Here is a 70880-nt window from a genome sequence, read left to right as displayed (position 1 = left end):
TCACTCATGTTACCAATATTATTTATAATCTTGTTCTGTGTAAGAAACTGTGGTTTTTGTACCCACCAAAAAAGAATAAAACAACAACCGTTCTTATAATACCTATGGACCTGGAGTTGTTTTCTGACCATCAGGAATGCTGTTCACAACAGGTCAACAGAGCCAAGGTTGAGTTGTTCTCAGATGAACGTGAGTTCCGATGGCTTGAAGTGAACAAGCACACTTTTTTTTTTACTGCCTAGACAGAAACAACACGATGCTCTTGGCTTTGCCATCGGTTCACTCCATTGTAAAATAAGCAGGACTACTCACATCCTATCCTCAAAACATCCCAACAAAATGCAAAACTTTGCTGCTTCAGCTTGTCATAGGGAGAGGCAAGGAGCTATATATGGCATTGATGCACCGCCCATGAAAAATGCAAAGCTTGTTCAGCCATTTCTCTGCCTTCTGAGATTTCACGAGGCACATTTTGCACACTAAACCACATAACTGGTTTCTGCTGCACTTCTGCACAATTCTACCACACGCACAGCTCCGACACAAGGTAATAAGTTCATAACGTAAAAGATCAGCAACTGGTACTTGCTAACAACTGGAATTTATGTGAGACTTTCATAGTAGGTGTGACCTTGCTACCTCCCCACTAAGGTTCAAAGAAAAAAAACTATATTTCACTCTCTATCTATGCTAACACTGTAAATTAGGCAGATTTTTATTTATTAATTTATTGCACGTTTGGTTTGCCCAATAATTATTTTTTAACATTTACATACGGAATAAGGATATGTATGACCAAAAATGCAAATTGGGACTGGCTGCATTTCCCCTCTTCCTGTAGCTTCTGCTCAGCTTTTTCCTTCTCCCCAGTTTCGTCCTTCTTGACAGACATGGAGGCCAGTGGATCATATGGTGATCTGGTAGCCAGTCTTGACTTGATTTCCCTCACACCCCCCCCCCCCGATTCAGGGAGACAGGGGTCTTTTTAAGATTACAGAATTAAAGCACTGCATGCACATTTCCTGCACAGTCCAATGCTTGTCTACTCAGTCATCCCATTGAATTCTATGGCCCTTCCTCCCAGATAAGTGTGCTTAGCATTGCAGTCTTATTCAGTTAAATACTGAATCAGTCTTGGGGCAAAAAGAGGGTTAGTGACATCCATGACTGCTAGTCAGTCAGCCCTGTGCAGTTTGCTGTAAGTGGAGAACTATTCTGCCCTGATCAAAATTGAGGAGATTAGAATTCTAAACAGGATGCACTGAGTGCTTGTCTATAGTGATTCACAGCTTAGTTTATGTATATTTGTATGTACTTCATTTTTGTTTTCCATTTGTTGTAGTTTTGCTGCTTATCACCAGCAAATCTGTGGCTGAAAGTGATCCTGGGTTATGTTTTCAATAGAAGCCTCATTTCTCTGTTATGCTGAACTATTTTTTATTGTTTTGGAATTGATAAGGCATGTTTATTTGTTTCTCATAAGCACCATCTGTCCTTATATTTAGAAGAAAGTAGTAGAAAACAGAAGGAGTCACATCTACTTTTCTGTCCCTTCTGTATGACAAAGAGAAGCTAAATTAGTACTAGGAACTTGCTGTCTTCCCCAAATCAGAGCATTCAGGGTGATCTTGAGATGGAAAATGAAAGAGACCTCCAAATGAGGAAGTGTTGTAATAATGGGTGACTTCAGTTACCCTCATATTAACTGTTCCAGTCATGACAGGTTATATTTCTTGATGCCTGAATGACTGTGCCCTAGAACACAGAACCTAAAAAAAAAAAAAAAAAAATTCAACCTAGAACACAGAACCAATAAGAGGGCAATGACATTGCATTAAATCCTATGTGATGTTGCCAAGGACCTAGAACAAGATGTAAATATTAAACCAATTCAAAAGCATGACCACAGTGCTATCAAATTTAATATATGTTTAAGTGTAAGATGCCCAAGGAAGTTCAGCATAATTGCATTTAACTTCTAAACGGCAAACCACTCTAATATGAGGGAACTGGTGAAAAGGGCATTAAACAGCGATCCCTTCAGAATGCTTGTAAGCTATTCAAAGCCCCAATAATAAAAGCCCAGCCAGTTAGGAAAGGTAGCACCAAGTCAAATGGATATGTAAAGAAGATTGCCGAGGAAGCTATTAGAGAACAGAAGCTCACTTTCAAAAATTGGAAGTCTTGCCTAAATGAGTAAAACCAAAAGGAACTCAAGCAGACAATAAAAGATAATGAATTTTTAAAATATATCAAAAGCAGAATTAATGATACAACCACCATTGGATGAAAACAGGGTGAAAGGAGTAGAAATGATAAATTGCAGAGGAGCTGAATTAATTCTCTTCATGTGTCTTCACTGCAGAAGATGCTAGGACAGCCTGAACTGATGTTTTCTGGAAAAGAGTTGAGGAAGTGAGGCAAGAGCTGATAACAAAAGATAAACTTCTCAACCTGAGTGACAAATTGAAAGTTAGTAAATCAACAGGCTCAGATGGTATCCATCTTAGCGTACAATTCAAATATGAAAATGCTGATCTTCTTACAAAAAAAAAAAAAATTGCAACATGCCCCTAAGAGCAGACTCTGCACTGGAGGACTGGAGAATGGCCAACATAATCCCAGTTTTGAAAAGTGATCCAAAGGGATCTGAAAAAAATTACAGGCTGATTAGCTTAACATGTTCCACATAAATTGGCTGAAACACTATTAAAGATAAAATGATTAAACATAGAAAAAGGCAAGCCCTGATAATACTTAACATAACTTCTACAAAGGTAAGTTCTTTCTTATTAACCTTTTTAGAATGCTTTGCAAGTGTCAATAAACATATGAACACAGGTGATGTGGAAACAATATTTACTTGAACTTTCTAATGGCTTTCAACAAAGTGTCTCAATGAGTAAACTTAGTAGTCATGGGAAAAAGGCCTCCTTTTTTGCTGATAGAACCAAATTATCTGGGGGGTAAAAAAGAAAAGATGGGGGGAAAGGATTTTGAGGAGCTCTAAAAGGATCTCTGCATACTGGGATGCTGGACATCAAAATGGGAAATACAGTTCAAAGCCAGCAAGTGTGAACTGATGCGTTTTGGGGCATAAAAATCCCCAGCTTCAGGAGTAAGATGATGGGATCTGTGCTAAGCAGCAACAGACTGAAAATGGCATCTTGGGGTTGTGGTGGATAGCTTGGTGAAAATGTGTACAATATGTGCGGCTTCTGTGAAGCAGGCAAATCCCATGTTAGGTCTAATTACGAAAAGAACTGAAAATAAAACTGCTAATGCCATAGTGCCCATATGCAAATCTATGATGCAACAATATTTGGCACAATTTGGAACAACACACCTAAATATATTCAGGAGTTGCTGGAGCAACTCCCCTATAAGGAAAGGTTACCTCTTGGACTGCTTAGCTTGGAAAAAAGGCAAGTAAGGAAGAGACAAAACTATAGAATTATTCAGAGCATGGAGAAAATGGATAGGAATACATTTTTCTTCCTTTGCTATATTAGCACCTGGGGTCATACTGTGAAGCTGACTGGTGGGAGCTTCAGAACAGGTTTATTCAGACAGTGCGTAAACTATGGGATTCACTACTACAAGATGTAGTGATGGCCACTAATATGGATGGATTTAAAGGGGTTGGACGAATTCCTGCACAAGAAGGCTATTGTTGACTTCTAGGCTTGAAAGCTATATACTAACTGCAACAATCAGTATGCCTATGTATACCAGGTGCTGGGGAATATGGGTGGGAGGGTGCTGTTGCACTCCTGACCTGGTTGTGGGTTTGCCATGTACATCTAGTTGGCTAGTATGTGAACTGAATGTTGGACAACATGGACATTGGTCTGATTCTGCATAGCTCTTCTATTTTTAGGAGTGGCATTTCCTCCTGTGTGAGAGAAAAGTGGGGGAACACAGACTTTGGCATGCGTAGTGTTGTAAGTATGTGTATTTAAAAAATGGGTTGGATCCACACTTAACCTTGCTTAGAGTAAAATAATTGAAATTAATGGGGGCCGTAATGATTAAGTCTAGATCAACTCAAAGCAACTGCTAGATCACTTTAAAAGGGAGTACCTTTTTAGTTGATTCAAAGGTGTGTCTTTGTCTTGTTTTGCAACCAACCTCAGGGATTGATTAAAGACTATGGCCCTACAAAATACAAATAATCAATTCAGGTAATATTAGGCTTATCTAATCTTCTTTACTGAAATTCTTCAAGAAAATGCACGTAGCCTGCTTTTATTTAGTTTAAGGTGGAACTAAATGTTAATTTTAGTTGACATTAGTAGTAGTAGTAGTCATATTTTATGCCACTTTTCTGTATAGGACCAAGTAAATCACAACAGATAAAAATACAAGCGGACTTAATCTTAATGCAAATTTAACTTGACACAAAAAATTCTGGGACTGCTGCTAAAAATAGCAACTCTTTGTCAAGCTTTTCCTCCTCTCTGTAACATGCTATTCAGGCCCTTGTCCTGATACAAAGTACTTCCGTACCCAAGAAATAACAGCTAATAATGCGGACTGTATTTAGTTTGATCCTGGTAACCTTAGTTGCATCCAGACAAAAGAGAGGTGCTTGCTCCCCAATTCTTTGCAGTTTGGGGGTACTGCCAGCACGGATAGATGCTGTGGTCAAGAGTTATCAGCTTTGGCTGATTTGCCAACTGTGTCCCCTTCTGGAGAAAGACCAAACAAGAGTGTGCATCTCCTGGTAACATCAATGCTCCATTTCTGCAATGCGCTCTGAATAGGGTTACTTGTGTGCTGACTCCAGAAACAGAAACTAATACAAAATCTGGCAGCCAGGTTGGTCTCTGGGACTTCATGAAGGAATCATAGATCAGCAATATTAAAGTATCTCCACTGGCTGCCAATAGGTTTCCACAGGCTGGTAATTATCTTTAAGGCCCTCATGGCTCAAGTCCAAAATACCTTCAGAATATCTTTGCCCATATATTTTGCCTCTCCCATTACAGTCCTCTGAGGATATAGTTTTCTGAAGTTTGCTTCTGCAAGATTAATATCAACGAACCAGAGGACTTTCTCAGTGGTATCTCTTACAACATGCCTTCCCAGATTAGGATTTTTTTATATGCTTGTTTTTAGTTTAAATTTGAATTGAGGTTGGTTTTAAATTATTGTAAAGTTCCCAGAACCTAGGAGAATGGGGAAGTATATAAAAATGAAAATACAATACAATAAAGCCATGCCAAGTCCCATCAGGCAAACATCACCGCTGTCTCGGAAGTACTCTGAAACACATTGAACACTTGAAGAAAAGCACAAAAATAGTCTACATAATCTAGCCCTCTTCCCAATTGTTGGTCATTGTTCAGGCTTCCCAAACAGTCATTCTGTATCCTCTTATTGGAACAACATAAGCCAGTCAGCAAAAGTTTTTCCTTTTATCAGCAGCTACAAGGTTTAAAAGGAACTTGTTTGGACTTTGCAGAGAAGAGGTGCACAGAATAGCAACATCTGTTTTCTGTATCTTTCCAATGCAAGTCCACACTTGGCTTTTGAGTCCAACGTATTATTTATTATAAAGCCACAAGTCCAAAGTTATCTTTTTGCCAGTTGGTGAGGGCTCTTTTAGGAGGTCTTTTTGGAGGTCTCTTCCAAACCCTCAGTCAGATTATTCAAACATGTCAGATCAAATTACCTATCTCAATTTTGAAGCAGCCTCTTCAGTCTTGTTATTTAGCCCTTTCCATGCCAGCTTAACAGACTGTGGGTAGAAGAGCTCCATGTAATGATGCCAGGAACAGAGGTAAATTAATCTACCCCTTACAGAGGAACTTCAAGGGCTGGCTGCCCATTTTTAAAGGCAATTTTTGGATAAAATATATTTCAGACTTCAACATTTCTTTCTTTCATGTTGGACTTCATGGATATCCAAGGCCTATAAATTTGGATAACAGGACTGATAGAAAAATGCAGCACTCTTCTAGATTGCTCAGACTCTACTTGAAGAAAATTGCTCTTCAGTTCAAAAGCTGACTAGCCTAAACCTACCAAGACAAGTGCTTTTAGCTGCAAATATACTGACTTGCCTGGGAGTAATTCCACAGAACGCAAGGGGACTTAATTCTGAGTAGGCATGCATAGTTTTGCACTGTTATTAAATAGCATCACAGCAATTAATTTGTATTAACTTTTAGGGTGACATCAAAGTTGTGTTGCTAGTCTTACTTAAACTAAGCAAAAGCAAATCAAACATCATTAATGACAAATTGAAAAGCAGTATGCATTTGCCCAAAGAGGCAAGGAAAAACTATTTCCTGAAACATTTCCGAATGCTCAGTTGATCTGAGAATACATTGACTGGCATGAGATGTGAATTGCTAAGTGTTGGCACTTGAATTATGGGATGCCATAAAGTGGCTCTTCAGATCTATGGTGTTGAGATTACAGGGTTAGATGGAACAGTGGTTCAGTATAAGGCTTCCTATTTAAATATTTAGAAGCTGATATGAACCTTTGACTGTTGTAAACCACCCAGAGAACTTTGGCTCAGGGTGGTATAGAAATGAAATAATAATAGTAATAGTAATAATAATTTATCATTATTCTAGATATTGGGAGATTAGGGGACAGGTATAATTTGTGACTGTGAAGTATAACTGGAAATGTGGAAAAATGAACAATCTTACTAGTTATGCTATTTTTGACGATTTCTATGAACACAGTCTGAGCAATGTCTTGACCCTATGAGTCTGTGTCATATCTGCAAGTCACATTATGGCTTGTGCCAAGCAAGAAGTGAAGCTAGTGTAACTTGCACAACCGCTGCATTCCATCAAGGCTTGTGCCCCTGATGTATCTAAAAGAAGCAAGTGAAATGAAACATATTTGCATTTATTCAGTTTGATTCAGTATGTTTCTGAGAATTGGCCCCCACCCACAAAAAAGTAAGGGATCATTTAATTCTGAAAGGAGTAGATCAATCAAGGCTGTATTCGTACTTCTCTATTCACATAGCTGTCATAATCACATATATGCGGTGAGACTGTTGCATGTACTAAGAGGTCTCCAGCTGGTGAACGGGTTCACTCAAGTCCCAGTGTGGGTTGAATCAGCATGCCAGATTAACTCACACAGGTATAAATGTTAACATTCACAGCCTGGTCCAGCTTGACATGGGTGCCTGAAATATACATCTCATCTATATTTTATTGGGCTTGGAAGGAAGCAAGCTGTCAGAATGGTGCAGATGAAAAACTTGTCCTGTCAGCCACTCAAATCTGCTCTGTAGATAAACAGAAGGGTTGAGGCTCCAGGACATTCTAAGACATCAGTATGCATTAGCACAAATATTAAAATGTAAAGACTTCTAAGCATGGTTCTCCAAGGTGATTTATTTTTCATCAAGGTGAAATTGCTTTGAAAGGGGTGATACTTTAAAAAATATTCTAGACATCTAGTCTAAAATGAGTATGATGTGTTTATCATGCAACTCAGCTCACAGGCTTCCATAGCTCCATGTATCCACCAAGCATTATCAGTGGTGCAATACCTCACTGAGGAGCACACTTTTGCCAAGATGAATATTGGAGATGAATATTGGTGTACTAATTATATATTTACCCCACCCTTTTCAGGGTGTTGTACCTAGCCAAACCACCACCATTTTCAAAAATGGTGAAATATAGAGTTAGTTCACATTCCCATAGGAAGAGTCATGTGTGAAGCAGTAATAGGCAAGTCCCCCATTGCTCAAATCAGGTTGGTTCAGGATAAACTGAGGCCCTTCCAAAATTAGAAGAAAGTTCAGCATAACCAAAGCCAGTCTGAACTGATTGTCACCCCATGGACTCCTAGCCCAATGTGCTTCCAAATCTCTTCCTATCACTTCGCTTTACCAAAAGCCTCCTTCATCCTTGCACACAAAAGACCCCAATTTCCATTCTCTTCCATAAACCTGAATCTGCTACTGCTCTCTTGCTCAGTTATTCTGGCTACAGCAGAAAGCAAAGGGGAAGAATGAAGGTAAAGTCTGTCCTCACAGTCATCTGGAAGCAAATGAAAACTCACCTCCTTCTTTCCTGTCTCTAACTTCCTTTTAGAACATTAGCTGCTTCCTGGTAAATTGATAGAAATGAAAAGGAATGGTGTGTAAGGATTATTTCTGAATGGGTCCCAAGAGGATTTAGACAATAGGTGACATTGAATACTTTTCCAGCTTGAATTTCAATCTGAGCCATAAAATAATTATAGAATTGTAATGTTCACTTTATATTTTATTATGATGACTCCTAATATATGAAAAATCATGTTTGAGTCTTGGCAACATCTTTAGCCTGAGCATGAATTTGAATTGTAGTTGTATTTGTCTATGACCAAAACTATATTTCCCAATACCACACTTGCTTCCAGTAATGATTGATTCCATGATTCCTTTCAGTCATTGATAAACTTTCCTCTGTTCTGCACCTCTGTCCCATGCTCTACAGTAGTTAAAACTATTGGCAGAAAATCATTATGTATATGGGACCTCATCCATTTCTACAGGCCCAAACTCTGTCCACCCATCAGTCCTTAATTGATTTACTGCCTCCTTGGTAACCAACTTTTTGCTCATTCCTTTGGTCAAGACAACTTCCATCGATTAATCACACTTAGTGAGAGAAGTTTCCACAATCATCTTTACTTAGCAAGCCAATGTAAGGAGAAAAGGTCTGCAGTGGAGGAGCCACCATCAGGCTCATGCTGAGTAGAGAAGGTTAGAAGCCGTATTTCTTTCTTTCCTTTGGGCTGATGTAGTTCTTTCCAGTGATCTAAAGACTCTTCCGAGATGCTTCTTTTTTGTGCTTATCATTCTCAAAGCAATGGTTGGTGGAATTTTCAACCATCTAAAAGGAGACTCTCCATGGTGGACAACATCTTCTGAAGGTAGACCTCAAATTTTATCTGCGAAGGGCAGTGTCTGCAGTAACCTGTGACCCCGGCATGCCTTTGCTAGGATCACAGCACAAAAATTAAATTCAGCTTGTAATTAGGAAACAAAATGACAATCAGACTTTAAGTGCAAGCATCAGTGAAAATCTCTGAACCAAGGACCACTTCGTATATGTCATTAGTCTTGAAGCGAACATTAGGGAGTGAGCAGGGCCTCTATCTGGTTCACAACGAGGCCATGCTCACATAAGGTACCATTTGTCTGAACTACCAAATAGGAGAAGTGTAAGTAGCTGCTGCAATTTTCCCAAACACATGGTTGCAGAAGGGACCCTGCTATCATCATACTGCAAATTTATAATGGTTCCCAACTTACATGGCATGGCTTATTTGCAGCATATTAAATTGTCTCCATTAAAATATATATTCTATTAAAATGCTATAAAGTTCCTGTCATTTGCAGAAACAACTACTTAATGGCACTGTTTTCAACACCAGAACTTCAGAACAGTTAATTCGAAGCACATGTAGTATGGGTAATTCTCATTCCCTTAATCTTTTTATCTCTTATCTATGAGGTATCTATCCCACTGAAAAGCAGTGTTCGAACTACTAAACAGAAAGAACAGCCACATTAAAATGTTAGCCATCTTCCTTTTCATTCTGGCTCTTCTGCACTCTTGATCATACCATCTATCAAGAGTGAGCTATCTCAAGATGGATCATAAGCCTAGTGTAATGCAATTACCAGACTAGAAGTATTGCTTTACACAGCATGAAATGAATAGGCAAGTCTGCTTTACACTTTATGAATCAACTGACAACGGACTGAATAGTACAATTAGAAAGAAAAAAAGGGAGAAGGCAGGCACAGTCTTCCACAGTCCAGTTAGACAAGGAATTAAAGTGAATCTAGTGACTCACAAAGACATAACAGTTGGGGTATTTGACAAAAGACTACGCATATGGGTAAAGGCAGAGACAACAGTGAAATTCCAGTGCCTGTACGCCATTTTCCACCATACTGCCACACTAGTAATGAAATTTGCCAGCAGATTGGTACTGGCAAAGCACCAGTCAGATCAAGCAGATTAAATTTTAATACTATCAACTAAAATGCAGACCTATTATTTTTATTTTAAATTATTAGATTAACAAGGGATGATAAATTCATCTGCAATAGGCCCAGTTTTCTGCCTACTTTACAATCACACATATTTCGGTAATAAAAAATAACACTTTATTTGCAAAATAAAAGTAATTACATAGTGATATAAATAAACTGACATGTACAAATAATCTGTGTAAATTCCACAAGATATATTCCTGCTCAAACACTTTCATGTCATATTGGACTACCAAAGTTATTTACACAAGCCAGAGGTTTGGTTTGACATTCTGGCTTAAAAACAAATTGTGAAATCTGTGTTTTCATACATGAAGCTTCATTTATATTTTTTCTACAAACAGACAGAGTAGGAAAACTAGTGACAGCCTCAAATTCTGACCTTTCAAATTCCTCCTGAGAAAAACACACATCGTAGTAAAGGCATTACTTTCATCGTTAACACTATTAGTGTGTAAGGCCTAGGTTTTAATTTCATTCCTTCGGATCAAATTCAAATTCATTTTGAAGGCTCCTATGGATTAACAACACTCTTAAAATGACAAGATACGGCTAAGCTTTGATCCTTAATGTAGACGTTAAAGCTATACAACAGAGAATGCAAGAGGACATTAACACATCTTCTATACTGCAACGCAATTTCACACAAACCGCATTTATACAGGCACACTGACTTACTGAGCACCATTTCTCAGCTTGTTTTAAAACCTGAACACATGAATGTTCAAATCTGGCCATACAAGAGAACTGTCAAGATATAAAGCAATGTAAAGCAAGGTTTTCATGAAAGGTATAATGTTTTGAAAACCAGACAATCCAACACTTTTACTGAGATGAAGCCACCCTTAAAAAAAAAAAAAAAAAAGTACAAATAGCAAAGCACGGCATTGATAACAGTAGTTTCACCAAGTTCACTGCAAGTGCCCTTCCCGCTGAATTCGAAGGCGTTCTTTCTCCACTTGCAAACGTTCTTTCTCAATTTGCAACTTTTCTGATTCAAACTTCAGGAACTGCAGCCTCTCCTTCTCAAGCTGCAAGCGCTCCTTCTCAATTTTCAGTTTTTCTGTTTCTAGATCCAAAGGCTGTAAGACAGGCTTCTCCGACTGGCTGGGATCATTCTCCAGAGCAGGTTTTTCAGCATGCAGGGCTTCAAGCCTTAATTTCTCTCGCTCAATTTGTAACCGCTCCTTCTCCAGTTGAAGCCTCTCATGCTCCAGGTCAACGTGTCGTAACCTCTCTTTTTCAATCTGCAGACGCTCCTTCTCAACTTGCAGTCGTTCTGCTTCAATATCCAGTCGCTGTTTCTCCAGCTCTAACTTCTGTTTCTCCAAGCTAAGCAGCAAATGGGAATCCTCATAGGCCAGCCTAGCTTGAGCAGAGCTTAAATTACCAAATTCTTCAATGTGGGTGAAATCAGGAAGGTCACTTTCCTTTTTGGAATCTGGCAACACTGAAGACAGTATTTCCTCTTCTTCTTCAATAGGGAACTAAAGAAATCAATCAGAAATGTAGTGTTGTTCCATGCTAGACAGGACACACCCATTAACACTAAAGTACAAGGGCCTACAGCTTCTATGGACCGCCTGCACATTTATCTTGTTGTATTTGCCGGGGGGGGGGTGCACTGGCAAAATCTGAGACTGAAAAAGGTGTTGTGAAAAAGGCGTGACTGATATAAAATGCAGCACCTCTACACCTTATCTCCATCTCTCTCTTTTATCATTTAGTGAACTAAATCCATTATAAGACATAATCACCTTGTGACCTTCCCTGTATGTGTCCATTAGTTGCTGTTTACCAAACTGGGGAAGCTTGCAGTGCAACACCATCATATAACATGTGATAACTTACTGAATATTCAGGGAAGAAAGGGAAGGAAATATATGCTATAGCTTATTGCTGCCACTAAATCATCTTGACAGTTTCCCATGTTGGCCTCAGACGTCTCCAGTGGTATGATGATAAGCTGACATTAGCAATCTGTCAAACCTTTTAAATCCATATGGATTTTACTTATTACACACAGGTTGGCAAATGTTTGGGCACATATGGAAATCTGAGAATGTGTCTTAGACAGAATTATAAAATGGCTGCAATAGGTGAGCACATCTTGTCACACAAAACAAGTAACCTGCCCAAGGGCATTAATGGAAAATTAAGATGGTGACAGCTGGAGGCCCCAACTTTGCTTTGGAGCGATCTTCATTGCCATGAGAAAATATATTTAAATCCTAATTGGGATGGGTAGATTGTATCAGTAACCTCCACAGGAAATATGCAAGGACACATTTGTGCTCATGTACCGGGCTGATTATCCCTGGAATAACACTGGCATTTCATGCAACAGAACTTTCAATTACAAACCATCTTAAATACATACACATTAAAAAGTCATACTTAATTAAATGTACAACCCTAGCCACCAGAGACTCTCAGACTGAAGATCTTCTGAGTCTCTAGGTAAAGGAAGATCTATAGCTATAAAACAAGCAAGATCACCTCACTATGCACCATAATGATTATCCAAACTATATGCAGGGATAATAATTAATGTAGTTTTCTCATTAATGGGACTCCAGGGCGAACTGCTAGTTTAAATTAGAAAGCATATAGTAGTTGAGCTAGGAAGTTTTGCGAATAATTTACACATTAAATATACCTACTGTACTTGAAACTACTTACTTCAAAACTCTGTGGATCTTCCTCCTCTTCTTCTACTTTGACTTCAGTTAAGGATCCACCTGCTTCTCTGAAGTCTGTGATGTTCTGCCATTCAAAACTCGATTCATTTGGGAATCCCATTTTCTCATCTATATCTTCATTGAGAGAGTCATCCAAATCAGATGAAGGAAGATGAAAGCCAGCACCCACAAGCTTTATGTTGGTATTCAATCGTTTCCGTTTCATAAGAGCCCTCCAATCAAGATATCGTCTTTTGACTTCTGTCCCTGTTCTTTGCTCTCCTTCACCTACAGCATTCACACACTCTGCTATTTCTTCCCAAGCCTTCCGTTTCATCTCATTAATGGTTGTATTCAGTTGCTTGGAAAAAAGCACCTCCCTCCTCTTTCGGATTTCTTTAAGTAGAGTTTGAGTTTCCTGAACACTAAAATTGCTTTTTCTTTTTCTTTTCAATTGTTTCATGTTTTCCAACTTTCAGTATACTTCCTTCTGTAGCAGACAAAAATGATTAGTACCTTTGTTTGTTAACAAACACCCTAGAACTCAGTTTATTTCTGCACAGCAGTGAGTTTTCACATCAACATTTTAGCTATCCCCTTCTAAACACCGTAAAAATAAATAACAGAGAGCAAAGGAAGTGTAGAAGAGAAATATAGATCACATTTTAGAAAATGTAATAGATTATTTAATAGCGCTATTTTAGTAACAGCTATGAAGAGATCTTTAGTTGACTAAAATCTTATTGCTTAAATAAAATACATAGTGCAAATAGTTAACTATGTGGCACACGTTTGATATTGGCCAGCACATCCTGCAACCTAAACTAAATCTTTTTAATTAGGTGATTTTCCTTGCATTTTTAGGAGACACTTGATTAGGGGAATTTCTAATGTTGAAACTACTTATAGTGCAAATTCCAGACAATCCTGGAATTTTCCAATGTTTACATAACTAAATATGCAAAAAATAAAATAATGCAATCATAGATGACTATTAAGAAATATATAATTACAACCAGTCCAATAAACATGTAGGATATTTATTTATTTATGAAGTAAAATAAAATAATTTATTTTTTATTTTATTTAAAGTTTTTATATCCCACCCATTACAGTGTCTCAGGGCAGCAATAACATAAATAAACAAACAATATTTATTACAGGCATTTATATCCTGTCCTATCATCAAGCACTCAGGACGGCTTACAAAATATAAAATAAATAGTAAAAACAATACTAACACTTAAAATACTGGGAAAATAAAAAGGGTTTGGCCTGGCACAAAAATGAAAAAAGTGTCGGTGCCAGGCACACCTCTCTGGGAAGCCCATTCCCTAGCTGCGGCGCCACTGCAAAGAAGGCCCTTCTCCAGGTAGCCACTCTTTGGATCTCCTTCAAAGAGGGCTCCCAAAGAAGGACCTCTGCTCCAGATCTTAGAAGCCAAGCAGGTAAATATGGAAGGAGGCACTCCTTCAAATATCCAGGTCCTAAGCTATTTAGGGCTCTGTAAGTCATCACTAGCACCTTAAATTTGGCCTGGACTTCAACTGGAAGCCAGTGCTGATGGGACAGGACCGGCTTTATATGTATATATCTGCCGGTCCCTGCTAGCATCCTGGCTGAAATGATTTGGTTTTGACCTTATGTAATAGAACTTGTTCATTTTCATATATTTTATAAAATCAGTTATAAATCTTCATGTGGCTTCTGAAATTGAGTTGAATTTTAGTTTACTTACTCTGGATATGCTGCATCCATGTATCTGCAAAATACACAGGAATTGCAAACTGTGCCAATATGTGAGCTGTCGTGGTGTCATTGTGACCAACAGAATTTATTCACTTGATAGAGACAATCCTGGCATAGTAATACCATGACAAATCATCCATATTAAACCAATTAATTATTTTCACTCCCTGTTTTAGTACAGAGAAAGTAACAGCAGACAAATCATATGCACCCTCAGAGACCTACTCATATTTTACCTTGACCACAAATAATTATTTGGTACAAAGGAGTGCTGAGCAAGAGGAAAAGCCACTGAAGTACCAGACAAGATAAAGGTATGTTTCCTGTCACAGCCTCTGTGCATCCTGCATTTGCAGTTGCACAGGGTAGGAGTGTAGAAAATCTTGGGTGATTTAAGCTAAAATGAAGAGGCTTTGGCAGATCACCCTCCTGAACCAGCTGGACTATTTGTGCTCTTTACACTCATATCCTTCTGAGTTACTGCATCTGGAAGTAGTGTAGAACTTTTCTGAGTACATTTTTGTATGAAGAATATTCCATCTTTGATATAACAAGTTGTTGATCTATATTGTTAAGAATTACATTTCTTTTTCTGTACTGCTACTGGTTTACTTTCATTACTGAGGATGCAGCCAGGGCTATGTTATCCAGCAACCTGAGGAAATAGGTGGTGACTGTAATGCCACCAAGACACAGGTTAAAGAAGTGCCTTAGATATGAGGAAAAATATTTGGTTTCTGGGAAGAAACTATGTCTGGTCTAGTTAAGGCAAAGGAAGGAAAAGGGAAGGAGCAGTTAGGCCTTCCAGGTGTTTTTGGTTAGGGTTAGGCCATGCAGGATACAGCTGTTAGCATTTATGGGCTTAAACAGCTGAAGGGATACCTTCCTCTGAAAAAAAGAAAAAAGAAATGAAAGAGAAGCCTTCAGATGTGTCCAGAGCACAAATGGTTCCTCAGTAATATTAATATGGAAGACATTGCCGGTTTCCCTCTGAAAGAACTAAATCAAAGTTCTACCTGATGAATAGTTATAATATTCAAAAAATACCATACAATCAATTGTCTTTTGTGCATCTTGGCGATCTCCTCTTTCTTCCTGATAAGGCAAAGGCTAGCCGTCTCTGTCCTTTGTGATTTATATGGAGACAAGCAAGCAATTTAAGAGCACTGTTAGTGTATTGGCAGTAACTATGAAAACCCATCTTATTTAAAGTCAAATACAACAGATCCAAGGAATCATGAAACATCAGATTCTAGCATGGTATGTCCCATCATCAGACTAAGCCAGAGGGAATCCTAAAACTACCTCTGAACTACCTCCACTGGAAGTTCAAATGGTGGAAATGGGCCACTGTCTTCTTTCCTCTCCCTTGGGTTTGTTCTAAACAGGATGCTGGACTAGCTATCCTTTGCCCTGATCCAGAAAGGCTCTTCTAATGTTCTCATATTCAATATGCGAATACAACTACAGTATGCTCTGGTGTATCTTTAATGAGACAGTTAGGTTGCAGCACAATTCAGTTTTCTTCTCCTAAGTTCTTGCACATTCTGGATATGACCGGAGAATCAAAATTTGTTTAAAAGGTAAGGATCAAAAATCCAGGATACAAACATCTCTTCCTTTTATTTTCCAGGCCAATGAAGTTTTATAAAGAGAAGATGGACTAATTAATCCTGAAGCATTAATTTAGAGAGAAAGAGAGAGATGCTGCACTTTTTCCACAGCTAATTGAAGCCTTTCAGAAATTCCTCTCTAAATTATAACTTCTGCAGCTCCTTGTGTTCCATTTTCCACCATGAATTATTAGTTTGCATGAATCAATGCAATCAGCAGTTTACGTTAAAATGATTTATTGGGATGCTCTACTCTGATGGAGACTACAACAGTATTATTGTATCAGCATAGCTCAATTAACTGTATTTTTATAATTGTAAAACTCTTGCAATGAAAACTCATTAAGGATCAAGCATTCTGGTAGAAGAAAATCAATTTAAAATCACCTGATCAGTACATGATAGCCTTAAAGTTCCATCTTAAAATGTCTAATGCTCTTTTATAATACATGATATTTGTCTTGCTCTGTTTTCTCATTTTAAGGGCTGAATTTTGTTCAGTTCTGATGTAGTGAAGAGAACAAACCATATGGGCTTTTAAATTTGTGTTAAAATGTTTTTACAAAATAATTTCCATAAAGTCAAGGAGTTTCTTCTAACCTAGAATTTTACAACTATATAATAGTAACACTAAACATTTTCTAAAATATTCATTCTCACAGTGTGATGGGAAGATTTGATAAATCATGAAATCTGAAAACTCATTTGAGAATTATTTTGTATCTCTCCTCTGTTCTGAGAAACTGAAAATGCATTGTCACATTTTCACATTTTTAATTAAATCATGGATGAAACATTTGAGGAAAAAGCTTATCTTTTTAGAGCTTAACTCAAGTGAACATGAACTGTAACACTGAAGAGATTGCTTAATTGTGTGTTGCTGTGCGGAAAACTAAGACACAAATGACTGTATTTGTAAGAAAATATTTGAGCTATGACTGACAATCAGGACTGGATATAACAACAATTAAATGATCATGAGCACAATCCAATCAAAATTAAAATGTTCTTACTGAAATCAAATTGATTATCAATTTGTGCTTTAAATCTTTCTCAAACAATAAAATGACTTGGGATGCAATTCTATGGTCTCCCAACATTGTCTGGAAGGGTGGGGGCTCATGGGATAAGTCCAACTACAAGTTCCACTCTCAGAAATGTTTTATGAAGCGAAAGCTGGGACTTTGCTGGACCATTCCACAGTACAGTTCTTTCTGTGTCAGCTTAACATGTGTTGCTTTGGATATTGCTCTGTCTTTGTTGTTCCTCTATCAATTATTGGGTTGTGTTCATCAGCCTACTCTCTCTCATCATCAGGAGGGCTAGCGTGGTTTTCTGGATAATTTTGGTCTAGGATACAGATAATTTTGGTCTAGGATTCTAGTTCCCGCTCAGGCCATGATTGTGAGTCAGCCACTACTTCTAAGCCAAACCTGCCCCACGCGCATGCTATGAGGATAAAAAGCAGAAGAGGGAGATCTTCTAAGTTGCCTTTATTCATTGCAAGAAAAAAAAGGCAGAATGTAAAGGTAATAATAAATATAGTATATTTCAAAACTAAAGTGTTCATAGACTTTCCTCAGTCAGAAATCCCTCATTATCCCGCCAAAAAGAGAATTAGAACTGCTAAGTTCTCTATATCCAAATGATATACATAAAAACTTTATTAAATAAAGAAAAATATCCCCTGGAATCTTTTTGTTTGATCCCTGTACCAATGTTTCCACAAGGAGCTGTCCACAACTATTTCAGCTTCTCTTTCTTAATTTACAATAGCTAAATTAGAATTCAACTTTTAATAGATATGTTTGATGTTATTTTTCTGGTCAATACTGTTTTTTAGACTCATCAGTACTGAGTATCATCACCATTTGTTTCTTATTTTCTTCTCAGCCAAGATTCACTCAGCATTGTCACACATTCCTTTAAGCTCACCTCAATACTTCTTTGTAAGGGTTGAAATATCGAGAATTTACTCTCTGCCCTCACTACAGTTATTCATGGAACATCATCAAAACATGAGGATAAACTGAAGATGGCAATGAACATGTTAACTGTAGCATGTAACCCTTGGTTCAGGGATGAATCTGATTTGGACTGCATTCCAAATCACCCTGGTCAAATCTAAAACTGATCAAGAGCCCCCATGCTGACTAGAGCATTCTGGGAGGTTTAAGACTTTTTTTGGCTAGGATAGGATGGCAGCCAAAGTCATTTTTAAGTGTGAGAGACATAACAACATCCAAACTGTAGAACCTCTCTCTCTTCATATTAGAAGCCTGAAGCCTTGATGAACATTTGCTCAAATCATGAAAGTCTGAGTCATGTTCTGCAAAATCCTAAACAACTTAGCTCAATGCCACCTAAATCCTAGATCTGCAGACTGCAAACTTAAATACTGATTACAAATACTTGATAGGAGCTACTGAACAAACTTGTAAGCCGTCCTGAGATCGTGTATAATAGGAAGGCACACAAAAGCGTTTAATAAATAAATAAAATTCCAAATAACCATGGTTGCAACAGCATGTTCACTCTATTCCTGGGCACAGTTGGGAAACTCCATTAAATGCTAAAATACTGAATAGTACCTACAAGACTTAGGGTAGAGAAAAGAGGAAAACCTCATACTCTGATGGAAGGTGCCAGAGCAAGTGGTGGTGCCTTTTTTGAGAAAATTCTTGATGCCCCACAGATCAGAAAGTTTGACCCAGGAGGCTGTCTTCTATAAAACTGTGCCCAAACCATTAAGCCTAGATCTGCGTATATGGCAGAACACAATAGGCAGTACTGCCATTTAGAATGCTGTCCTGGAAAAACTCTTGCAAGTATAAAACCCACTCAGCAGAGTGAATTGCCCTATGAACTTTCTTCCTAATGTGCCAGTTTTCTACATGAAAATTAGGGGGGTATAAACATTATATGGGATCATTACACAATGCAAACAAGGCACATGAAAGTGAAGCAAAAATGCCACCGACTGCCTTGGGGAGGGCCTCCATCAGACTAGAAGTCCCCGTGCCAGTAGTGCAGGGGAGGGGGTTGCTTGGAATGCGTGTTTCTCAGCGTTTCCATTTTATTTTCTAAACGTTTTAATGGCCGCTTTGGGTACGCTCCAAAAAAGCGGAATATAAGCCTACTGAACAAATAAAGAGGGTGCACCCCCCCACACACAAACACACACACACCCGCAGTGGTACAGGCCATGCTGCCTCTCAGGACGGCGCCAGCTTTCTCGACCGCTTATGGAGATTAGGAGCCGAGGGAGAGAGAAGGGGGTCCACCCTTCTCCTTGCACGGGCGCGTGCGGGCGGCTGAGAAGCTTCTCAGACTCGGTGGGGCGGGGAAGCGAAGGGGAGGCTATTCTCCTCCGCGCTGTCCGGGGCAGGAGACGCCGGCGGCGCCGAAAGGAGCGGCTCCGACATCCTCCCGTCAGAGGCTGAGGCTTTGGGGGAGGGGAAGAAAGCCCATCAGAAAACAGCGACGTGCGAGCGAAGGCGAGGAGAGGAGGAGTCGGAGGAAAGAGCCCAGTCCCCCCTCGCAAGCACGGAGCGAGGCTCTGCCCCGCTCCCCACAGGAGGACGCGGCTCCTCCCCTTCCTTCTTTCTTTCCTTCCTTTCCACCCTCCCTCAGTAAGCGCAAAAGCAACTCACCTGCTCGCAGCGCTCCCCCTCCGAACGCCGGCCTTTTGACCCACCCCCCTGCCGCTGGCGAGCCCGCTTGTCACTCATCCATTCACGTGGCGCTCCGATTGGGCCGAGCCGCGGCTCGTCAGCGGCTCGCGCTCTCCAGCGGTTCCAACCGCCTCCTCGCGCCCCGCCCCTTTTCCCAACTCGCGCAACTTTGCCCGCCGCTTTCCTCCCGCCTCCGTTCGCTTCCACCACGCCTTTGTCCCAGCTATTGGTCGAAGCGGCTGCTCATCAGCGGGGCTGGCTGTCATCATTGGCTACGAAAACAAGAAGTGGGAGAGTTCGGGAGAGAGGGAGTTAGACGGAGGTGTGTCGCTGGGCCGAGCTCCGCCTTCTGTCTTGCACCGTCACGTCGGTACGCCAGTCCGTATCTCTTCTGCCAGGATTGGTCCTTCACGTTAGAGGCCTTTGGCATGGTTCAGCTGAAGCGAGCTCAGTGATTGTCGACCCTATTCGCCCCGCACGCCCCACTGAGACAGTGAATGCGGGCCGCCGGGGCAGGATGACGGAGAAAGGGTTGGGTTCCATACAGCTGGCTAGCATGGAGCTTGTAAGATGCTCCAGGGCAACACAGCAAAGAGTTCTGGATTGCAGCACTGAGAATCTGCGTGATGGTTGTTACTGGAAGTGGCTTTGAAAGGGGATTGGGCACATTCTTGGAGGATAAGGTGCTCAATGGCTGCCAGTCTTAGTGGGTATATGCCACCTCCGGTATCAGTGCTTGTATGCCTGTATACACCAGTGGCTGCGGCACATGGTCAGGAGGGTGATGCCCTCATGTGGCATTTTTCCTGGGCAGCTTGTTGGCACAGAGGACCGGAAAGCTGTACTAGATGGACCTTGGCTCGATGCAGGGATACTCCTTTATTCTTGGGAGAAGCAGCTTTTTTTGCTCTCACTTGGGCAATGCAGCAATGTGGCTTGGCCCTACTGAGGAAACCCTTTCTATCATTCCTGCTATGTCACCTGGAAAGATAGCAAGAGTGAGCATACAAGGAGAGGCTTCAGCCCAGAGTGGACACACCACTTCCACAGCCTTGCATAGTGCTCCCTAACCTGCAGCCTGTGGGACCCAGTTGTGCTGCCCTAAGGGAAAGAGTGAGCAGGTAACCCACCAAGGAGGAGGAAGCTGACCCGAGATCTGGGCCATTGCATGCTGGGCCAGGGTGGCCAGAAATAGAGGGTGCAGACAAAGCAAAATATTAGACTGCTTTGTGCAGCTATTCCATCTTGTTTTTCCTGTATGGGATCAGCCAAAAACAAAGGCTGCAGTAGCAGTAACCAGAAGCAGGTGCTACTTATGCACTTGCATTTTTCTTTTGCCAAAATCCAAGGCCCAACAGCTGAGGGCAGGCCCAAATAATTATACAGAGCTGCAGGTGTTAAGGGCAACAGAGGAAATTCCCTTTATTGCTGTGATCATTTTTGTTGTTTTCCATTATAAGAAATGTAGAAGCAGGTCTAAAACATGGAATAGCAGGAAATGGGACTGGGAAGGGAAATTTCAGTATGGTACTTCACAGTTCAAGTAATAAGCATGGCTGTCTAAAGAGGACTCCAAAAGACATGTCCAGGGTTTAGAATCATCTGAGGCCTCCCTTGTAGGACATGAAAAACATTGGGCAGGTGAGGTTTACAAGAAGGAGCTGCCACTGCTTCTGATCACCAATGTGTACACTCACTGGGGAGCTCCACCTTTTCACTCATCCTTCCTGTGTGTGGCAACAGGGATGGATGATTACCTCCCCTGGGCTTGCCAGGCAGGAAATGGACCTATCTACCGAAATGAAAAAAACAGGTGAATGGGCAGAGGCAGCAGTTCTCTCTGGCTTATCAGTGCTAAGGATCCCAATCCTGTCCACTGATTTGCAAAGAAAGGCTGAACATGGAGCTGCTGCCTTCTCCAATTCATGCACTGGTGGTCTTGCTGGCTTCAGTTTTCCCTGTTGGGCTACACAGAGAGGGTGGCTGAATCCATCTGCATTCTTCCTCCAGGCAGCTCAGCAAACCTAGTCCTCACACTTGTTCTTTCTAGAGCTGAGAAGAGACAAGTGAGCTGCAGCTCAGGTTATTGTTAGGATATGTGGAAGGCTTCTCTAGAAGCTAAGAAATGGAGGAAAACTTTGGTCAAGAGAGAAGTCTGGCTTATGCCTTGATTAACAAAGCTGCTTGACAAAGCTTGATTGACAAAGGCAGACATCTGCCACATTGTGGGAAACAAAATCTGATTCTGAATTTCTGAAACAAGATACAAGGTACACAGCTCCCTGTGTCCAGCTGTTCTGGGCAACTGTCATGGAACTCATGTGCCTGATAAGATTTGAATGCAATTAAGTCCCTGAAAAGTAATGTCTCCTGACCTTTAATTGGCCAATCTAGAACCAAATATTGTATAGTATTAGGCATGTGTGTTTATTCCATTATGGAATTGCTTATTGTGATCACAAACAAAATTTTATGCAAAGGGTAGATGCAACTGATTACTGGATTTGGAAGCTCCAGTGTTATTACCTAACTTGTAACTCTCTATCTCTATTTGTATCTGAACTATTTTCTTTCATCTGGATTTTCCTGGTTCATATGAATGGTCTCTGCTTTGGAAGAATCATGTCTCCTTAATCTTTAAGTTTCCAGTATTATATAGATGGGTAGGTTGAAAGTTTCATTGTGAAACTTGGACAATGAAAAAGTTAGATAAGAGGAAAATTGACTAATTTGAACTGTGGTGTTGGCGGAGGCTCCTGTGCATTCCATGGACAGTGGGAGTCACAAACAAGCAGGTGCTGGAGCATATTAAACCAGATGAGTCCCTGGTTGGCAAGATAACAAAGCTGAGACTAATGTATTTTGGCCACGTTATGCAATCAAGCTCATTACAAAAAGATATAATGCTTGGAAAGCTCAGTGGCAAGAGAAAACCAGATCACCAAAGAGCCAGGTGGTTAGACTCCATCAAAGAGGATGCGGGCCAGAGGATAGTTCAGCTGAAAGAGGTGGCAAGGTATTGGAAAGTGTGGTGAGATTTGGCCCATAGGATTGCTTATAGTTGGACACGACTGAACAGCTGAACAAGGTATCAAGCTTTAACCATTTTGGAACTTTAACTGATGGAAGTTCTAGGAAGATGCAGTTTAGGTTATGGCAATATATGTACTTTATTGGTAGCTGTTTGAGAAAGATTTTCATTCTTGTGTATCTTCTTTTTGCCTTTATAGCTTCATTATGCTATTTCTATTTTTATATTTAAATTTTATATGTTAACATTTTAGGCAGTCAAACCTTATGTGTTATCTTCACTATCTTTTATATAATGCTCTCACCTTATTGTGAAGTTTGCATATTTTATCCTTTGTGAATGAGGAAATCAAACAACCGGAGAGCCAGTGTGGTATGGTGCTTGAGTGCAGGAATGAGACTCAGGCGATCTAGGTTCTAGTCCTTGCTAAGCCATGGAGCCAACTGGGTAACTTTGGGCCAGTCACAAACTCTCAGCCCAACTTACCTCATGTTGGGCTGTTTTCATGGGGATAAGACTGAGAAGAGGAAAATTAAGTAGGCTACTTTGAGCTCATTGTAAGAAAAAAGTGGGATACATACAAATAAATCTTTCAAATTTATCAGTATGGTCCTTTCTGGTTTCTACCACTAGCTCAGTAGAGCTCAAATTCTAATCTATCTCCAGAGTGTTCGGTAGTCACTGCTTCTTGCAACCCCTCACCTGGATTTGTGGGCAGCATCTGCCCTATCTTGCATCAAAGCAGCATCTGCTCTATGAAAGAAGTGGATAAGGTGAAGGAGGGAAGAGGAGGCATTGTTGTGTATACCCCATATTGGTAGGACCAGAGCAGATTTCCCTCACTGGTAGATGTTGCCTCTGAGCAGTAGTTGGTCAGTGTTAAACGGTTTGCCTGGGTCACTGGGGGCTCAGCATGCACACACACTGGTCCCAGGTAGTCTTGAAGGATGTTTGGTGGTTTTTTCCAGTGTTCTGGGACATGCTGTAACATTCACAGTTTTTTCTTGCAGGAAACCCAGAAGGTCTTTGAAAGCTGCTTGACGTGGTCTCAGTTTTTCTATAGAAATGAATGGGGCAAAAAGACAAGTGGGTACTCAATCTTGGACATCTTTCCTCAGCAGTAAATCCTACTGAATGCAAAATAACTTATTCCCATGCAGCTGTACATGCTGTAGCTTAAGGCCTTCCTGAGGGCAGTTACACCTTTAATTTAAGAAGTCACTTTGCTACAAGCGTTCTTCGTAGTGAACCATGGAGCTCACTGGGTGGATTTAATAAATCGTTGCTCACAGGGGTGTTTGAAAAGATAAATAAATGTAAAGTTTTATATACCAAGGACTTCAAAAAGAGGCATTCCCATAATTTCAAAGAAGTAGGCAAATGTTTGTAGCATGGAAATGCCCTAGGGGAGTATTTCCATAACTTAAATTTCAGAAGGGCTTGCCTATTTTACAAGCACTGATCCAGATGTTTTTTGATCTCAGATTTGTACAACATAATCCCAAATGTATTTACTTGGAAATAAGTTCTATTGATTCCAGTGCAGGTAAAGGTTTCCCCTTGACGTTACGTCCAGTTATGCCTGACTCTAGGGGGCGGTGTTCATCTCTGTTTCCTAGCCGAGGGAGCCAGCGTTTGTCCGCAGACAGTCTCCGTGGTCATGTGGCCAGCATGACTAAACACCAAAGTGCACAGAACGCTGTTACCTGTCCACCGAAGTGGTACCTTTTTATCTACTTGCATTTGCATGCTTTCGAACTGCAAGGTTGGCAGGAGCTGGGACGGAGCAACGGGAACTCACTCCGTTGTGCAGATTTGAACCGGCGACCTTTCGATCAACCAGCCCAGCAGCACTGCAGTTACTTCCAAGTAAAATACATTTATTTAGAAGCTAGTCTACTGGGAATTCCAGCCTTTATTCTTTTCTGTTAAGAAAAGTGCTAAATTAATGAGCATGCAGGTGGTTCTTCATTGTGAGATACACCATAAACATAACATAGGAAATTAAATGCTCAGTGATTTTATTATTCAAGTTAATGAACATTCCAGCATTCATATTATCATGGCTAATCTTAAGCACAATGGTGGTCCTCCTTAATGTATTTAAAGTACAAAATATGAATTATCAGTGATACTGACCTATACTTGATTTGAGATACAATATAAGATGCAATGTGAAAAAAATCCTAGAATATAAATTTACATCTATTTTATAATTCTGTACTGACATATATTTATGTCACTTCAAACACTTTGTACATCTATTAGTACTTTAAAAATAATACTGCTATGGTGCCAATTGGGTTGCCTTAACAAGCACTGGCAACTTCTCTCCGTGTTGGTTTCTTGGATTTCGTGTCTATCAAATTTAACCTGACAAAGCTCCTAGCCTGTGAGCTCCGAGAGCTGTAGTTCTGTGAAGGGGCTAGAAAACTTCAACATAACATACACAGACAAATACGTTCAACTACAATTGCCAGCATAGAGGAAGTCATGACTATGGCTTAAACATTGTTGAGCACAGGTCAATCAAGGTGTCTGTAAGCCCCAAACTCAGGAGTACAGGGGTTCTATGGAGAGTGGGAAGAGCAATGGAGATGATAGGCACCTCTTTGCTCACTTTGCAATTTTGCTAATGCCATTGCTAAATGGCTGTTTATGGGTATGCTATGGAGAGTAGGGCAATGCTGGAGATAATATAAACTTCTTCATTCTTCATGCTTTAGAGCAAACAGCTGTTTTCAGCCATCTAATGGGTACTTCAGAGGGGAAAGAAAGGAGGCTACAACTGCTGCATCAGGATACCATGTATCCTGACCACTCCAGTTTCCTTTCCAAACTGGAGTGCCCCCTTTATCACATCTCCAAGATAACTTTCCCAGCTTTGGAGAGCAACCAGCACAGTTCTTTCCATGCCAGCTGGGATGGGGAGAGGGAACAGCACTCTCTTCCGCAGCTCCAAGATTGGAGTGACAGAGCTGGGAATCCAGATAATCCTGTGGCATCTCAGGTGATGTCTAGAAACCATAGGGTCATTCCCTCCATGTGGGTGTGCTTTGACATGACAGAATCTCTTTCAACCCCAATGTCTATTCAGGGATTCAATATATCCATTTTTTTCAGCATTATGGAACCTACTTGCTGCCCTATATGATGAATGAGTTTGATTTGTTTGGAAGATATATTTTGCTAAGGGTAATACCAAGCTATGTTTACAGACATTTGTTAAGACAGGAAAAATTTGTTCAAGTATTTCCATTCCATTTTTTGTACATAGACTTGGTGTAGCATTAATAACAAATGGCAATATGCAAACAGTGACTTGTTACATTTTAACACTGACATTTGTGATGACTGCAAAATAGTCTGTATTATCTTGATAACCAGTTAGCAAATAGTTCAAGGAAGGACTGGTAATAAGAAATTATATACATTATATTACTGTTCATTAGGTAGTGCCATATTCTACCTTTACTGGTAACAATAGCTATATTTTGTTAGTGCAAGTAAGATTATATATACTGACATGCAACTAATTAATTTAGGGTACAATCCTATGCATATTTAGACAGATTTTATGATTCACAGCATTTTCTAGCCAGCCTGGCTGAAGAATGCTGGGAGTTGAAGGACTTTTTTCACATCTAAATACACATAGGATTACAACTTAGACTACACTGTAATGTAGACTAAAAATCAAGGAACAGCAAAACCTCTTTCATGTTTACTGTGCCCTTCCTTGGTCATGCACTTCTTGACCTGTAACCTCACTTCCCGTTTTTGAAACTGTTCAAAAGTATTTTTTATATATAATAGGGCAACTCTTATTCAAAGTAAAAAAGCCAAAGAGTCCACTAAATGGCACTGCTGCTCCATGTATGACCCTAATGTAGAGCTAGCACAAGCAATTCTAGTGTAAGACCAATAGCACATGCCTAAAGTACCACATCCACTAGAATGCTAGATAATACTATTTAACATTGCATTCTTGGGTTACAGTTTTGGCCTCCAGGTTTTTTTTGTGCTTGAGTTTGTGAAGAATGTTTTATAAGATGTTTAATAAGTAGTATGTCCCACTGATTTCTGTGTGGCTCACTTCACAGGGAGCAAATTCACATAACATGATGAGCCATAGTGGTTTCTTACCCAGGATGGTCCACCATGTTGTCTGAAACCTGTCATGGTATTTCAGCATAGTATGTTTGGGTTTTAGAAACCACAATAATTTCTAATTAACAATGTTCTGTGGTGCCAATGGTTCACCAAGATTTCTGTGGTCATCCAAACCTGGCATCATGGTTTCCATCATGGTATGCAGCTAGCACAGAGTGCCCTGGAAAGAGTGGCAGGTATAATAACTGCTCCAGCCAACCATCATGGGATTGAATTTCAGGTGTGGTGGGTGATGGGATACAGACCAACAGTGGGAGGACTGAGTGAGGAGAGTAGAAACCATGCTAGTGTAGAAACCACCTGATTGTTTGTTAGACACATGCACCAGGGAAACTATTCAGCATTATTTGTCATGACATGTGAATCTTTTCAATATGTATGCATGGTATTGTAGCCTTAGAAAATTATTACTCTTGTCTTTATGTAATGCACCAATATATTTTATCCAGGATATGAGATTTAGGGCAAACTACTAGTTTATATTCTGCAGACCATCTACACAGCTACAATTTAAGTGGGAATATCCAAGTATGGGGAAGGGGAACTGCTTTCTTCTGGGCCCCATAACCTCTTCTTTCACAGTTTAGATTTCCACTCTGTGCAGCACAATCCTGAACAATTTAGTCTGAAATAAGTCCCATTAAATTCAGTAATAGCTTCAGCTATGAGGTGGTATAGAAATGAAATAATTACTCCAAGTAAATGTGCATAGGAAATACAATGTTAATCTGTAATGAATAGCAAAGATTTAGGCAGATATTTATCCCAGTTTGCTGTGGATGCACCCTATTAATAAGCATAAAAAAACATGCATGATAGAAAACAGACTGAAATTCATTCATCCAGCTGTTGTTCTAATATATCCCTTTCTAATTATTATGTGGACATCACTGCTTAACCAGTAGGTTTTAAAGAAATGGGCTCACAAATGTTATTAATTTTTTCTAATAGCCCTGAACTTACTGAATTTTCCTTTATGCTGTTTTAGAGGAAAGGTGATTTGAAGTAATGGACATGCTACCTTAGTACAAGGTTAGCATATAAATGTATATGGTTTTCAGATTGACCTCGGTTCAGAGGGGAGTTCCCATTTCAGTGCAGCAATCTGGAAGTTAATAACTTCTAGTTGTATTAGAATTAATAAAATCTTTAGGCATATGACTTTCAAATTGTGAGTGTTGTGTAACTGTAAAAGGCATGAATATAAGCCATACAGTGAAAAATAAATAGGGAAGAACATGAAAGAAAAATGGAAAGATAGTAACCACAGCTGTGGTTAAGATTGGGGATGTCTTCCTGATGTTTTGGACTACACTTGCCAAAAGAAGTCGTGGTTTGCATTGGGTTGGATCTATACATAGTAAAGTTCAGAGTAAACCCATCAAATCAGTCCTCCATGAATTAAGTCTCATTTATTTTCAGGGTCTGGATACATGACCAAGTCTGGATGCAACCCATTGTTTTTACTGATAGCTTCAAATTCTATATTCAGAGTAACTGTGTGAAGAAGCAATCTATAAATGATGTTTACAAATGCTGACAGGAATTTTGTCTAATTACTCGTTAATAATGCTTAAATTGGAAACCTGCTTGTTACATACAATGAAAATGAACAATAGGAGCATTCGGTTCCAAGTCCAGGCCCCAGTCTATTTACAGCAGTTTTTCCAAACCTGATGTCCTCCAGGTGTTTTGGATTAGACACAAAGATTACTCCAACATTAGTTTAACTATTTAATGGTGGTTGTGATGTCTCAAAGCTAATTTGTGAGAAAGTGCATATTCTGAAAAGCCCTAATACATTTTAAATTAATAGCAATTTAGCAACACCATGCTATATTTTAAAATGAATTCTGAATTATTTTCTAATTGATAAAATATCTTTCTTGCAGCCCGTTCTTAGAATGCTTACTCAGAAGGAAGATCCTTGATTTAAATAGGATTAATCTCCAATTAAATATGTTTAGAATTAAAACCTTAGAGAGTAGACACTTGTACAAGTAGAATTATATTCCTCCCATTCCCGTCTGCTCCATAAAAATTGCATTGTACTCATATATAAAACTAATCTTCAAGGCTGCCTTTATATTGCCTCAGTGGGAACAGGAAAGCACTATGTAAAATTGTGTACTGATTTTGTTAAGGATGTATTAGAATTCCTATTTTATTGCTGCTGATGATGGTGGTGTTTTTGGCAGAGCAGCTTGAATTACAGCCTGATGCAGTATCTACTAGAAAATATTCTTATATAGCTTTCCATAACTTTTAGTTAGTAGACAAAGAAAATAAAATCTTTCCTTCATACTTACTTGCATAAGGATAAAGGGTCCTATCTTGGCCATCGCCTCTAGCAGGGATGCAAAACGTATAGTCAAATAATTTCTGGTGGCCCACCAGACTCTTGCCAGACATGAATATTTGCATATATGACTCCTTGCACAGTTCATTGCAGCCTGCAAGGCCAGAAAGGGTGTGTACCTTTTTGGGTCTATGGCTACCCAAGCCAAAGGTATCCTCCTGGTATGGCTACCAGGAGGATAAGATGATCAATATACAGGTAACAGCATTGAAATGACAGCCCAAATTAAAGCCTGTTATTCACCTCAATAGATATCACACCAGTAGTGGCTCTGAATATTCAAGTGAAACAAACTTCTTCATCCAGCATCTCTTTACTTTAGCCACTTTAAGTTGAGAAAAATAGTGGATAAAAAGAGATTCAGTAGTCCTACCAAAATAGTAGTAAGGGTTCCTTAATATCTAATGGAGGAATAAATACTGAATTAAGCCAAATTCCAGAAATCAATTTAAATCGATTATATCTTCATTCAGCCTATTTGTTCAATGATATATAAAGACCAACTTCCAACTTTTTGCCTCTGTTTTCTATGGGCAAAACTATGCCTATCAAAAGCAATTATGGATACCACAACACCATTCTTGATCACTAAGAATGATCACAATTTTGTCCTAAGACTGTGTTAAATGAAAAGTTATTCAGATTATATCATGCAGTTTATAAATGAATATAGAAACTGAGAACTATTACATTTGAACATTGTGGCCAGATTCCAAAGAGCTGCCCAGAATTCCACTAAGTGTTTTTGCACTGATCCAAAGAATTGTTTATAGCTGACCTTCAAAACTGTATCAATTGCTTCTGTGATAATTCCTTTCAGTATCAAAAGTAGATTGCCATGTGGTACAGAGGACTGGCATTAAGGGAGAAAACTAATCTAAATCCTTCTTTAGCTCACATTCTTTCTGATGCTCAATCCTTCAGAAAAATGAATTGAATTCCTTATACGAAAATTCAAAAAGAGGTGTTTTAGTGCATTATAACTATAGGTGTAATCTACCAAGCATTGCTTCTTCATGGGAATTAAATGAGAAGGATGTGAAAATCATGCTTGGTGGTCTGCATCTCTAATGCTTGGTTTCCTTCAAATTAAGTCAGATACATCTTCAAAACATGCTGTTGCTTATAACTCACGCTATCACATTGCTATTGAAGCCATGGATCCCTATATTTATTAAACTGAATCACCTGACAATAGAACTCAGTCAGGGCTCTTGGCATGGGTGAAACCTCTTCCCATTCAGACCTACTACTATGGTAGACTTGCACCTCATCAGTGATTTCGTCAGGCGCATAATCCCCACCAAGGATGTAAATTTTATCTTCTATTCCAACTGCTCCTGCATTAAAGCCGGCACATTCAAAAGAACCTTCCCCTTTCCAGACACATGTATCTGGACAAAAACTATAAACCTTATAGGTAGAAAGGTCACAGATGTACAATGTGCAGTTCACTGGAACAGCTTTGATTAAGGTTGCATGAAAGAACTGTCCAAATTCAGCAACCAGCTCAGACCACTGATCAGTTGCAGCATTGTATTTAAAGAAACAATCAAGAGATGGATTAAAGGCATCTGTAATTTCTACTTCAGAACCAAGTACATAAATTATACTCTGACATGCGCTTGCTTCTGGATAGTAAATGCCTCTTGGTAATGGACTAACAGATTTCCATTCTCCTGATAGAGGATTATATGCCTCCACATCCAAAAGACTTTTCATACCCTGAGATGCCCTTGTCTTTCCTCCTATTACAAACAGTTGATTTAGGGTCACAACAGATGTATGCATTGTCCTTGGCTTCTTCATAGCTGATACGGATGAGAAACTGTCATTTGCAGGACAGTAGCACCATGTTTGGTCAGTAGCGTTGTGAAATGTTTCAGCAATATGAAGTCTAATTGTCCGGAAACAGTTTCCTTCACATCCCCCAGTTATAAATATTTTTTCACCGTAACTAGATAAACTTGATCCTGGAAGGTCAATTATTTGTGTGTGTGTCAATTCTTTCCATTGATCAGTTTTAATGTTGTAACAAAATGTATGTCGATGTATTCCATTTTCTTCAGTTTTGTGAACCAGTATGTACTTCTCGGTTGTTGAAGGGCGAGCATCAGGAAACAACCCACTGGACATTTGTACACTCTTAATTGCCTCATTGATTATAACTAAGCAGCCAGTATCTTCAAGTAACTGTTCTTCAGAGTGCAAGATGTCCTGGAGTGTCTTCTCAGATAACTGATGTAGCCTTACCTTTTTCAGCAAGTAAGAAAGATGCTTCTTTCTTGTTTCCAAGTTATGCTTTGTCCACCAAAAGACAGCTTTCAACACAGACTCCTCATCTGGGACATTCAACTCATCAGTTTCTAGACATTTCTGCAATATCTCAAAATTCATTTCCAAGAAATCATTTGATTGGAGCAACAAGGAAAAATTGTGCTGTGCATACTTGAGCGTATGATCAAACAACTGAGTGGAGCCATAACTTTCAGAAATGGATAACAGTTGCAAACAATTGACAAGGTCAATGTTCTTAATCAGAAAGTCACTGCAAGCTTTTGAAAGAAGTGAAACTTGAAGAAATGACGACAGCTGAAAGAACATTTCTACATTGTCATTTGTTATCTCAGTTCTTCCAGTGTAGGCATAATCTAGAAAAGCCTTTACTGCCTTGGGTGACAAATTACTAATAGTAACACTCCCATCATCTCTTTCTTTCATGTTAACTTCAAACATGGCTCTGTAATTGAAATACAGAAGATGAACATAGCAGAGATCATCACCAAAATTATCAATAGGAAGACAGCAAAAATAAAACTTGAATAAAACAGCAAAAAATATAGAACTTGAATAAGGGATAAGGACACCATTCTCAATACATTTACTTTGGATAACATTTTGCATAATGGGCAGAGTGATCCCATGGTGCCTAAATAGTATCTAGAGGGCTGTAGCATCATTTGGATTTTCAGTTCCAGCCTTGGAACAGGGAATCTGCACTGAAAGCACCCTCCTCCCCCTCTCCAGGTATAACCATTCCAGCTGCTTCCCCAACGTTGTAAGAGCAAACTTAGAGAAGGGGTAAAGATGGTGTTCAACTGCTTTGCAGAGTAAGAGGAGTGCAGAAGGTAACAATCACTTCCACCCTTCTCTAGCCTTGCACAGAGTGTCCATAATCCTCCAAATTCAGGGTGTTACAGGCAGCTTAATTGGATTGTGCCTTCACCTGTTGAATGAAATTAATACAAAATATATAGTACAAATACCACATTAAAGAAATGGCAGCATTTCATCATAATGTTTTATCACTTCTAATTAATTATACTAAACATAGAGCTCATTCAACTCATGGCTGATGAAAAACTGTATATAAAATATTCAAAAACAATTGGATCAATAAGACAGAATCCAAAGAGCTCCTTCAGGCTTACCAAATCATGACCAGTGTAATGGTTGATTTATTTTTAAAAACTGACTCCATCCCTATGTCATATTAGAAAACAACTTATAGAACTATATATGTCAAAAGCTGTTTGTCCCATACCCTGTTCGAAAAAGCAGATCTCTTGGACTCTGAATTCTGTGTTCTATGGATTTAGGCTATAAAGGAGAGCAATACTAGTCCTGGTTCACCAGCATGTTTGCAGAACACATTCTCAGGTTCAGATTCCTGAGAACGGGTCAGCCCTGCCTGCTGGGTCACCAAATTCTGTGGCAGTAGTTTTTTTAACAACAAAGGGGGTAGGTGGAAAATTTAGCCCCATGAAAAGCTGAAAGGGTCAAATATAGCTTATTTCCAGGATATATTTGACCAATGTATGCATTCGCAAGAATACAGCCCCTGGGAATAGCTATGGGGAGGGGATGTCCCCAAAGCTCCTGCAGTTGTCCAGCCCTGCTGTAGATCCTTTAAATGCTTAAAAGTTCAGAGTGAGTAAGAGCAAATGGTGCACTTGCCCTTAATTCTCTCCTCCTCGCCCCTTTTATCTGTCATCTCCATTACTAGTCAGGATCAGACAAAGGATTCAAAGCAAATCAAAACATAGGATTTGAAGTACTGTGTTTTTTGTGCTGAAAAATGTTTGCATAGCAACATAAATACTCACTGAGCAACATATCTTCAAATGGTCACAGATGGGTAATTGAACTTAGTTTTGTGTGCTCCAATCCAGCCAGATTTGCCCATTAGTGTCGTTTTTCTTACACAAAGCTTATGCAGATACAGACAAGCATCTGGATAAGTGGATACAATCTTCATTCAGACCAACTGAATTGACCACAGGTGGCTTTTAAGGCAGATAGAAATGCATATCTCCATCTGGAATCATGAGTTACTACATACTGGAGTTGTGCACAATGAGATGGATTGGGACCCTTATAGCTAATATTAATTTAGGAACAGGTAGTTTTAAGACAGCTGTTGTTTCACAATTGAATGACTATACTGAAGTCTGGATATCTATATCACTATGTACTTGCATCTTACTTCTAAAGGTCAATATAAAATAAGAGTTCTACATTTTAAGTTAAACTAAAATTAAGTTAAACTGTCAATTAATTTTTTTAAAAAATCCATGGGCATGAAAGCCACATAAGTAAGCTTACCTGAAAAAGTCACTACATGCTGCTAGTACACAACGGTGACATGGGATTGCTTCATCTTTCACAACTATTTTAAAGTCAAAAAAGATATTTTGATCTCTGAAGTTTTGTAGCACACTTAAGATTTGCTGGCCATGGCCTTCAGCCACTAGGGAGCTAATTTTCTTCTCATGTGCTGAAATTCCATTGCAAGTTGTAGTGCTAATGGAATCATATCGGTTGTCCATAATTTCTTCTCTATTCTTCTTGCTGGAGAAGATAATATGTTAAAAGTTATTGATACTGTAACACAAATGTCTTCAACACAAATTAATGGGAGTGATAAGTGGTATGCAGAAGTGTTGGATGCAACTTGTGTTCCCAGACCAGGAGTGTGCCATGTCTTAACTAAATGAAAACACAGGGATGGATATTCCCTTCCAAGTGGTCAGAATCCTACTGGAAACGTGCTTCTGCATATGCTTTCCGATCCAACATTATTGAAAGCAAAACCAGAACAAAATGGAAACTAATGCTCAAAAATAATACCATTTGGATAATTAATTCAGTCACTTGTTTAGATAGTCACAAGACCTGGCATTTATTAATAATACAGGTTAGGATTACTTTACAGGACACCAGCTTGAAAGTTCTTTGTGCTTCCTGGAATCAGCATGAAATACAGAAATTAACAGATGCCTACAGAGATGGGAGAACTTCCTGCTTAATTACACCAGCTCATGTTGTTAGAGTAATCTGAAGAGAAAAATGTTTTGCATTTGCTCATGAAACTAACAATCAAGAGTGAATAGTAAAACTTAAAAAGAGAATAGAATAAATAAGGGCTCAATCCTGTGTAAGCTTAAATAGAAAGGGGCCTACAATTCCCAGCATGCTTCAGTCAGCATAACTTACTCCCACATTACTGACCATGCGATTTCATCTTTAAAGTATTTATTACATGGCTGAAGTCCCGCATTTTCTTCAACTGTCCCACTGATTTTTTTATTAAGTTTTATTTGAATTATAATCCTAAAAAACAGCAAACTACAAACAACATCCATCATCAAAAACATTGAGCCCACTGGGTCAGCCCCCACACCCTTCTTTTTCCATTTATAATAACTATAAAAACATGTAGATCTATGCAAAGTCCCGTTTCGCTAGCCAATAATAAAAAGAGTCCCAAGTTTGATAGAAGTCAATATCTTCCTTCTCCTTCAATGATAAAGTCAAACTATCTATTTCTGCACAGTCCAGGGTGTTTTTTTTTTTTGTAAGAATTCATCAATGGGTAATTCTTCATTTTTCCAGTACTGAGCGAATGCAGTAATCGCCGCAGTGATTACATGTAAAATCGAATACATTTCTTGTTTACTAATATCCTCCGGTATAGTAACTGTCCCACTGAATTTTTAACATTCAAATAGGATTTTTGATGTAAATAATATTCTTAATAAAATGCTTTTTGAGGAAAAGTTTATCTAAAGATAGTTTTCTGTTTAAGATACATTATAGTCCAAAGGTTATAATGGAATAAAGATTCATTTTTAATTATGTAGCATGAAGCTATATATTCATGTTCAAATTTTTCAGTAAATGAATTCTATTAATCCATTCACAATGTCAATTCTAGAGGTTTCTATAAGGTTATTGGGCAATGTTACTATTTAGAAGGTATTATCACAGATACTTGTACTTGTTTACAATAATCAGAACTGTGAATGTGTCTACCGAGATCACATGACTCTTCTTCACAGCAAAAACTTTATAAAATAAACATAGGGCATTGAAAGACCTTAATCCCATTATTCCTTTGCAAATCTATGTACACAGAATCTACTCCTTACCACTTAAGTGCTAAATTTCTACAAATTCAATTGCTGGGAGTAGAATAGATCTGCACAGGAAGCTAAGTGCGATGAGGAAGGGGCAAGCAATAAAAACGAAAGTGAAACCTTTGGAGCAGAATACTCCAAAAGTCTTTAGATCTTTTTAAGTATAGCCCAAGGTTGATCATATTATTTTTCCCTGGAAGAGAAAACTGATAATGGCGGCAGGTCATAAATTTGTGAATATTTAATGAAGTTCCTCAACCTACGACATGCATAGGCATGCATACATGCAAATTATGTAGAAAACCATTATTTAAATGCTGACTAGTGATTTAAATCATTATTTAAATCATGATTTGATTTAAAACAAATCCACTCTGCATTTTACTATGTGACTATTTAATCTGCCACTTGACTGTACACCTTAAAATGGTAAGGGGATTTCACAGTATCAGAGAAGCCACCAGAAGGCCAGATTCTCTCACTATGCTGGTCTCCTAGCAGCATCACCCAAGATGGATGGGTCAGAGCAGAGACACCAGACTAAGATGCTTCCACCCTCCTCAGGAGGAACAGTCCCATCGGCAGGAGAATGGATATCTCTAATGGTGACAGGGTCAAAGAAATGACTGAAGGACACCGGTGGTGGTTGAAGGCAACACTGGCAGAGGATCACTCACAGACAATGGCAGGGAAGCGCCAGCTAACTCTGGTTAGCTTCAACTAATTCTGCTACAGAGAGGGCGATGATAAACCACTCATGAATTTTCTTACCTTGAAAAGCCTCTGGTGAAACAAGAGATAGTGCCAGAAGAGGAGGCTCCCAGGCTGGAAGACACTCAGCTACTAGGGAAGAGCAAAGAACAGGTATTAATAGCACGGTCACTAATGACACAACTAAATCAAAGCTGAAATGAAGTCTAGTAGCTGAAATGCAGAGGTGAGAGGAAAGTCTGATGCTGCACAATGCACACAGTTTGAAACACAGAACATGAAAAGCATGAATCAAGGCAAACTGGAAACCATAAAGCAAGAAATTGAATGGTTAACCATTGCAGTATGTGCTGTGAGCAAATTGAAGTGGACTAGAGTGGGGCATTTTCATTTCCAGGGAGCCTTTGGGTTGATGGGTGGGGTAGAAACATAATGAATAAATAAATTTTCAGGTCAGGCAAATACAGAGTGCTCTACCCCTGAAATTACAAACTGAGAAGAAATGGAATGGCTGTAGTACTCAGGCAAGCTGTAGTGCAGGAAGGAAGGGGTTATAATGCCAGGTGTGGCTAAGTCATATTAATCAGAATTTGCAACAAAAAAAACCCTGTCAACATATAACCATTCAAATCTATGCTCCAACAACAAATGTGAAAGAAAAACTTTTCAAGAAACTGAAGTAGAAGATGGAAAAGCTATATTTTCCCTGAGATAACAAGAACAGGAGCAGGCTGCAATCAGATTAAACTAATAGAAGCATAGTGCCGAAATACAATTTAAAGAACATTCCTGAGGAATTTAAAGTCCTCATAAAGTACAAATTCGTATTACACGAGCAAGAACTGTGGACTCAGCAGAAACCATGCCATGTTGGGTTCACCCCATCTTTTTCTTGTCAAATGAAAGCTGTTGGAACAATTATTTGCCCCAGAGAAAGATAAAAAAACGATTCCTCTTTGTGATTCCAAAAGGCCTCATAGCTAGTGCCCTAAAAGTACAATATTTTGTGCAATTACTTGGAAGTAAACCCTACTGACTAAGTGAATTGCATTTCTAAGTAAATTTACAGATGGTCTGTGTGTCTATTTACAATTGCCATTTATTTATTTTCAAATTTATATTCCACTCAATAGCCTGACAGGACTCTCTAAGCAGCTAATAATATCGACATACAAGCCAACATTCTAAGTACAAGTACAGGGGGAATGGGAGAGGAATCTGCTAGAGCAGAGTGAGCACTTATAAACAGGTATTAAAATAAGGTCTTGAAACATCTGTGAAAGAGGATGCTTTTTGCCTGGCACGGAAATGAAAGCAGAGACAGTGCCAGGTGGACCTCTCTAGGAAGCCAATTCCAAAGGTTGGGATCAGCCACCAGGAAGGCCCTTCTTCTAAATGCCATCCCTTTTACTTTCTTTAAGGATGGGTTACAGAAGGGCCTCATTCCCAGACCTCAATGGGTGGGTAGTAGTGTATTGGAAAAGGCAGTCCTTCAAGTAACCAGGTTCCAAGCTGTTTAAGGCTTTGCATGTTAAAAAAAGTACTTTAAATTGGGCCTGAGCTTCAACCGCCAAACTGTGTAATTTATACAGAATAGGAGTTATATAGATATGAGAACTAACACCCAACACCAGACACTCAGCCTTATTTTGGACCAGTTGAAGTCTCCAGACCCTGTTCAAAGGCAGCCCTGTGTAGAGCACATTACAGTAATTTAATAAGGAGGTTATGAGCGCATGAGTTATCATGGTCAAGCTATATCCAGATAAGGCCTTAGTTGTCATATTTGTCACAGTTAGAAAAAGGCACTCCTGGCCATTGAGTCCACCAAGACTCCAGTGAGTGCCCAGGAGCACGCCCAAGTTGCAGACCCTGTCCTTTAGGAGAAATGTGACCCATTCAAGACAGGATAAGGGCCATCTAATCTGTAGGACAGATCATTAACCAACAGCACTTCTGTCTTGCATGGACTGAGTTTCCATTTATTGGCCTTCACCCAGTCCATTATCAAACTCGGACAATGACTCAGCATGGAGATTGGCTTGCCTGAATTCAATGGAAATAAGAAGTAGAGCTGAGTATCATTCTCACACTGATACTTCAGCCCAAACCTCCTGATGACCTCTCCCAGCAGCTTCATGTAGAAGTTGAAGAATACTATAGCGCCTAGTGGAACTATCCTCCAACACCATCTCCTGGACATGATCAGCCAGGAAGGAGTGGAACCTCTGGAAAGCACTGCTCCTGAGTCCCATCTCAGTCCCAGAGGAAACCTTGGTCAGTAGTGTCAAAAGCCTAGGTGCTATGCCTAAATAGCATTGTCAGGCTTCCACTCACAGTTAGTACAAGACAATGGTAAATACAAGAAGCAAAGTAACTGAAATCTAGTTATTGGTGGTATCACTGAGCTTGAATTATCTTGAATTTTCAGTGTAGCATTCCATTGTACATAAGAAATAAAGAAACCTTTAGCCCAGGGATACAGAATCCACTTTGCTTTTGGTTTGTTCTGTTTGTCTTTTAATAACCCGCCGGATGTGGCCTGGGGCAGGGCTGGATCTGAGCTCCCTCTCCTCCCTCCCTGGAACACCTGCTGCATGCCAGACCTGAGGTGCACTGCCGAGCCGGAGGCCAGCAGATGCCGCTCCCGCGGCCACCGCTGGGCCACCCTGGGGACGGAGGACACCAGGGCCACCACCGACGTTGCAGAGGAGGGCGCCGCCATCTTGCCGCCTGGTGGGTTTCCGAGACCCTCTCTGCTCCCCCCCCGCCAGCGTCAGTGAGAGCAACGCCAGATTGGGGGTGGGGCACGCGGGCAGGCGCTGGCTTAACCCACCGGATTGGGGCCGGCGGCCAAAGGGCGGTCGCCACCGTTTGTGGCCGTTCGTGGCTGTGTGGGGCTGGGCTGGCGGGGGGCTAGGTCGGTGGGTGGAAGACGGGGAGTTTTATACTGTTTTAAAGTTTTATTGTATTTTAATTTGTTTTTATGGAGTCGTCCCTGGCCATGTCGACGGTTGAGTTACCTGGGGAGTGCGATGGCGCTGCCATTGGGGTGGTCACGGGCAAGGGACGTTACAGCGTAGAAGAAGGAGGGACAGATGGCTAACACCTGTCCTTCTGGTTTTACCCCCAGCCAGAGGATTCCAGGTAGTCTTGTCAACCGCCCCTTGGGCCTGACGGTGCTGCTGCTCAATGCCAGGTCGGTCAACAATAAATCTTCCCTCATCCATGACTTGAGTGTGGATGAGGGGGCCGACCTGGCTTGCATAACAGAGACCTGGGTGGGGGGGGGGGGGGGGATGTCGCCCTCTCTCAAATGTGCCCGCCCGGGTATCTGGTTCAGCACTGTCCACGCCTGGAGGGGAGGGGGGGTTGCTTTGGTTTACCAAGCCTCCATCTCCCTCATGGGACTTCCAGTCCCTTCGAGGCCAGGACTGAAGTGCCTCTACTTGGTGTTGGGCAACCGAGACAGATTGGAGATTCTGTTGGTGTACTGTGCACCCTTCTGCCCAACAATCTCCCTGCCTGAGCTGACGGAGATCATCTCAGACCTGGTGTTGAGGACCCCCAGGATGTTGGTCCTGGGGGACTTCAGTCACATGTCACAGGCCCAACCCATGAACGCGGACACACTCTGGACCTGGTTTTCTCGACGGGGCAGGAAGAGGGTCATCTGAGGGTAAGGAATTTATGTCTGACACCCCTGTCATGGTCAGATCACTTCCTCGTGAGGTTTGTGCTCGAGAGCGGCCTCTCCCTCTGCAAGGGTGCTGACCTGATTGTGTGGGTCTGCCCCCGGAACCTGATGGATCCGGACGGATTCCTGAAGGCCCTGGGGGAGTTTCCGGCTGACAAGTCGGGTGCTCCTGTTGAGGCTCTGGTCGAACTATGGAATGGGGAGATGACTAGGGCTGTTGACAAGATCGCTCCTAAGCGTCCTCTCCCACCAGGCAGAGCCCACTCTTCCCCTCGGTATACACCTGAATTGCGGGTGATGAAGCAGGCCGGGAGACGGCTAGAGCGTAGGTGGAGGAGATCACGGGATGAATCTGACAGAACACACTTAAGAGCCCATTATCGGGCCTATGCTGTGACGGTGAGGGCGGCGAAAAAGAAATTCTTCTCTGTTTCCATTGCCTCCTCAAAATGCCGTCCGGCGGAGCTTTTTCGGGTGGTACAAGGGCTGGTCCGTCCTGGCCCTAAGAAAGATCTGGTTCCACCCTCGAAGGCCCGCTGTGACAACTTTGCCAAGCATTTCAGGGAAAAAATTGCTCAGATTTGTCACGAGCTAGACTCTACTAGTGATTCAGTGGCTTCTGGGGAGATACCAATGTCGCCGTCTGGTCCAAAATTAATGGATGAATTTCAGTTATTGCGGCCTGATGATGTGGACAAGGTGCTTCGACAAGTACGTCCCAGCACTTGCCTATTGGACCCTGAACAACGCCAAGCACGGGACTGGGACCTGGATCTTGGAAGTGGTTAATGCTTCTCTGAGGGTGGGTCGGGTACCTGCCCCTTTAAAGGAGGTGGTAGTCTGACCAGTCCTGAAGAAAGCGTCACTGGATCCAGAGATGGCCACTGATTATAGACCAGTAGCCAACATCCCGTTTCTGGGCAAGGTGTTGGAGTGGGCGGTGGCGGGATAACTCCAAGCACTCTTGGATGAAACTGATTACCTGGACCCATTTCAGTCCGGCTTCAGACCCGGGTATGGTACTGAATCTGCCTTGGTCGCCCTGTACGATGACCTGTGCAGGGAGAAGGACAGGGGGAGTGCGTCCCTGTTGGTTCTCCTGGACCTCTCAGCGGCTTTCGATACCATCGACCATGGTATCCTTCTGGATAGGCTGGAGGGATTGGGGGTCGGAGGCACTGCTTTGCAGCGGTTCCGCTCCTATCTCAATGGCCGATTCCAGAAGGTGGTGCTGGGGGACTATGGCTCTGCGCCATGGCAGCTATGCCATGGAGTACTGCAGGGATCCATTTTGTACCCTTTGCTGTTTAACGTCTACATGAAACCTCTGGGAGGGGTCATCAGGAGGTGTGGGCTGCGGAATCATCAGTACGCTGATGATACCCAGCTCTACCTCTCGTTCTCCACCAATCCAGGTGAGGCAGTGGCTGTGCTGAACCGGTGCCTGGCCGAGGTAATGGGCTGGAAGAGGGCCAATAAACTGAAGCTCAATCCAGACAAGATGGAGGTCCTGTTGGTGGGTGGCTCGGGCCTCAGGATGGGGGACTTGGGTCTTATCCTAAATGGGGTTGCATTCACTCTGAGGGACAGGGTTCGCAGCTTGGGAGTGCTCCTCGACCCTGAGCTGTCTTTAGAAGCTCAGGTGACGGCGGTAGCGAGGAGCGCTTTCCTTCAGCTTCGGCTGATCCATCAGCTGCGCCCCTACCTGGAGAACGACTGCCTGGCGACAGTGACACACGCGTTGGTGACTTCCCGACTTAACGCGCTCTACGTGGGGCTGCCCTTGAAGACAATCCAGATACTTCAATTGGTTCAACTTAATTTATACTGTTAAATTATATTGTTTTATTTTATGTTATTTATTTATGATTGTGAGCCGCCCCGAGGCTTCGGCGAATGGGGCAGCATAGAAGTTCCCTAAATAAATAATAGAAACCCAAGCCGCAGCATCCAAAGACTGGTGCAGTGGAGCAGGACATTTAGTCTTGTTTACTCAAAACCTCCCTAAGTTCACCAAGTTGATTTAGGCTGAGTGTGTGAGTGTGTGTGTAGGGCGGGGGGGGGGGGCAGTTCATTCTGTTACAGTTAATGTCCGACAATCAGCAATCATTGGAAATCTTTGTAAAACAGCCAAAGATCTACCAACAGGTCCAAGATCTAGCTTCTGTTCCCCTCTTTAGACTAGCCTTCTCCAACCTGGTGTTCTCCAAAGTTCTGGACTGAAGCTCTCAGAATTCCTGACCGTTAGCCTTGCTGATTGAGGCTGATGGGAGTTGAAGTCTAAAACTTTTGCAGGACACCCTGTTGGAGTAGGATCCTCTAACTGTACTCTCTCACACCCCCTTAATCCCCTTTTAATCCACGCCCAAAAGACGCATCCGATGACAAGTAAGGGCACACGCTCTGTAGCGGCTTCGATCGTCTCTGTGCGCGTGTGTACACAACCTCGCGCCTGCTCAGTACCAGCACTGATGTTCGGCACGAAGGGCTTGTTCTCCTTCTCGGATAACCCGTTCTCTTCCTCGGACAACCCTGTTCGGGAGGGAGAAATCTTCGAAGCCCGCAGCACCCTAGGAGTTTGACATCCCTCAAAAGACACTGGTGGCCGAAGAGGCCTCCCCGTCCCTACCATTTTTCCCCGCCGCGCCGTCACCTACCCAGCTGCATCCACCGCAGGAGCGTCGTGATCGGATGTCACATCCGCTACACAAAATCCAAGGCTGCTCTTCCATTGGCCTTCCTTTCTGTCAGTCCAAGGAATACTGCGCTATGAATGGTGCGAGCGTGTGACAATAGATTATTAAAGCCCGCCCCCTTGTAACGGCAACTGGATGATGCTGTCGCAAGGACTGCTCTCCCAAGAGTCACAAGCATAATAAAACGGGAAGGACACTTCAGGTTATCAGCTGCATGATGGATAAGAGAGTGGCGGCAAAGCAAAGGAAAAGCGATAGTACAGGAGCGCCATAGAGATGTTGGGAGAGCGTGTTAATCATTGCCCGGATGAGGTGGCAGTAAAATAAAACTTGGAGTGGTACTTGTAGGCTCTCAGATTTTCACCTTTCTCTCTCTATGTACTCTTCAGAGGGTTATCTTCGGCGCTGATTGGTCTGTTTGGCTTTACACGTGAGCTGCACTGGGCTCTCGATTGGTCGTTGCGTTTCGTCTCTCCGCCCCCTCGCTCTTCTTTCCGAACCCTCGGCGAGAGGATCCCGGGCAAGTGTAGCGAGCGGATGGGGGGCCGCGGTCTCACGCAGCGGGAGTGGGCGACGCGTTGGCGACGCGCGCCTCCTCTTGCAAGGGGCAGCGGCTTGCCTCTTGCGGCGGCGGTGTGGCTTTGCAGGGGGGCGGGGGGCTGAACTGCACCTTTCCTCGGAAGCCAGCCTCGCCGATTTAATGGGCTTACTTCCGAGTAAGTGTGAGTAGGCTTATTGCAGCCCCGGAGGGTTGGTTTCAGGCGTGTAGCTCAGCGTTCCCCTCGATTTGACAAACCCAGCAGTGGGCAACTTCCTTAGCTTTTTAAAAATTATAGGCTATATTTTTGTACAATAAAAATTCTAAAATGATAACAGCAGTTCTTAGAAGGACCTTTACTACCGCTAGAAGGCGTCATGTCCTGCTAGTTTGCAATTTCAGGAAACCACCTGACACAAGTGCCAACTAAATACATAGGTTTAAGTATCTTAGCATAAACCTTTATATGCATATGCAACTTAGGCATGTTGCCGCGTGCCTTCCCTAAGTGATGCTAAGAACACGTTTTGGGAAAAGAATCAGCAGTATCTGGGGTGGCACTGAGGTCTGGTCCTTGGGAGGAGGAGAGTTTGGAGATATGCCTGCAAATTTGAAGCTTTTATGCAAATATCCCCAGTGATTCTTACAAGGTAGTGCTGATAGATCCCATGTGACAAAAACAGAGCTATCTCTATATGTTCAATTTGTATCTTGGTTTTTCCTTCAAGGACTTCAAGCTGGTGTATGTGCTTTTAATACATTTGACATTCATAACAGCCCTTTGAGAGAGGGGGCAACACTGAAGAATCATCCAGTGTCAACTGGGATTTAAACAGCTCAGCCGTTTAAACTGCATGCCTGTGTATCCTTCACATCCCCACTATCTGCACATACATATATATGTTCTCACGTCTTGGACATTCCTTGGATCGTCTTGCTATGGAGACCGTACGTTGGGCATTTTCCTATAGTGCCTGGGTCCCTTGCCGTGAGGATTGGCTGCTGGCCATGCGTCTTGTACAGCCTGAAGAGAAAGAGCGTATCGAACAGTTTGTGTTCTGCCGTGATGCCAAGGCTGCTATGGTATATATTTATGAACTCAGTGAAATATGTCCTTGCTGAGTAATGCTTACCTTGCCTGACCTTGCCTGCCAGAGGTTCTAGCAGGTGGCAGGTCAGGGATGGAGAGCCCCGGTCCTAAACCAGGGTTCTTCGGGATGGCTGAGGCCTCCCCTTGGAATCCTTGCTACTCGCTCTGATCTCGTGGAACTTGCTGGTGAGGAGGTGGCACTGGGGGTTCTGCCAGGGCTGGGAAGAGTGACAGCTCTTCCTAGTGTTGGCCAAGTTTTCCTTTGCATACCTCTTGCTGTCCCAGTTGGTAAGCTGCACTGAGCTAGCAGAATTTGGCTCAATGACCTCCCTGCAATTTCCGGCTGTGCCCAGCCTTTTGCATGAATAACTGCCAGGCCAAATGCTCTCAGCGCCAAATTTCAGCCCTTCCTTTAGCTGTATTTGAGGGAAATGTGAGAGGCTAGTGTCTCCCTCGACCAGCTCACACCAACAACCACCTTGTGGCTTCTCCCCTCCAGATCTGCCCCATGACCCTTTCATCCCACTTGTGCATTATCTAAATGGCATGAAAGAATTACACCACAGGGAGGGTGGAGAGAAGGAGCAGTTGGGCTTTTGTTTTTAGTAGTACCCATGCAAGCTTTACAGCATCTGGCCAGCATTTTAAAATAGGTAACATGTAAATCAGGTTGGGTCATTGTAGAACTTGTGAAGTATTCTAATCGTGCCTGTAATGAGCTGTGAAATGGAATTTCTGTATGCTACTTAAGAAATAGTGTCTAAATTTCCTGTAAAACTATGGGTGGCTCTGATGCTCGGCAAATAATATATGAGCACAACAACTTTAGTATTTTCTTAATCATAAAAATACAGAAACTGCAAGCCGATCATTCATTTGATAAATATCATTAAATCTCACTTACAGATCTGCTGCTAAATCACGGAGCACTGTGCATACGGAGATAAATCATCATTATATTTTTCATTCCAAAACATAATAAAACCCATTTGTTCCCTGACAAACTGAGCATCAGATATTTGCTTCTCTCATTCTTTTAGTGCCTCCCTTTCATTATGAATGCCGTACCTGTATTTTAACTCAACTAAGAAAAAATCGGTTTGGCGTCTTCTTTAGAGTGCTGAGTTGGGTATGAGAGAGCTGCGTTCAAATCTCCACCTAGCCCAGAAGTTCACTGTGTGATCTTCACTTGTTTACTCAGCCTAACCTACCTCACGAGTTTGTTGTAAAGGTAGAATGGGGGATGCCTGTATACACGGTCCAGAGTTCTTCTAAGGAAAGATGAGATATAAAAACATAAGAAAGATAAGCAAAGAAACATAGATAACCTTTATCCAGATTGTGTGTTTGATTTGGTTTAAAAATGTAGATTTACTCCATAATGGGCATTTTAAAGGCAAATACTGTTTGAATTATTTGCTTTTCTCACAAGGACATTTACTTACATGTAAGACGTGAGCAGTTACCCACTGTGTGTATGTTTGTTTTGTTTCACAGGCCGGTCGACTGCTGATAAGGAAAGTAATTGCAGAAAAACTGAACATTCCTTGGAACAAAATCCAGCTGCATAGAACTTCAAAAGGAAAACCTTTTCTTGCAAATGACTTAAGCCACTCGCAATCCAGTTTCAGCTTTAATGTGTCTCATCATGGGAATTACTCTGTTCTTGCTGCTGAGTCTGACTGTCAAGTTGGCATTGATATTATGAAGACCAGCTTACCAGGTGATGCATTCCAATGGCTAACACATCTGTGCAAAGTGCTAGAAATGGGCAGCCCTTTTCCTTGATTCACCTCTGTATTATACACTCTAAGGCAGGAGTGGGAGCATGTGACCTTCCAGATGTTACTGGACCAAAGCACCAATCATCCCCCATCACTGACTGTGTCTAGAACTGATGGGAGTTGTTGGCTAACACCATCTGGAGGGCAATACATTCCCCCACATTCCTCTAAGGCTGAGCTGCTCAAATTTTAATAAAACACAGAGCAGACAATGAATAGGCAGACCCGCAGAAACATGGCACCGGGAATGGTCTGGAAGAATGAGTAGGAGAGGAATAGTATAGTATAGTGGTTAGAATGTTGGACTAGGGACCTGGGAGATTCAGATTCTAGTCTCCACTTGGTCGCAAAGCTCACTGGGTGAGTTTAGGCCAATCACAGACTCTTGGCCTAAAGTGGTGGTGGTGTTGTGAGGATGACTGAGAGGAGAAGGTTTCTGTAAACCACCTTGGGTTTTTTGAAGGAAAAAAAGGCAGAGTATAAACATAAATAAGTAAAATGAACTAATAAGGGAGATCCTGAGGGGAAGAAAGCAAACTGGAAGTAGGATGGGCAGAGAATAGAGGTTTGTTGATGTTATTTGCCATCAGGTCATCTCCAACTTACAGCAACTGTATGTATGAAAGCTTTCAAAAATGCCCTATTCATGACAGTGCTTGTAAATTCCAGGGTGTGGCTTCTGTTAGAGAGTCAGTCCACCTTCTATTTGATCTTCCTCTTCTTCTGTCTTCGATTGCCCTTAGCATGATTTTCTTCTCCAGTGAGTCTTGCCTTCTTATGATGTAACTGAAATGTGACAACTTCAGTTTGCTTCCAGGGAAGGTTTTAGCTTGAAGTGTTCTTCAACAGGACCTACCTGATTCAATTTTATTCCTGTCAGCATTTTTGACTGTCTAGCTTTCCAGTAGTGATCAGACAAGTACCTATGTGGATAATCATGACCTTGCTTCTCAGTGAAAAGTGCTTCCACTTGATTATCTTTCCTAGTTTCTTCTTTTTGGGACATCAGATTTTATAGTTCAACTAACATGCGTTCTTCTCTTTTTTCATTTTGCATGAATCAGTCTCCCTAGTGCAACATGAGACTGATTAAAAGGGAGAATAAGGAGTTCAAATCCCTTCTCAGCTGTGTAGCTCTCTGGGTGTCCCTGGGGTACTTTGAGTTATCGTGGTGTGGTGAGTAAATTATTAGTTTTTGGACTGAGGAGACCTGGTCCCTGGTGAGCCATTAAGGGTGGAATCCTTGGGCAGTGGCTGCAAGACCCCAAAACTGCTGGCTAGCCTTCCTCCAATGTTTGGAGGAGATCCTCATTTTCTTTTCCTTCTACCCTGTGTTTTCTATCAGAAAACAGCTCTTTTGTCCATCTTTCTGCAATATCTCAGAGGGGGAGAGAATGAGGTTGGAAAGTGTCAAGATTGTTCATATCCTGGCCTCTCCAGTCTCTTCCACTTCCTTTTCCCAAAATACACCTTTCTTCCCATCTCAGAGGTTGCTTTCCTGACTTCAGACAGCTGCAGGGGGAAGGGGATGGAGCTCCAATTCCCAGTTCCAAGGTCAGACTGCTGTTTCCAGCAATCCAGGAATCCAAACTATCTTATGGCCACCCTCGAATAGCATCCAGGTGCATAGGATCATACCTTATGCTTTCTGAGACTATGGACCAGCCAATAAACTCAACCAGTCTCCCTGGAGCATTCTGCAGTGCAGGGATAAAACAGAGGTGCAATCAACATGCCACTTTTACATTCTTGGAGAAACACAGGATTTCAGTGCAATACAGTTTTTAAAACAAAGCACTCAAATGGAAGAAGCTTTGGAATAAATACAGGAAGGACACACCAGTATTTTTCTTTATCATAAGACTGGCCACAGAGTGGTGCTATTGCTCTGTGAAAGGCTTCTAATCAGATTTCAAAATACTAAACCTTCATAGATAGCCAACTACAAAATTTACCGTAGACATTGAAAAGGGGCCATTTTATTTTAGTAAGTAAAGTCAGGAACTGTTACTGTCTACACTGCATGGTAGACTTAAATATTTTCATTCTCTCTTCCTTAAAATAATCTACAGTTCTCTTTACATTTCTATACCACCTGTAGCTGAAGCTGCTTGAGCAGTTCACAATAGGAAATAAAAGCAATAAAATACAATACATAAAACAACATTTCAAACACTTAAAAATTATTTAATTTGTGGGTTTTTTTGTAAGCTGTCCAGAGACTTTTAGTACTGGGATGGCATATAAAAACTTTAAATAAATAAAATAAAATAACATTAAAATACAATAAAATACAGTAAAAAGACCCAGCCAAAAAGAAAGGTAAACTCAGATAAACTCATGAGGCCCCTGGATGACCAGGGTGATCTTAAAGATTTGACATACTGTAAATAGAGGAATAGAGAGACCTCCAACTGAGAATTCTCTGCAGCTTCATTACACTACAGCTTCCGGAGTATTTTTTGAGTCAAGCCATGATAGTCATAAACAAATAGATCTGCCCTTCGGGTCGGACCACTTCCTTATTTGGAGCTTGGGATTGCATCTAAGATTATATTCTTTTTTCTGTTCTTTTAGTTTTTTGCAATTATCTGTAACGTTGTTAGCAAAGACGGATCTATTTTAGGCGTGGATATTTATGTCAGGAATTAGCCTTTGTGTAAAATAGGCAAGGCAGGAAAGAGTGACTTATAGCCAGAGGTGGCTTTGCATTAGCAGCAGGATCTTCTTTTTGTACAAGGCAAGCCATTCCATTTCCATCCACCCCCTGTACCTACGTTAGCCCTCTGTGTGATACTCGATACAGTTCTGTATGGTTCCCCAACCTTTTTGGAGAAGCTGCAGTAAGTAAGGAAGACCGGCTACAGGAGGTTGCCAGATTCTGAGCAAATGGAAATACTTTCCACTACCACAGGTCTCCACAGACTGGGATATTTTAGAGCACAACTTCCAGCATTCCAGACCACTGGCAGTACTGGCTGGGACTGGAAAAGCTGAAATCCAGGATATCTGGAAGGCAGGCTGAGGAAGGCTATGTGAAGGCATGAGTGACTGAGGCCAAGTCCAGTCAGTCGTACCCTTGTCCACATAATTTTTGTGCTACCCAAAAACAGAAGCATTTAACAAGCCAGACAAGAGGTCAGATTGGTTCATCACAACACGTTGATCAGCTGCATTTGGGGCCAATAAAGTTTTGAAACTGTCCTCCAGGGGACCCTGCTAAGGTGCTTTATTGTCATCTGGAAGGGACTAGGTCATGAACAATTGGGCCTGGCTTCCATCACTTATTTTTATTTATTTATAAAATGTATATACCACTCTGTATTCCAGTGTGCTAATTTCAGAACTGAGTACTGTAAAAGATAAAGCAAATCATAAAACAACATCTTAAAAGCAAAATCAATAAAACTGACTGGCTAGTTCAGGAGTCTGTATTTTCAAGAAGTACCGAAAACAGAACTGCATTGGTGCCTGACCTCCAGAGGCAGAACTTTCTGAACAAATGGAATATTAAGTTGTAGGTCTTAGTATTTCTTTTGGACTTCAATTCCATCAGTTCCATCACAGAGATAATTTGTAGGAGGCTTTGCATTTTAAGAGACCAGTGCCAGGTCTCGTATCTAGCTGATTTTGCCTTTACAGAAGAAAGGTGTTGGCCAGAAGGATTTCTCAAATGCCCCATGGACTTCTATTTCACAGCTGTCCCTTTGGCTTATGCAAATATAACTGTTTGCAGCATGATTTACTAAATTAAATTCTGTCTAGTCTTGTCAATTTTTAATAGAGTGTTAGGCAGCTCACAGGTTGAAGTTTTCACATGAAAATCTGCAATTTGTGACTGTTCTGGTGGGCCACTTCATTAAGATAGAAAAGAATATGTTGCAGCTAAAGTTAAGCATTATTTTAATTTTAGCGAGAGTTAAGCATATGCTCTGTCGCTACTCCTACTCATTGAGATCAATGGGACCTACAGGTACTTTGTGGGACAGAAGGCAGTGATGCTGGTGAGATAGCAATGACAGATTTCCGGTTGCAGCTCATTCGGAAGAGACACATCTGCATTTATATAATATATGTGGCCATTTTTGTTCAGATTAATGAGCTATAAAGGTTTTGCCATGAACAGCTGATAAGGGAATTGGGAAGACTTTATGCATTATTTGGGAGAGGATTTTGTATTTTGTTATTTTAATCCACTCTTTTATCTATCATACAACTGTTGTAATAGGCTTACCTAGTCTGACTTTGATAGAATTAAAGCGTCCAGTTTTCTCAGAGAAATTATTCTACCGTTGCATTTTTCCCCCTTTCGTTTTGCATCATGTTCCAACCAACAGATTTCACCAGTGATGTAACTGGAATTTGCTAATATGAAGCAAGTACAAAAATCAAGTCCTTTGTATTGGTTTAAGGAAATAATTGCATTCAAATTATCTTCCATGAGTGGTGGTGCATGCAAAATTATTTATGGGAGCTGCGAAGCATGGCAGGATGGAAGGTTTTGAGCCAGGACTCGCCATTCTGATAGCATTCATGTGCTGATTTTTATGTCTGCTGTTGTAGCTCAATGTGATGGGTTTTTATAGTAATGAAGTTACTACAAAAGCGGCTGAAGTGAGCATGGCTGCTTTGAGAAGTAAGGGCCTAACAGAACTTGACATGAATTGCATGGCTTATGTTACATAAATAGCAACTCTGGAAAAAACTGTATGGCCTCAGACTCATGCAGTGGCGGTGAGCAACGCCCAGCCCTCAGGCTAATCTCAAAACCATTCTGCAGCCAGTCAGTTGAAACTGTGCCAAGAGCCTCCAGGCTTCCTCTTAGTAGCCATATATGCAGAGGCAGAGGCAGAGAAGTAGATAGCAGAGAGCAGAGATGTCAGGGCTCCAGGTAAACCTTCCCTGCAAAATAAAGATTAACAATCATGTTTTCCATGTGTCCTCTTCCCATAATCCCACATCCCATACATCTGCAGCAGAGGAAGAGAAAAAAAGTTGATCCTACTCACTTCTGGCCTTGGCCTTTCCCACTGCTGGCCTGTACCCTTTTCTGGGTCAGCCGCAGGGAAATCGGACCCTTGACAGAAAGAATGTGGCATGTCCTGCCATCACCTAGTGGAGTAAAAAGAACTTTTAACTTTCTCCCTGTTGCAGACCTGATAAGAAGCTCCTTTCTAGAAGATTTCAAGGAAAGCCTCCTTTGGTGCCCATACAGCTTTTGTTGCCATTGGACTTGGACCCCCTCAGCCTTCATACTCCCATTGTCTCCAGTTGCTGGGGAATGAGGTCAGGCAACTGGTGTGGCACTCATGTGTGACTTGTGAGTTTCCTGCAGGCAGCCGGTTGGCCACTGTAAGAACAGTATGCTGGACCAGACGGACCTTTGGTCTAAACCTACACGCTGCTTCTTAGTTCACCCTTCTGAACGTTAACTCGAATAAGGCAGTTACAGAAGCAGGATTACCACTGCACTTGCTCTATCACAGAGCCAGAGTGATAGATGGATGTTTCTTAAGGACATTATTTTATCAATCAAATGAATCCACCACACCATTTTGTTGGTCCATGTTCATGGACCATAACAACCTGCTCATTTCTCAGCTATTCAACTCCTGCTGGGACCACATACCGCCCATAGAGGTACAATCTCTTCCTAAAATGGAGTCACATAGAAATTCACCCCATCAACCCAAAGTCTAGGAGGGGCATTGATTCCTGACTTGTGCTCTCCTTGTAGCATTTCTTACACTGTCCGATGTGATTGGTAAGGCTGGCACAGAGCAAGCCAGTGAACTTCATGGATTCGAAGCCTGGCCTCCCAAGTCCATCCTTCCCTTTCCTGGTGCCCTGCAGATGTGTTGGACTTCCATACATCTGGCAGGCACCATGTTAAAGAAGACTGATCCAATCAATGTACCATTCAGGAGATGGGGACTTCAGTAACCATAAACTAGAACAGATTGAAAGATTTGCACATTTTAAATGGTTGGTTTCTTCCTCCTTAGAATAAATACTCAATCAGCATAGATCAAAGTTCATCAAGTGCAACTTTCCCCAGGGATGGGAATCCAATGGAAAAAATTTATTCCAGTTTAATTTCTGACTGACGCACAACTGGTGAGGATGTGAGAGCCTTCCCCAAGTAAAGACATGGTAACTCTGCACACTTTTGCTTCTCAAAGCTTTGAGTGAACACAGTTGGATCCCCTGCCCCTAAGAATGAATATCTGCTAACTGAATCTGCAGTGATTCATAAGATCCATGGCTGCATGCAACCGACTGATATTGATTCAATTTATTTGTTACTACATTTGTATCCCACATTTATATACTACATTTATATTCCGTTTTCTCTTGCAAGGAATCCAAACCAGGTCTTCCTCTTCCTCCATTTTATCCTCATAAAAGGTAAAGGTAAAGGTTTCCCCTTGACCTTAAGTCCAGTCGTGTATGACTCTAGGGGGTGGTGCTCATCTCTGTTTCCTAGCCGAGGGAGCCAGCGTTTGTCCCAGACAGTCTCCGTGGTCATGTGGCCGGCATGACTAAACACCAAAGTGCACGGAACGCTGTTACCTGCCCACCGAAGGGGTACCTTATTATCTACTTGCACTTGCATGCTTTCGAACTGCAAGGTTGGCAGGAGCTGGGACGGAGCAACAGGAACTCACCCCGTTGTGCGGATTCGAACTATTGACATTTTGATCAACCAGCCCAGCAGCACAGCAGTTTAAACCACTGCACCACCTGCAGTCCTTTTATCCTCATAGCAACTCTGTAAAGTAAGTCAGGCTGTGATCTTGTTTGCATGTGGTGGAAGAATTTGCAGTGATGATTAAAAAGTGCAAGTCATTTCTGATTTTGAAGATCAACCCAGATCACTCCATTCCTGAGTTGCTTCACAAACCCAGAAACTGGGTTGTTTATGGGACATGCAAAACAGAATTAACAATAAACCAGCGGCAAATGGGGAATGGAACCCAGATTTTCCAAGTCTCAGCCCTGTACTGCAGCTTTGAGCATCCTGGGTATCTTTAACCTAACGTCATCCTCTCTCTGACTCTCAGCAGCCCTAACCAGCATGGCCAGTGGGCACGGATGAGGGGAGTTGTAATCCAAAACAAGTGGAGCATGCTTGAGGAAGGATGATCTAGGCACTTTAAATGCTGAGATTATCTTGCATTTTTTAAACCCGTTGCTGAAATTTGACCCTAGGACATGTGTAAACACGCACGCTGCTCTCCCATCTGTTCTTTCTGAATGCAAGTTACTGCACCCCAGCCTTAAATTTTAGCCTGCACTTTCATTAATCTTATCTGTCCTTAGGGCTTATCCCACTCTTTCAGTTAACGATTGTCATCTATCCTTTGCCAAGGGAAATCAATTAAAAATAAGTTAAAATTAATTTTACAACTGCTGACGCAAAGCTGGATTGTCTGCTTTCTGAAATTAACACTCTAGAGAGAGTGCGGGGTTCTGATATGATTCATTCGGAAGGAAATTAGACATGAAGATTGCAATAGCCAATTATTACTCTTCCAACCAAATCTTATGCATGATTAGTTGTGCAAGCAGGGCCTATTGTATTCATCGGGAACATGTGCATAGGAGTGCTGAATTAAGAAAAGTCTAAGGCTTTAATTTAGTTCCTTAGATGGTTATTTTAATATCGTATTTGGCTTTACCCAATGAAAGGAAAGGAAAACAGCCCTCTGCTGCTGTTGCTGTTCTATTTGAGGAAAGATAACAAATTATCACTTTGAAGTAGGAACAGAAGGGGTATGATTTTGCAACAGTGTTTTTAATGAATTCTTAACAGATAAAACTCATTAATTACATTTAAAGTCATTAATTGCATTTAATGGATGCTTACAACAGAATTTCTTGTAACTTTATCGCATTTTATAAATAGGGAATTCATGTCTAGGTTTCCTTGACCCTCATGTCTGCGTAACATGAAAAATAACAGATAAATATGACAGACTTTTCTTTTTTCAGCCTAAGTTATTTCTGTATTAGCTTTTTATAAGTTGTGTGTGAAGAAGTAAGAGGTTTCAGGGTGGGGGGGGGGTCCGAAAGAGGTTCTTGAAGTTTTAAAGTAATGCAAAAAACCTTGTGAATTTTGTCTTTCAGGCAAAACTGGGTTAGATTGTACATACCACATCAAATCACTTTTAAATTGATGGGACAAAAAGCTAGAGTTGGCCTCCAGCCTTGTATGCCTTGGACAAGCATATCATTCTGTTTAATTTCTAGGAATAAAGAGATGACGTTGTTCACCATGGTGTACTTGCATTTAAATGTGCATCTTACACATTTCTGGGAAATCGCTTGACCCTGTGGATATTAATATTTGCATTTATATTTTTTCAGTTTAGAACTAGACTTTATAGATAAAACACGAGAAGTTGGTGAAGCTTCTTTTTAAAAAGAAAGGAAAAACTTTTATCCAAACTACTTCACACACCATCTTGACGCCTGATAGCGTAACGGCTTTTTTCATTTGATAGTCGATTACTCTTGAAATGCATTCGAGTCTTCCCAAGAAATTCTCTTTGGTTTTCCTATTTGCAATCTCACTTAACTCGGTGAAGTTCAGCCATGGGCTGCATTGAGGAAAGTCCCACATTACCGAAGCTGTCAGTCAGGAGTGCCTTGGCTCACTCATGAACTATGCTACTAAATACGAAAATGTGGTGATCTTTGTCTTCCTATCTGTCCCATTTGAAACGGGCTTATTTGGGTGTATTAAAAGCAGCACTTAAGGCTAAAAAAGTGCTGCTGGAAACAAAAATGAGGAACAACCGCAAACGTGTGCAGTGATGGCCTTCTAATACAACATTTCAAAACAGCTTTTTGATGGCTTCCAACCAAGCACCAGGGCAAGGTGGCATGGCCCTCAGATGGTGGCCCCCTTAATTGGCCTGGGATCTGGAAATTGCCTAAACTAGCCCATCTCAGACCCTTGTAACAGCACAGCCCATTGGTCTGCATTGCCTTCTTTTGTGAATTTAATGCTGCCCTTTCCTTCTTCTCTACTTCTGCATCTGAGGTGGCCTTCCCCAACCTGGTGCTTTCCTGATGCTTTGGACTACGACTCCGAGCATTCCTGACACTTGGCCACTCTGGCTGTAGTTGCAGCCCAAAACATTTGGAGGGCACCAGGTTTTGGGATGCTGTTCTGGGCTAGGTTTTAGCCTAGGGTTCAAGCAGGTGTCCCAAGGTGTCCCAAGGCAGATGCCGGTATAGCACTGTCTGTCTATTAAGGTTAACCTTTCAGGAGCCCACCTTGGAAATGCATCATTCTTCCCTTCTCTGAAGCAAGTCCTTCACTTCTCTCTTTTGAGACTGTAAGGAGAGCCCTGCTGGGTGAACAGACCATCTGATTCAGCATCTGCTTCACACGTTAGCCAACCAGATGCTTTCAGGAAGCCAGCAAGCCATGCTTGAGTAGCCCTCCTCTTTTGTTGCTCCCCATTCTTGGTGTTCAGTGGCATAATGGAGAGACTCCATTAGGAGTAGGGAGTGGCATATAAATGCAAAAATATATAAGTAACTATTGCTTCTGGAGCTAGTGGTTCCAAACAAGCCATCTTAACTAATGGCCTCTGATAGACCTGTCCTCTGTAATTCTGTAGCCTAGGGTTTTCATGGCACTTCACAACATCAAATTATATAAGTTAGCTATGCATTGTACGGAGAAATACTTCTTTTCTCCTGCCCTGAATGTAACTGAGGGTTCATTGGTATTAAACTTAACCAAGATTCCCCTTAACTCAGGAATTATGCCTAGATTCTCCATCATGGCACCCATGACCATCAGTGTACCCATGGTTACTTCTCCTGACACTTCCCAGGCTTCTGACTCCTATTTTATTTTTAAATATTAATTAAAACAAACAAGAACTGGGAAGCTGGAATGCTGCCAAGTGAAGCACTGGTCTCCAGTGCCATCTTCATTTTTCATAAAGAGAATAAATGTCACCTGTTGCTCCAGTAGAAGCATCAGTGACTGCCCCCCTTACTTGGGTAGGTCATTGCTTACAGGCCAGTGCTTTGTTTTTGTAGGAAGTTCACCTGTCCAGGCAAAAAAAGAAGCAGGTAACCGGGAGTGGTAGGTTTTTGTCCTAAGGGACCAGAAGAGATGGGAAGGGAATATCCTGGAAGCCTAAAAGGGAGGTGGGGTAAGAAGCAAACGGATGTCTTTCCACTCCTCTGTCTGTGTGCAGGTGGCTTTTTGTTTGTTTTGGTGTGATGCCTGCTTTACTTTGCAGTTTGAGAGAGGTTGTACTTTGGATAGGTCTTCTGCTTTGTTCTCCCTGTGTGTTTCTCTTAGCATCACTAGTTTGTCTTCCATGAAATAGGTATTCTGTTGTGTTTGTGAAGGCAATGATGTGTTTTGGTATTTGCGGCTTTGTCGTCGTCGTCCCCGCCTTTGTCTTTTATGAGGTTTCCTAAAAATAGGTAAGGTATTTATCTATGCTCCTCATCAGTTTATCTTCTGTGAAATGATTGCTGGAGCAGAAGACCATGGCTTCCAATGACGTATTCGACATTTTGAAGCTCAGCCCCATCTCTGCCTTGCTTCTTAGGCAGGTTCCTCTTCTTTTCATCATGTCAGTTTGTATTTTAGGATATTAGTGCTTTGTGGCTGTCATTTTGTATTCTAATTGCAGGAAGTGGTTCAGTTCCAGACTTCTTCCGTATTATGAAGAGGCAGTTTACGGAGGAAGAGTGGAGAATGATCCTGTCCATGAATAATGAATGGCTCCAGTTGGATATGTTTCATAGGCACTGGGTAAGGGATCATTTCTACTGAAAAATGTTTTGGTGTGTGCAGCTTTTAGAACTCCCATCAGTTCACAATCTCTCTTTTTAAAGGTACTTGCTTTGAAAATCTACGAAGAATAATTTTAGAAGACTTCAAAATCTCATTTCCACTATGCGCTAGCTCAATTGAAGTATCTTTATGTTACATTTAAATTCTGACCTTTCTCCAAAGAGCTTGGGGTGGCATACATATGTTTCTTCCCATTTCATCCTCTCAACAGTCTTATTTGGTTGAGAGAGAATGCAAGATCTAGCCTTAATGGAGCCGCATGAGAAAAGCAGCAATGGACAAAACCTTAGATTAGATTCTGTATATTTTTGCTTCTTTATCTTTACATTTACATATTGACTTAAGAACATAGTTCTCTATCTGCTAGATGCTCTTTCAATGGCTGTAGGATAATTCCAACCTTGGAGAAGCACTCCAACTAGTGTTGAGTTTGAATTAGAGAATATCCGTGTTCAAATGTCCAGTCATGATGTTCATTCAGTGACCGTAGACCAGTCATTTTGAAGCATATTAAAGTTATAAATGTTCAAGGTTTCCTTGTACTAACAAGTAAAGTTGGCTTTCCTTTGGCATTTGGCATTCATCCAGCTTCTTTTAATTCCCAAGACAAATGGTTTAAGTATGAAAAATATAGGAGTGTGCTCACCCTTCCATATTTTAATGTGATACCCTCAGCTCTCTTGGATGGGAAATATCGGGGAATATCCATTCAAACAAACTATGGAAGAAGAAATTGAAACTGTAAGGCAGATTTTTTTTTTTTTGTTAGTTTTGCTTTCTGTAACTTTCCAAGATTCCCAGCCTGAGTTAATTGACCTGTTAATATCTTTGTGTCCTGGAAGGTCATCTAAGTGCTGTGCTCTTCCAATTAATTCAGTGTACATTTTTGGTAAATCAGGAATCTAGTCGGCCTTGTTTGTTGTTCCAGGTTTCTTTTTGTCACTCTGTACTGACATGATAGAAGTGTGGAAATGCATTGTACATACAGGTGTGAGAGAGAAGAAGCCCAGGGAATTCTATTCTGCATTGATAATCAAAGTGGTACACATAAAAATTATTAATGTATAAACAAAGAGAGTGTTGTATCTCCTGTGATTTCTCTTTGGAAGTAAACCTGGAGACTTAGAGGGCTATTGTACATCCATTGCTTGAGATTTTATTTAAAAGTACTGTATGCAGGATAACAACTTGGGTTTAAATGTTTTCTTTTAGGCATTAAAAGAGAGCTTTATAAAAGCCATTGGTGTTGGAATAGGTTTTGATCTTCAAAGGATTGAGTTTAATGTCTCCTCAGTGCAGCTGGAAGTGGGCAAAACATATGTTGACACAGTTCTGCTCTTGGATGGTGAAGTAGAAAAGGACTGGACTTTTGAGGTAAGACCTCTACGTATAAACTGTTCCTTGTTTGTTGTTAGTCGCGAAGTTGTGTCTGACCCATCGTGACCCCATGGACAACATTCCTCCAGGCCCTCCTGTCCTCCACCATCCCCCGGAGTCCACCCAAGCTCACGCCAACTGCTTCAGTGACTCCATCTAGCCACCTCATTCTCTGCCATCCCCTTCTTCTTTTGCCATCTATTGTTCCCAGCATTAGGCTCTTCTCCAGGGAGTCCCTCCTTCCCATTAGGTGGCCAACTGTTCCTTATATTTGCAGTTTATGCTGACACAAAATCTATTTGTGCCAGTGTAAATGTTTGGACTGGTAATCATATATACTGTATATTATTAGTGCTGCCACTCCTGATAACTAAAGTCTTATCCTCTTCCTTGTCCCGCCCCTTCCTCCCATGGCCTATGCATTTGTGTAAAGCTATTCATGAACAACAAACATTTTTTCTTTAAACCTCCCCCCCTTTTTTTCTCTACTTTAAATAATGAATTACTGCCTGGATTTAGCTCTTATCCCCTGACTTTTGGAATCATCATGCAATTATTTTGCCCAATGATGTACTCTCCTAAAGAAATGTAACAGCCTTTCCAAAGAAAACAACATATTATCCACTAAAAATTCTATCACAACCCCTGTAATGCTCCCAATTGGAGCACCATAAGCTTTTAATGTCTGTGCTGTAGGTGACCTCAAGCCAATATCAGCTGTAAACAAAGTTAGGCTTCAACCATGTTAAGTCCTTGACATGGGGAATTATGGTAATAGAAGCCACTGAAAAATAACCTCTTAGCTTTTCGTTTATGGAATTCAGTTCTTATTTTGATACCATATGAAACAGAAAGACAACAACACAGAATAAATGGAAATGAGTGCTCAGTGGTATCTTAAGTAAAAGGCAAGAGAAAAGAGACTACTCTTTTACATTCATCCATTGTGAGAAGAAAACAAACTTGTTGAAGCATTGACCTTCAGCCAGTAGGTTGAGACCTTGAAGTCCACCAGTAGCACCAGAACTGGGTTGATTATGCACTTGCTCCCTTGGGACAGGACTAAAGGGCATCTGGATGTAAAAGAGGGTGGAATTCCTATGATTGTGTAGAGGAGGCTGTGTGGATAGGTACATTCAATATACAAACATGCACGTGGTGGGCATGTCATGAGCGGAGCCTGCTGGAGCCGGGGGTCAGACTAGATGGCCCGGGAGGCCCCTTCTGACTCGCTCTGTTTCTATGTTTCTAACGTAGACCAGGGTTGCTTAGGGAGGAATGGAAAAGAGGCTGCAAATGATAGTTTTTGAAAAGGGGGTCCAAACCAAGTCCCAGTCATAAGCCCTGCATGATTAGGCAAGTACTGACACCACCACAGAGAATAAGTTTTTCCTAATGGAAGTTTCCCCTGCCCTAAAGGAAAGTATGTTTTAACTAACTATAGTGAGCTTTTCTTTTATCAAAGGGTTGGTATTCCACTAACCTACGTGCCTAGGGAGTAATTTCACCAGCTATTCTAAAATATCTAGCAATAATTATCATTCTGTAGATTCTTAATTTTTCCTATCTATATATGACTGCTGTTGCAGCAAAACAAACCTGAACATGTTGACGGTCCTTCAGTCCTTCATTATTTTAATTGCCATCTAGGAAACCCGGTTAGATGAATCGCACCATGTTGCAGTTGCCCTGGGAAAGGCAAGACCATTGGGGGAAAAGCATGATGGGGTAAGATGTTCTGGCACGACCATTTTCAAAGCTTTAATGTGGTGTGTTAATATTGATGGCAGGACTCAAGCAGAAATATCAGTCGTCTTGTATGATTATATCTTCTGTCTCAGGAAATCCCATTTCTCAATATTGATTGAATTGTAAAATGTATATATCACACCTAGAGTGCCACTGTTTGACAATGGGCCTAGAAATTGAAGCCCACCCCCAATTGTATTTATTTAAAACTTTTATTTATACCCTGTCCTATATATAAATGTCTCAGAATGGTCCAACAACAAAGGCACAGCAAAATATCTATGATAAAAACCCAACTGAAATAAAAAATTAAGTCTTCAAATAATGGGAAAATAAAAAGGGTTTGGCCCGGCACTGAAAAGAATAAAGTCTCGGCGCCAGGCTCACCTCTCTGGGGAACATGTTCCACTGTATGAATGAATGCCTACCAAAATACCTTGTTCTGGACAGCCCTGTTCAGCTTTTGTAAACTCAAGGCTACGGCTTCGGTTATGGAATCAGTCCATCTCCTAGTTGGCCTTCCGCTTCTTCTTCAGTCTTTGACTTTCCCTGGTATGATTGTCTTCTCCAGTCAGTCTTACCTTCTCATGATGTTCCCAAAGTACAACCACTTCAGTTGCTTCTAAGAAGTGTTCTAGCTTGATTTGATCTAGGATCCACTTGTTCATCTTCCTGTCAGTCCAGGGTACTCACAAAGTTCTCCTCCAGCACCCTATGTTGAATGCATTGATAAGGGATGATTGTCCCCACCTAAATAAATGTTAGGTATGTCTTGATCAAGTTAGTCATAACACTATTCAAGGCAAATGAAGATATATTGGAAAAAGATGTAGACCCAACTTAAGTTAAGAAAATAAGTTAACCATATAGTACAAATTAATAAAATACTTAATGAAATATGATTGGTACATTAAATTATACAAGACAATACTTAATTTCATACAAAGTTTTATGCAATACAAAATTTGTTAAGTAAGCTATTAATAAGAGTTATTAGGCAGTTTTAAACTGTTATAACTTGTATTTATTTTATGTGTTACATTATTCAGTACATCTATATCCTACCTTTCTTCCTTCATGGACTTCTGGGCAGTTCCATCCAGGAACTGACAAGAAGCAAACCTGCAGATTGGCTGTATTATTTTCCTTTTAAACCAACTTTTCCCAATCTCTTTTTCTTACAAATTCTACTCTAACAAATCATCCAGAACAGGAATTGCAATATGATCACATAAACCATGGATTCCTTTTCACATTATGATTGAAACAGTGAGCATAGACACACTATAAGGAAAGAGAAGGTTGCATCCTGAAAAATAAAGCAAACTGTATACCTACTAGTTCAAAAATTAGTTTTAGACATTCTTTCAAATTCTTCTCTGGGGGAGCAAAGCAAACAGACAGAACAATAATGGACCAGAATGTGGGAATTCTGGTCCTTCCCACCTTGGTCTTCCAGAACTTCAGAGAACAGGTCAAATATTTACATACTACTTGGCTTCAGGGATGTCTTCTGCCTTAGTCTTCCATTTTGTAAAATAGGTAACTTTAAAATAATCCCCAAGCTTGTTTGTTCTTCGGACACAGAAACATTGGGCCTGATTCTATGAACCTAATCCCTTTTTGTTGGGTTTTTTTTCTCATAGGTACTCCCTACCTGTGTCACCCCGACTCCATTCACAGTACTGTCTTTTGATGATTTAGTTGCCTCTGGGGTTCCTCTTGCACCCAAGGATGCTGCCTGCTGGGATACCTTTTGTTCAAAGCAGGAATCGCCTGCTCGACAGAGTTCTAATCCAAGATGAGAGAGGCAGTGTTTACAAGTAACTGAGTTGAAAGCACTCAACAACTGCAGAGTGTTCCTTTCCCAGCCATTAGTTGGTGTCTTTGTGTGAGTGTGTGAGAGAGGCAGGACTGATGGATAAAATTACCTTTTTATTCAACATTTTGGCTGTTCTGTATGGAATCATAATGATTTAAAGCTCTTTTCCCTTGGAACTGGATTCAGAAAAGGAAAGCAATTTGGGTTTCTGCTCTCAAGCTAGCTATGTGCAGTTATCAAGCCTCTAATGCCCTACTCATAATAAAGAAGTTGGTATATCCCCCTTCTCTGCCAGGCACTCTATGGGGTAGGAAGCCTTTGGACCTCTGGCCTTTATGTGGGGTGGCTCACGCAGGTCACCCTACCCAGCCCACAGTCTGGTCACTCTCAGCAGCACCCAAGAAGCTCTGATTTAGTTACTGGAGGTGCATTGTGGAAGGGCACCTGCTCATTCCTCCATCCAAGGAAGGAAGACAGTGGTCGAGCAATATAAAACAACAAGCAGGCCTTTACTTGTCTGATAGTTCAGTGTCTATTTCCTACTTTAGAAGCTGGGAGACAGACTGTGCACTTTGCCATCAGCACAGCTTGTTATTTCCAGCTGCTGAGCAGCTAACAAGGCACCTGGGGTCTGCTCCACCAGCCGTGCATCTTTAGGAAAAGGCTGTGCGGGGGGGGGGGGGGGGGGAGGAGTATTCAGTGATGTTTGAAATACTTCGGCTGCAAGGCTGAAGAGGTGTGTACACCTATTGCTCAGTCTCCTCTCAAAATGATTGTCTTTTTCTCATTATCAGGAGACAATGTAGGGAAATGTTTTGGTTGACAGTGCATAATTAGGCTGCAGGTGTTACAGGAACCAGAGTATTTGATGTCTGTGGCCTTATTGCCTTTGGATTTCAGATGAGGAGGATGCATTGCCCAGCAGTGAAGCGCACCTTTTGCCTGCATAAATGCCAGGATCCATCAGACCATCAGTTAATATCTGCTGGGTAGCGCGACTGGAAAGGACCCCTGCCTGAAAGTTTGGAAATCTACCAGTCAGAGTAGACCAAAGGCAGAAAGAAAGTAGATAGGGTTCTTATTAAATTTCTGAGTGATGCACAGTAGCTTGGCAAGATTGTCCTACTGCCCATTGTTAACAGCAACAGTGACAGAACGGCTGCCTGAATTTACCCTCCATTGGGCTGTGGAAATGAAGAAGAAAGGATTTTTGTATTGAAGAACTGTGAGCTCTCCTAAGTTCTGGTGCTCAAAACACGTCCCTGGGCTCAGAATTCTATGGGCTGCATCCAGATTCAGTCAAGTATAGAACTGACTCATTCAGTTAATCCTAACATCCCATCAAGTCATCTCCAATTTATGGAGACCTTAAGAATGAGTCTCCTCCAAAATGTCCTGTCCTTGACAGCCCTGTTCAGTTCTTGTAAACTAAGGCTGGGGCTTTGTTTATGGAATCACTTCCTCTAAAATTGTGGATCCTTTTGTTCTAGTAAAGACCAAAATAAGATCTTGTAGCAAGAAGTCTATTCATCACTGGAGTAGAGTGTATTGGACTACAGGAACCTATGGTCTGACACAGGATTACTCAAATCCAAATGCTGGTATTTGCAGCTGTACCAACTGGGTTCTCCGAAACAACTTAACTAGTTTTTGAATAAAGCAGATCAAGAAGGAAACAAGTTTCCTTTCTTTGCCCAAGTTCCAGTGAGCTGCTGGTGTTGTATCGGTTCTTGCAAATCCTTAAGAAGTTCATCTTTTCTTATTGCACACATTGATCACTGAAAGCACAAGGCACTTAAGCTATAAATCTTTTTCTTCATGTTCTGGAGTAGTTAAGCTGGATGATTCAATAACTCTAAATTCAAGACTGCACAAAGGTAGAATAGTCCCCGTGAGATTTCCTGGCTTAAACTTCAGTGGCACTTCATTTATCCACAGCAAAGCACCTCCGTTCCTTGAGGAAGTGACATTTAGTATACGCTGCTAATTGTTGTTATATCCCTCATGATACCCATAGATTGCTTAATGCAAACACACAAAAAGTTTAATATTCACTGAAAGAGATTTTAAATTTTGTGATAAAATTAAATATTATATTTTTTTCTCGGGTCCCCCCCATTTTCTTAGTTGAACAGCAGGTATGAGTTGAAGTGGGGGGAAACCCCTGGTTTATGGTGCTTCCTCCTTAAATTTTTTATAGGAGAAAATAGCATTGTATTTGTATTCATTCCAACACTGCAGCAGCAAAAAGGTCAGAAAGTAGATTTCAGTAGGGACAGACAGGATGTACAAAAAATTGTGAAGCTGCATTCTTGAATACATTCGGATTAAGAGACAGTATCCCATCTTAAGTACTGTGTTTATAGTTAACTCTTACAGTAACTGTAGAAATATTAATTTAGCAGCATAATCACATTCTTTTTCAAGGAAATGGACTTGCTTTTTGACATGCATACAATGTAACGTTGGGTGGATGGTTCACGTCAAAGAATATAATCTCTCTGTCAAGGACTGCATGCCATTGGTTATTGAAGGCAAAGAGCAGTACCCAGCTATGCCATTCTATTAATGCAAACAACAGTATGCTAATGGAAATGAGGTTCCAGACTATGTACAAGAATAGAATCCAAATTGTTTCAGGACATTGTACATTACACTTGTACAGTAGGTTCAGCCAGTTGTGGATTCAACTTGTACAACCCGTTGTCCAGTTGGTTGCATAATGTCCAGTGCAACCATAACAGGCAACTGCTTGCACAATGGAACTCTTTTGTGGAGCCCCACTAATGCTTAGTTTGTGGAAAGGCACTGTTGGGTACTGCCCAACACCAGCAGGCAAAAGCTAAGTCTTGTGCTTCTGTTTATTTCAGTGGGACTTTCTCAAGGGAACTTCCCACTGGATGGTGTTTTGATTGATCACCATAGAGATTACTGACTCATTAAAGATAATGCAATGCACCACACTTCTGTGTGACTGGAAACATCACTGAATGTGAGAGAGGAATGGAGTCTACTGCTCATTTTTTCCCATAATGGTATTCATGGGTGGGTGGGTGGATGGTAATACTGCAGTCTGGAGTTTAAGGAGCCTGGTAACTAGCTCCAAAACTTTTCTGGGCCATTAAATTATACAAAGATAAACCCACAATTCCTATCATGTGTACAGCCCACAAGGAACTGTAACCAGTATAGTTTCCACAGGGATGTACCTCTATAATACGCATATTTTCAAACATTGGATAGAATCGTGGCTTATTCACACTGGGACTTAAGAATCAGGACGCAAATGCAATAATATTCAAAGCAGACTCACTGAAATCAATTGGGCTTGTGTTAGATGTGATCCCCATTGATCTCAGTGAGTTACTCCATTTACGACCAAGTCTGGATCCAACTTAGCTTATCCCGAAGCATACCAAATCGTCCGTAATTTGCTTTACTGATTGTCAGAGAGTGAAGACCTATGTACATGCCTGTACAAAACTCTATTCGGTAATATAGGGTTGAGACTAGACCTAGTGGAATCTGCCTTTCTGGCATTTGTGGACTTTCTCTCATGCTCAGCCCGGTCTTGGAAAACAAGATAAGACAAGAGGAAGCGCACAAGCGCTCGTACAGTGAAGGCTGTACAACCAGCAACCTTCTGCAGTATGAGCAGCAGCACGGGGCGGAAGAGGAACGCTGATGGAGCAGCAGTCATGCAGGGCTCCATTCCTGGCAAGCCCTGTGTAGGAGAAGGATGCTCATGTCCTGACTAGTCAGACCTCACCTGGAATGCTGTGTCCAGTTCTGGGCACCAAGATTTAAGGAAGATGCAGGTAAATTAGAAAGGGTCCAGCGGAGGGAAACAAAAATGATCCAGGGTTTGGAAACACTGCCCTATGAGGAGAAACCGAGAGAACTGGGCATGCTCAGCCTTGAGAAGAGACAGGGTGGGGGGCATGAGATCCCTCTATATAAGTACCTCAAAGGCTGTCACAAAGAGGAAGGCAAGATCTTTTCTTGCTGATGCCAGAGTGTAGGACACGGAACACTCAATTCAAGTTGCGACAACCCAGATTCAGGCTGGACATCAGGAAAAGCTTCCTCCGTGTCAGAGCAATGCGAGAGTGGAACCAGCTGCCTAAAGAGGTGGTGGGCTGTCCTACATTAGAGACATTCAAAGGTGAGACATTAAAGGTGAGAGCCAGTGTGGCGTAGTGGTTAAGAGCATGGGACTGGGACTCAGACGATCTGGGTTCGAGTCCCCGCTCAGCCATGGAGCCAACTGGGTGACTTTGGGCCAGTCACAGACTCTCAGCCCTACCTACCTCACAGGGTTGTTGTGGGGATAAGATGGAGGAGGAGATGTAAGCTGCCTTGAGCCCTTTGTAGGAAAGGCAGGATATAAATCGGAGAGAGAGGGAGGGAGAGAGGGAGGGAGGGAGGGAGGGAGGGAGGAGACAGACTGGACAGCCATCTGAGTGGGATGGTGTAACGTGGTGTCCTGCAACAGCAGGGGGTTGGACTCAATGGCCTTCATGGCTCCTTCTGACTCTACATTCTACAATTCTATGATGAGCACCCCATAAACGCTGGGCAGGGACTCAGACTCAGGGCTCTGGCAAAGTGGTCTGCAGTCTGGGGAGCTGAACCCAGGACACCTGATGGATTCCTAGCCCAAAATGGATTCCTCACACATTCCAAGTGCAACATTTAGTTGGTGTGGCTGCTGTGAAGCAAAAATGTACCCGACTGGCTTGATGCCACCTATTGCTATGGTCAAACACCTGTGTAGTAGTTGTTTGGGGAGACTTTCTGAAAGGGGAGAGGGGGAATCTAAATATTGTTAGATGGGATTTGGATCAGGTAAAATCAATTTTGACTGGTTTGGGGTTCTAACTGGCTGGAAAGGAGTGGTTGGGAAATGACAGTTAAGCTTGACAGGAGTTTAATCAGATGGAATCAGAATTTGTGGAAAGGGAAAAATTCTGGTGGGCATGTAGTGCTGTAAAAAGGACTAGGAGAAAGCTGAACATAAATTGATCAGCTGAAGTTTGAAAGTTAAGCTATTACTTCTCTGGGATAATCTTAAGGGATTGGGGAGATCAGGAGTAGTAAGCAGGTTATGCCACGAGACTGTCCTAAGATCTTGCCAGAGAAGGTTTATGCAAGCAGTCAGTAAAAAACCGGCTAAGCCGCCCAAGCCGCCCGTAGTGCAACAGGAAGAGCTTGGTTGTCACGACTGTACCCTGAGCTGCATCTGGATGTAAGGATAGTTGATGGGGGTTACGGTTTGGGGAATTTGGCCTGAGTTAAAATAAGCCTTTGGAGGCTTGTACCAGCAACAGTGTCTCAGTAAGCAGCCCTTTGAAAACCCCAATGTAAATACTAGAATCCCCTTATGTGTAAAATATCTGCTTAACAAATCGCTTGTTCGTTTGTTGATTACTTCTTTGTTTGTTTGTTTTATCTTGTGCATAGTATTGGAACCCATCTCATGCCTAAGCTTATATCATCTACAAGGGCATTTTATTCTGAGAGGATTGGTGGCAACAGGAATGGATCATCTAGTAGAACTCTGAGCTTTAGTGCCAGAGGATCCTTCAGCCCAGAAGTATAATCATGCGTTACAAATAGGGAGCCCCATAGGTGGAGCTGCCCATGGAAGAAGCTGTTCCCTATGGGTGGTAATGGCAATCCTTCAGAGAGCCAGGAAAAGAGATCTACAACCCATTTCAAAGTAAGCTTGGAAACAGACTTTAGAAAGTCAATACTGCCTCCAATGGAATACAATAGTGATAGCCATGAACATAAACACTAATGTTCTCATTAGCATTTAGATAAACAGTATAAATACTGCTTAGATAATAATAAGGGTTCTCGAGATTGCTAAAGGACTGCTAATAGTAAAAACAAATTTCTGCTTACCTGAAATGAGCTGTTTATTTCTCTGCACGATTAATTTGCTGATGGACAGGTTGTCACTTCAGTTCTCATACCCACCAAGCTTGGAATGAAATATCACAACAGCATGACTCATGGGTGAGGGCTGATCATCCTAAAGACACAAATCTCATTGTATCTTCTTTTTGTACCATTTCATAGTTCAGAGGGAGGGAAAGCTCCCCAACAGACTCTAGAGTGTTATTTCCAGGTAAGGAAAGGCTAAAGCAAATCTCTCCTGTGTAGAGCAAGCCCTCATCATCTCTGATGATGCTCTTCTTTAAAGAGGTTGGAATGATGAGCAGGGCAGCGCTGGCTAGCTCTTGTGAGTGGGAGCCTGGAGCAGCTCTAACATCAGACAGAGTGAAGCAGTTTGGGATGCACAAGTAATCCACTTTGGGAAGAAAATCTGCTGGATTCCTTGGAATGGGCTTCCCAAACTTGGCTCTGCCTTGCAGCAACCAGAGTCCAAGTTTCTGGTGAGAACACCCAGGGTGCTCACCAGGAATTGGGCCCCACGGACTGCGCAGCACCATCCTTCCATGACAGTTGCCACCACTGGCAGAGCAGCAAGTGGAGAAGTTTGGCCATCAGGAGTGGTAGGCAGCATGCCCGCTTACTGCGCTCCTTTTCCCCACACGGAGAAATAGCTTGGCCACCGGGAATGCCAGTTGGGCAAGATTTCTGGTGCACAGCTGGGGACCCATCAACGTGTGTGGACTTCCTGTTGGCTCTCCAATTTGGTGGAGTGGGCTGAGCCTAAGAGGAAGTCCGCAGATTCTGAAAGGTTCATCCCAGCCCTAGAGGCAGTCAACTCAGCCGTTTTGAGATGACAGTCAGTAGTATAGTAGTAAATACTACTGAGTTAACCATCCAGAGAGCTTCAGCTTTGGGGCAGTATAGAAATTACTGATGTTGATGATGGTGATGATGATGATGATGTTGTGCAGGTATTCATCACAACAGGCTCCATAGCCACACCTCTAAGAGGAGACCACACCCCCAAAGAGAGGTCTCAAATTTAGGCAGCTCTCTTGACCTGCATCCACAAACCTGTTCTAGCAGCTTTCTCTCCCAGGAGATGGTCTTTTTTAAGGCTAATAGGCCTTAAGACCCCCTCGCCTCAAAACACGTGTATTGCAACAGTTGCTCCAGCCACTGTGAGTATTGCAGCTGGGCACAGAGGGCACCTCGAAGTCTGAGCAGGGTGAAAGATACCATCAGCACCCGGCACATGCCTGTGTGAGCATCACCTCTGCTGCACCACTGGAGTTATGCAAAGGCATCAAACTGCATTATTTAATCTTCAGAGGACAGGGAGAGATGCTTCTGGGATTTTCTGCTTTCTGGGATTATTCAGGTTCATGTGAAAATTGCTTCCCTGGCTTTGGGTACTGTGCATTTGGGATTTTCCCAGCAACAAGATGTCTCATGCTGGCCTGTCTGGAACAGAATCTGCATTGGCTTCAGCCCCATTGAATTTGGGTGAGGTTTTTTACAGTGAGAAACTACATTTCTAACTCACCCAAGCTGACTTTTACTGCCAGTCTGGCATCCTAAGTATGGAGGGGAAGATATTTCAAAAAGTTTGTGCATCAACCAATCACCTGATAGAATGGAAAAGCCACCTTTCCTTTTAAACTCAGTTGGTGATTGACTGCTTTAAATGCCAATGAGATCTCTTGCTGCATGCATGGACCTCCCTAGTTGTGCTGTGCCTATTCAAGATGATAGATTTTGGCCCTGCTGGGAGAAAGGTGAAAAATCATGCTCTGTAAAGAAAATAACTTGTATAATGTGGCAGGAAATGTGTGTGTACATCCATAAGATCCATTGAATTGACATCTTGGAGGTCTCCTCCCCCTCCTCCTCCCCCTCCCCCTCCTCTTGATTGCCCTTGTGAGAACAAATTATAACGGATAGGTAAGGCTGCATCTTTGGCACCACTTGAGGGGAATATGGGAAGCTGCCTAATAAGATCAGAAGATTTGGCCATATAGTCTGGTACTGCATACTCCAGTCTTCCTCCACCTGATACTGTCCAAATAGATTGGTCTGAAAATGATCATGTGCGCGGGGCATTATGGAAGTTGTTGTCCACCATGCTTGAAGGACACCAGCTGGGGAAGGCTGGTTTACTCTGACTGTCCCAAGCCCTCCAGGGTCTCAGACAGAGGGTCTGTCCCATCACCTGTTACCTGGCCTATTAACTGGAGACACAGAGGATGGAACCTGGGGGTTTTGCTGTATCATTAAGCAACCGTTCCATTTGGTACTGGGTCTAAAGCTAATACCCAAGGCTGTTGGACAGCCTTAACTGATCCCAGCATCAAGAATACCATACCCAATGCTGGTTAGTACATTTGTGCATGTTGTGAGGGCTTGCTTTTCTACCACAACAGTCAGTGGCTGCAGTCAAAGATTAGAGGGGAACCCTTTTCCATACTTCAATGTGCATTTTGTTGCAGGATGTATTTTATACAGGCCAGAATGCTAACTTATTTCTAAGTGGTGTAGAAATTACTTAATGTACCAGTGAGGCCCCCTCCCTCTGCCCTCCAAATATAGTTATGGTAAATTGTGATATAGTATTCACAATTTCCAAAGTTTCCAAAGTGGCTTAGTCTGATGCCGCAGGAAATAATGAAAAGTCCTGTGAGCAAAGATGAACAAATTTATTCTAACATAAGCTTTTGTAGAAACTATCTACTTCATTAGATGCAGGGCTCTTCATTACAATTTTTATTATAAAAAGTACTTTAGGAATTAAGGGAGGGAGGGAGACTTGAATGCAGTGCATTTCAAAAATATCTAATAACCCATAGCTGTAAGGGGCATGTGACTCAGATGGACAGCTGAAACTCTCATTACCTTGCAGCACATTTTATTATGGAAATTATGACACAATGCAAATAA

General features: G+C 41.6%; 3 protein-coding genes across 11 annotated transcripts; 1 reads left to right on the top strand and 2 right to left on the bottom strand.

The window, feature by feature from the left end:
• Positions 1–10130: 10130 nt before the first annotated feature.
• MSANTD4 (Myb/SANT DNA binding domain containing 4 with coiled-coils) lies at positions 10131–19841 on the bottom strand. Of its 5 annotated transcripts, XM_044442551.1 has the most exons (5): positions 19271–19624; positions 15522–15594; positions 14459–14577; positions 12722–13210; positions 10131–11526 (listed from the first exon to the last, which is right to left on the bottom strand). In XM_044442551.1, exons 4-5 carry the CDS (start codon positions 13181–13183, stop codon positions 10951–10953), a joined length of 1038 nt encoding a protein of 345 aa, XP_044298486.1. In that variant the 5' UTR covers positions 13184–13210; positions 14459–14577; positions 15522–15594; positions 19271–19624; the 3' UTR covers positions 10131–10950. The 5 variants fall into 5 exon arrangements, with proteins under 5 accessions (XP_044298486.1, XP_044298484.1, XP_044298482.1 ...); XM_044442549.1 differs by lacking the exon at positions 19271–19624 and having other exon boundaries at positions 15522–16437; XM_044442547.1 differs by lacking the exons at positions 14459–14577; positions 15522–15594; positions 19271–19624 and adding an exon at positions 19736–19841.
• A 4907-nt stretch (positions 19842–24748) lies between these two features.
• Positions 24749–42862, bottom strand: KBTBD3 (kelch repeat and BTB domain containing 3). 3 transcript variants are annotated; one of them, XM_044442556.1, is made up of 4 exons: positions 42804–42862; positions 36510–36578; positions 33925–34170; positions 24749–32059 (listed from the first exon to the last, which is right to left on the bottom strand). In XM_044442556.1, the coding sequence occupies exons 3-4, from the start codon at positions 34146–34148 to the stop codon at positions 30466–30468; spliced, it is 1818 nt and encodes a 605-aa protein (XP_044298491.1). In that variant the 5' UTR covers positions 34149–34170; positions 36510–36578; positions 42804–42862; the 3' UTR covers positions 24749–30465. The 3 variants fall into 3 exon arrangements, with proteins under 3 accessions (XP_044298491.1, XP_044298492.1, XP_044298493.1); XM_044442557.1 differs by having other exon boundaries at positions 36510–36581; positions 42804–42843; XM_044442558.1 differs by lacking the exons at positions 36510–36578; positions 42804–42862 and having other exon boundaries at positions 24749–32545; positions 33925–34032.
• A 531-nt stretch (positions 42863–43393) lies between these two features.
• Positions 43394–62317, top strand: AASDHPPT (aminoadipate-semialdehyde dehydrogenase-phosphopantetheinyl transferase). 3 transcript variants are annotated; one of them, XM_044442282.1, is made up of 7 exons: positions 43394–43558; positions 44109–44463; positions 45968–46193; positions 56928–57049; positions 58391–58465; positions 60119–60196; positions 61864–62317. In XM_044442282.1, exons 2-7 carry the CDS (start codon positions 44281–44283, stop codon positions 62020–62022), a joined length of 843 nt encoding a protein of 280 aa, XP_044298217.1. In that variant the 5' UTR covers positions 43394–43558; positions 44109–44280; the 3' UTR covers positions 62023–62317. The 3 variants fall into 3 exon arrangements, with proteins under 3 accessions (XP_044298217.1, XP_044298215.1, XP_044298216.1); XM_044442280.1 differs by having other exon boundaries at positions 58304–58465; XM_044442281.1 differs by having other exon boundaries at positions 43394–43564; positions 58304–58465.
• Positions 62318–70880: the final 8563 nt, after the last annotated feature.

The sequence above is a fragment of the Varanus komodoensis genome, unplaced genomic scaffold, assembly GCF_004798865.1.
Source record: "Varanus komodoensis strain SLA01 unplaced genomic scaffold, ASM479886v1 scaffold4, whole genome shotgun sequence".
Classification (NCBI taxonomy): domain Eukaryota; kingdom Metazoa; phylum Chordata; class Lepidosauria; order Squamata; family Varanidae; genus Varanus; species Varanus komodoensis.
Note: the sequence above shows the minus strand (reverse complement) of the source record. Positions and strands in the feature narration are given on the sequence as shown.

Excerpts from the sequence above, each read along its gene's own strand:
- MSANTD4 (XM_044442547.1), bottom strand. The coding sequence starts at position 13,183 with ATGAAACAATTGAAAAGAAAAAGAAAAAGCAATTTTAGTGTTCAGGAA. Across the intron at positions 11,527-12,721 it reads AAGATCCACAGAGTTTTGAA|TTCCCTATTGAAGAAGAAGA; the intron begins GTAAGTAGTTTC and ends TGATTTCTTTAG.
- KBTBD3 (XM_044442556.1), bottom strand. The coding sequence starts at position 34,148 with ATGGACAACCGATATGATTCCATTAGCACTACAACTTGCAATGGAATT. Across the intron at positions 32,060-33,924 it reads GCATGTAGTGACTTTTTCAG|AGCCATGTTTGAAGTTAACA; the intron begins GTAAGCTTACTT and ends TTTCAATTACAG.
- AASDHPPT (XM_044442280.1), top strand. The coding sequence starts at position 44,281 with ATGTTCTCACGTCTTGGACATTCCTTGGATCGTCTTGCTATGGAGACC. Across the intron at positions 57,050-58,303 it reads ATATGTTTCATAGGCACTGG|GCATTAAAAGAGAGCTTTAT; the intron begins GTAAGGGATCAT and ends GTTTTCTTTTAG. Across the intron at positions 58,466-60,118 it reads AAAAGGACTGGACTTTTGAG|GAAACCCGGTTAGATGAATC; the intron begins GTAAGACCTCTA and ends ATTGCCATCTAG.